The sequence below is a fragment of the Archocentrus centrarchus genome, chromosome 20, assembly GCF_007364275.1.
Source record: "Archocentrus centrarchus isolate MPI-CPG fArcCen1 chromosome 20, fArcCen1, whole genome shotgun sequence".
Taxonomy (NCBI): domain Eukaryota; kingdom Metazoa; phylum Chordata; class Actinopteri; order Cichliformes; family Cichlidae; genus Archocentrus; species Archocentrus centrarchus.
In genome coordinates, this window is record NC_044365.1 from 27,135,585 (window position 1) to 27,207,673 (window position 72,089).

A 72,089-nucleotide genomic window follows, 5' to 3' on the forward strand; every position below is an offset into this window, starting at 1 on the left:
AGGCAACTAAATTAGTCCCATTTATTTTTACATATGGTCTGGTCATTGTGGTATTGACTAATCTATAATATTCTTGTCTGGTTAAGTCGAGTTAAGAATACAATTATCAAAGCTTTGCAAAAAGACTGAAAGCCAAAAATGAACTTGAATAACGATGTTTTAAATTTGAATCAACCCAACGCTCTGTGCAGCAGCAGCAGCAGCAGCAGCACTGTCACCTAAGGCAGGATTTCTGACTCTTGCTTGTCCACAGATTGTCCTGCACGCAACATATGAGCATGGCCTCTGTCTTTTTTTTCTCTTTATTTTTTCCCCTTTCAGACAGAAGAGTTTGAGGGTGAAGTGTCATTTTACTCAGCATCCATAAATAGAACGTGCAGAGCATATCCCAATGGAGGTGAATGCATATCATGTTAGCAGGGCTGAGTAGGTGCTAACCTGCTGCTGGCAACCTCCACACTAAACAATACTTGTTACAGAGAAACACAGAAATTGGATCACTGTTGTGTGAAAAGTGAACTAATGTTATGTGGAGTAAAACACAAGAAAGTGTAACGCAATCTAATGCTTATTGTTGTCAAGTCCTGGTTCCCCTGACAGAATTATGTTACAAGTAATTGAATAACAACAGGGATGTCTTTAGGTTGCATACTGGGATACGTCTGATTCAAAATTAGTGAAAATTCTCAACCTGAATAAAAAAATTAAAAAAAAAATCAAATTTAAAGTGTTATTATATTTTCAGTGTTTCCTGTTTTCATTTTCCTCTATCTTGGAAAGTTACACACAGAGTAAAGGTGTGGAAACGAGTGAACACACCATTTAAATGAGGTCAAATTCGGTTCTCCCTCAGTTACAGTGGTACACTAAAAATGTGATAAAGCAAGACGGTACAGATTTTGCTAGTTAACTGCTAAATGCTAAGCTACTATGTAGCACAATGCTACCCAAATTATTTTAAATTTTTAGCTAAAATGCTAAGATAATAGTAGCTCAACTGACACACTTTCATGAGTTTTATAATAGCAAGAAGTAAAATACCTGCTTTAGGCTATACAAACATGCTACACCATGGTCTCAATTAGCTCATTACTAGCAATCACCTGCTCTGGGACATATAAATGCTTTCAGATTCAGAGTGGGATAGTGACACTCACTTCATTGTAGTTACACCTTGCTGGTACCAGGTTGGACCCCTTTTGTTTTCAGGACTTCCTTAATTCTTCATGGCATAGATTCAACACGGTGCTGGAAATATTCCTCTGAGATTCTGGTCCATATTGACATGACAGCATCGTGTGCCAAGAAAATATCCCCCACACCATTACACCACCACCAGCACGAACTGTGGCAGGATAGATCCATGCTGTCATCGTATTCACGTCAGATTCTGACCCTACCATCATAATGTTGCAGCAGAATTCAAGCTTCATCAAAGCAGCTGATTTTGTCTGGTCTTCTGTTATCTAATTTTGGTGACAGGAGTGGAACCCGGTGTGGTCTTCTGCTGCTTCAGAGATGCTCTTCTGCATTCCATCATCACACTCTTATAATCCCAAGCTAAAAGTACCACAATTTTTATTGTATTTTTACTATTATGTGTTGCTGGTTTCTTACATTCTCACACAGGGGAGTATAAATAAAATGAAAACTGAATCACATTTGTATTTGGTAATAAAAGTTGGAAAAAAAATCCTCTTAGCTTGATCACAACATGAGCATGAGCTCTAACTTTGGTTGCTTCATTGTTTTTGTAAAATATTTGAATATTCTTAAAACTGGTTCTTGAAATAGTTTCAATGGTTGCTTTGCTTTTTGTTACTTTTAAATATTATAACGTGACAATAACACCTGCAATGTATCCCCCAATTATCTAAGAAATATATCAGATTGAAAATTATGCCAACTCTAAATAGATCAACTTTTTACTTCAAAAAAAAAAGAAAAGTATTTGTTGTGCCAAAAGGCTACAACTTGCTCTAAAGATTTGGATTTGACCGAAAGGAAATTACAAGGTAAATGACTCTGAAACTGTCCCACAGGTTTTCTGAAGTGCTGCCAGCTTTTAAATCTGTAACAAATTATCTGAGCGTGTCTAACCTTAATCCCAGACCCTTAAATACTGGCTTTGCCTTGTGGTTAGGTGAATAACAATGTGCAAAAATTTCACGCAGTAAGGCAGTGTCATTTACAGAAACCTCAACATTGTTATTAACATAGAACACACACTGCCCCATTTGAGTCTTTGACACCGTACACCCCCTGATATTTACCTGAGCTGGTATCGAAAAGTAAGTTGCAAACCAAAAAAATATCCTGGGGCACAGAAAAAGCCGCCTGAGAAACCACTAACAAGTCTGCTTCCTTCCGAAGCGCCCGCCTCCACCCAGTAAAAGTCTCTGAGCCATGCCAGTGACATAAAGACGTGATAACTAATATAGTCTTGGCTACCTCGGTGTGCCCTGCAGTCACAAGCCTATTGTTGTCATGTTCTTTTGAAGCCTGGGAAAAATATCAAAGTGTCGGAGGCTGACAGAGTTTGAACAATTAGATTTTGGCCCTGTGACAGGAAAAACCTTAGACAACAGCAGAGAGAGACAGAGTGAAAGAGACTGGCAGATGGAGAAAGAAAGATGGGTGTGTATGTGCAGCCATTTCGGCTTTTCCAATTGATGATTTATAGGGCGAGGTGCAGAGAGGGGAGATTTAGATACTGCTGTTCTTAAATATGACAGCTTGACAAGACAATCTGTTTGGCTTACAGGAAGAAGCAAGACTCTCACAAGCCCTGGCACATAAGTGACCTGTTAGAGATAGACATACAAACATGCAATATGGACGCACAGCCATAAACATATAGACATGCCCAGGAATGTGTATCAGGCTGAAACAGTGTTAAAGATTGGACTTAGACTTGAGCAGCAGCAGCACAGACAGGCCAGGGTGGATGCCAAAGACTTCAAATTGTCCCATTTTTAGTCTGAACAAGCCCGTCAAATTAGTCCGAGATTTGACAGGCAGAGCAAGAGAGGAAGAGAAGGAATGGCAGCGGAAGAGAATGAGAAAAGAAGCGTCTGGCCTAGCTAAAACCTGTGCTGCTCCCAGGTTCCCAGCCAATGCAGGAAATGAAGAAATTGGATCACATCAAAATATGCAAGCCCTATCATCCCGAGCACACCTTTCCAAAGACCACAGACAAGCCAGCGTAGGGCTTAGGAGATTAACCTTTAGCCAGATGAAATAATTTTATGGAGTTTATTAAGAAATGTGTTATAACCATGAACAAAAAAATGTACCGGTGACGACAGTAAAATAAACCAAACGTCAAGCAACTGTCTAGCAGACTTGCCAACTAATACAAAACTTCCCTATAAAAGGGGAATTATGAAATGATGATCAAACAATCGAAACCAGAGAAGAACAAACAATAATCTCTGTCTTTTGGTAGTTTTAGTGTGTGCCTCACAGACTCTGATGAGGAGTAGAGAACAGTGCATTCAAAGACATACAGAGAAGAACACCTTACTATATTACTGTACATGTTAGTCAATATGCACAGTCTTGGTACAATAGATAAACACTAGTGTGTCTAAGGTTGAAAATATCCCCAACAAATGCAAACCTACAACAGCCTGACACGTTTTTGCAAAAGCTCACAGTGCCCGGCAGCTCTCTGAAACGACTCAGCCTCCGTGTCCTGTTTTTCAAAGATACACATTTAGCAGGAATGGCTTATTAAGAGAAAGACAGATGGATGGGAGCAGTGGCATAAATAAACAACAGAAGCAAATACTGTGAGAAGAAGAAGCGTGCATGCAATTGTTTTGGAGCAGGTGGGGCTGTTTCCCTCATAGTGTGCAGTGATTACTGTTGGCTGAGCTCCACTCAGCCTGCAGCTAGCAAAACATTATCTATGGCTCAGTGAATTCCCTTTGATTTGATTTGATCTCTTTTTTTTTTTTTTTTTTTTTGCAGGCTGAGAGCTGCTTTGGTTCTGTGACAGAAACCCATAATGCACTTTGAAGCCTCAAAGTTAGAACCACGTCCTCATAAATTCCACTATAGTTTATAAGTTTGTGTGTATAGTGTGATGTTATGTAGGGATAAATACATTTATAAAGTGTAAACATATGTATGATGCTGTAGATCATCTATGCTATGATCAGGGGAGTAAAACCCAAGCCCCTGATTAATTTACTGCTCATTAGGTGACACTTGCACACACTGCTGCTCATTTCCTGAATATTATTAGTCTGTGGCACATACACACATACAGCTCTCATCATGATTTATGAATGTTTCCCCACTGTATCATAACTGTTATTTTTTAAGCAGCAGTGTCCTAAATCCTTTTAAAGAAGTATTTAGAAAAAAAAAACAGATGAGTATTATTCATTTTTATTGCTGGTCCTTAGAAAGTGTAGATGTTTATAGGGTAGACTTTTAAAGTGTAAAAAGAAAAAAAAAAAGCCTCACACATGGGTATCAGCTGGGTTTCCTCTCTTTTTTCTGCTTTCAGTTGCTCTCTTCATTGAGACATGAGGAGCTCATAAAGAGGCAGGGAGAGAGGGAGAAGAGAGGGTCTGGGTGATGTAATTTGCTCTTAGCGTCAGTGAGGAGCAGTCCGGTGATTTAGCAGGAGTGTGCTGAAGACATGACAGAGACTAATTGCTTTCATTAATCATGTTTTGCTGGGCCCATTCCGAGGTAAACTAATTGAAATCCTCTTACCTGTCAGGGCGCCAACCATTGTGCACTCGGCAGGAGTCAGCAACGGTGTGGGGCGGGCGGCGGTGGTGGGGCTGAGCAAAGGTGCAGGGAAAGAGTGCACGAGAAGGAACAGGCAGGAAATGAAGCTTTAACTACAAATAAACCATGTCTTTGTCTAGACAAATCTCTTTTCAAGCCGTAATGCTCTCTGAAATGTGTTAATGTCATGTAAAGTCTTTCAGAGGGCTGTTGGGCTGAGGCGAAGCCAAGCGCAAATGTGGCTTGGGAAGAAAGGCTCTTTTCCAGCATAAAATACCAAATCAAATTATTCCCCTGGTCCAGCTGCCAGTGGCGTCAGAGAGAGAGAGAGGCTTTAGGCCTTAATACCTTTGTGTGTGACAGGGGCCATTACTGAGGCCCCTTTATGGCAGAGGACAACAGAGACATAAAAAAAAGCCCAATCTCTGAGGACAGATGGAGGGATCAGTGTAGAGATAGCGGAAAGTGCATTCCCCGGAATTACTTTCACTTTTACAATTACTTAATATGCAAAACTGGAATATTGACATCCAAATATGACAAGAAATGGGTTAAAATAAATAAAATTTACCTTAAACCTAAAAGGTTCGATAGCAACTTTAAGTGAGCTAAATGGCTTTATTAAGCATTACTGGATTGGAGTAAAACTTCTCGTTAACATCACAACAAGAAAAAAACAACCATTATTTTGTAATTTTATTAACCCCTGATGTGACCTGGGTGTCTAATTCACACATACCTGTCCACCTCACATATGTTTAATCCACTGTCAATTGAGAAAAGACAAGTAGACGTGCGGTGGGAGTTAAGGAAGAGGTCGCACCTGCACGTACGCACACTTGCGAGCGCACACACATGCACACACCTCTTTTTTGGCAAGTGGCATTCAGGAGTTGCATAGAGGACAAATCCAAAAGTGATTGCCGTGTGAAAAGCCCTCCTCCTTCCTTGAGAGTGCGTCTCCAGTTACGAGGTCACAGACAATTAGAGAGAGAGGATCAGACAGCTCCACTGTTGTCATGGCACTGCACGGTGGACTCTCCTGCTCTACATGCACACGCTCACATGTGCACTGCTGAGCTTAATGATAATGAAAATCCCCTTCTGAGTGCTATTTAAGAGTGACTCAAATATTTTCTAATCACATACAAACGCACCTAATGCTATGAATGTCAGTGCAGACGCACATTCACACGAGGACGCGCGTGCACCGATACGTCTCACTGACTGCAACTGCCGTCAGCTAACACCTTGCACTTCCTCTTTCCCTCCCCTCCCTCCGTCCCAGACAAACAGTGCCTCAGGCTTCGAGAGCAGACATTTTTTTTGAAAGGTGATTGTAATTTAAGGTTCTGGAATGAATTTATTCACCTGAAAGAAAAAAAAAAAAAAATCTGCTGATCTGTTGGGTGTTGACTGCTTCCTGAACACCTCTTGTCATTGCTTCTTTCCCTTGTGGTGTAGCGAGGAGCAGAAGGGCCTGCAGGGACATGGGCTGACTCCAGATCTTATCGCTGCTACCATCCCGTATTAGGTTACATCCATTTTTTTAATTTAGCATTCTGGGAGACAAGTCAGCATTCACAATGAAGCCTTTATGATCTGTGTCAACTCAGTGCCAGGGACGAGTATTGCTCTTCATCACTAGTATTAACAAACAGCCGCCCTAGTACTACTGCTACTAATATAGTTAAAAAAGAATGTGTAAAATGTTAATGTGTCAGTGGGCTGACTAATGGGCTGGATTGTATGTTATTGTTCACGCTATAATGATGATACCAAAAGCTCATGGTCCTTTGAGTTTTGTGAGTTTGTGATTTGGTTTCGAGGAGTAACTTATGTTCTGTTGAGTGTGTTTCCTGGTGCTTATGAGTTTTATCGAGTTTCATTGAGTTTTATCGTCTTATGATGCCTGTAACCCCTGTTTGTTGTTAGATTACTTTTGGGTTATTTGCTCTGTGTCTTTCTGTGTCTGGTTTTGTTTCTGGTTCTTTGTCCCTGTGCCTGTTTGGTCTCTGTGTCAAACTCGTATGTCTTACTTTTGGTCTCTGTCAGTTATGTTTCCTGTCTTATTTTGGTAGTCTTTGTCTCGTGTGGTTGGTGTTCAGTTTTACTTTCCTCAGTCTCATGTCCCCAGTGAGTTTCAGCTGTTTTCCCTGGTGTGTCTCATCTCCCTGATTTCCTTGTGTATTTATTGTCTGAGTCTCCTCAATTCTTTATCTCCTCCCTAACGCTGTGTGCTCCCTTGCTCTGGGTTTTCCCTGTTGTCTCCGAGTTTTGTATTTCTGGCTCCAGCCCAGCCCCATTTGCATTTTGTATATATTTCCATGTGAGTTTTAGCCAGTAAGGCTGTATTTAAGTTTACTCCCTGTTCTCCAAGTCCTGCGTTTAGGTCCTACTCTTTCTGGTATAGCCGAGCCATGATAGTAGGATGTAACCATACAATGGACCCAGCAGACTCAGATCTGCGTGTGCGGCAGCGGGCACTTCATTCTTTTTTGAAAAAGACTAAGGGGAAGCCCTTGGCACCCTGAGTATGAGTCCCTCTTGTGTGGGACTTGCTTGGCAATGCTACTCACCATTTTCTCCACCACTGCAGCCAAGCAACTACATGCCCTCAATAGCTGCTCCTCCTCCACTTAAGCCCCTGGAGATAAGAGTGGGCAGTTTCACCTTGTTGCTGGCTATTCACATCTCCTCTGCGGCCGCCTGCTTCCCGCTCTAGCAAGATGGGCTCCCAGTGGCAAAGGAGAGATTATGAACCCAAGATCTGCTGCCTCACACCGCTGGAATCATTTCCCTGGTTACTGGGATTTACTGGCTCTCCGCTGTCCAGCAAATCCACCTAAACGATGCCATTCTGCTCCACGGAGGTCCTACTATCTGGTCCGTCCCAGCTTCGTCAGCCCCCTCTTCCCTGCAGAAATGAATTTGGTTTCTGTTTCTGAACCGGACTACCTGGAGACAATGTATGTTGCTCAGTCAGAGATTGTTAAGTGTGTTTCCCTGCCAGCCTCAAACCTGAGGCTCAAACCTGAGAGTCCAGAACCTGAGCCAGTGAGTTCCGGCTCCTTCACTGCTGGACCCTACAGTAGGCCAACCTACTGGAGGTGTAGGTTGGCTTACTATTTTGTTCCTGCCGCTGGCCACCCAGGTGGCCTCCTGAACTTTTTTGCCTCTGTCACTGGCCACCTGGTTGGCCTCCTGAACTGTTTTGCTTCCTCTGCTGATTCCCTTGTCTGGCATCTGAACTGCACCCCTGCTCAACTTTGCCCCAACCATTGTCCCTTGGAGTATTATCTCAGCCTTGTGCTGCTGCCTTTTGCTTTTGTTTCTGGCTACCTGTTTTTGTCTTTGTTTTGGTCTCTTTGTTTTGGTTTTTGGTCTTTTGTTACGTCCTCCCTCACACTGTGTGCTCCCTTGCTCTGTTGTGTCCAAATTTTGTATTTCTGGCTCCAGCCCAGCTCTGTTTGCATTTTGTATATCTTTACCCTGTGTTTAAGTTTACTCCCTGTCCTCCGAGTCCTGCACTTGGGTCCTACCCTTCCTGCCACACAGCTGAGTCATGACAGTACCACATTTGCATTTCTTGATTTCAGGACATCTTGCTACTTTCCAGTTGTTTTCAGGAAGTTGACCATGCCAATCTGTAGTAAAGCAAGAAGGTTTTAATTTGACATAAAAATATAAATGGAGTTTTCTCATTTCTAGCAACTGTTACACAGGCCTAGAGACCTGTCGGAGACCATCTGGCAACCATCGGTCATGAGGGGAAAATGTGTATTCCATGACTGGTTGGTGACAGCTAGTCACAGGGTGAAAGTGGCCACAAAGAGGTATATGATGCTACACCAAAAACCTTCTTGTGATTGCTTTGGTGGCTAACAGATTGCTGCTGTTGACCGTAGTTTGCATGGAAGATGCCAAGATGCCAACTTGCCTGCAAACACTCACCAGCTGGTCTCTGAGCTATAGTGAAACTACAGAGAAACTAAAAAGACCGTTCACCTTCAAAGTAAAAGTTGAGCCTTTTGAAATGTGTTGGGTGCAGTAGTGAGGGATGACTTTTATTTTGATAACAAGTTCTCTATTTCCAGTTCACATCGCACACCTTCTCAATATTAACTACCACTTGCAGTTGAAAGTAGTTGGTGAGTGTTTGTAGACAAGTTGGTATCGTCCATGCAAACTGCAGTCAACAGTGGCAAACTGCTAGCAACCAAAGCAATTGCAAGAAGGTTTTGGATGCAGCACCGTATACCTCTTTGTTACCAGTTTCACTTTGCGACTGCATGTCGCCAACCAGTCATGAAACACATACACATTTTTCCATCGTGACTAGTAGTTGCCAGATCATCTCTGACAGGTCTCTTGGCCTGTATGACTGGGGCCTAGGTTAGCCAGAAATAAGAAATCTACATTAGTCAAATCAAAGCCTCCTTGCTTTACTAAAGATTGCACATGTTAAAGTTCCTGAAAATAAATGGAAAATGAGATGTCCTGGAATCAAGAAATGCAAATGTGGTATCTTCGTTATGTATTTTCCATGCAAATTACAAGTGACTAGGGCCTGCTATTGAGCAAAGAAACTGCAAGGAGCTTTTTGGTGCAGCATCCTCTTAGCAACCGATTTCACCCAGAAATTGCCAGCAACCACTCAGCCAACTGGGAAGAGAATATACATTTTTTCCCTACTGACCAGCGGGTCGCTGACTAGTCTCTAGACCTGTGTGACTGAAGCCTTAGCTGGAGAAGTAATACCCATATTAGTATTTGTAAAAATTTAAGTAGGTGTGGTGACATAACCCACTGATTTTTCTGAAGCCTTAAATTTAGCATTCTGGTCAAGCTAACCCTGGTCTTCAGAAAAAAACCTGGGGAGGTATCATCTAATGCTAGCGCAAGGTAGTTAGCTTAGTTAGAAAGGCAATTCAGTGTGGCATTAAATGGGATGCTAACTGACTTACACCAATAGGCCAGTAGCCAGAATCTTTAAGTAGACCTGGAAGCTGAACAAGACAAACCACCACCTGTCACTTAAAGAGGTCACGGCACTAATAATACATAACTTTAAGCCATGATACACAAATTACATGGGGAATAATTAGAAAAAATGCATCCCTGTACAGTTGTCATAGATGTGGGTAAATTACCTACAGTACCAGTCAAAAGCACAATGTTTATTTTTGTTTTAAAGGTTGCCATTAACACATGGGGATCTATTGGGATTGAGTCAGCTTCAATAAGCAGTTTGAGGAACTGCAGGTTTTGGCCTGTGCGAGGTACACCCCACCTCTTGCCTTATGACAGCTAGTATAGGCCCCAGCCCCAACACAACCTTGAACTGGATAAGGGGGTAAGGAAATGGATGGATGGATAGCTACATTTCTTTTTGTTTAACCGCTTAGGTACAGTATCTGCTTGGAGAAATCCAAAGCTCAACAGCCTTGCTGTGTCTTTCAGTAGCTGATAATGATTAGACAGTCACTGTATGTCATCCATATCTGGATTATTTTTCTGAGCTCTCACTCTAACAAGCTAACCTTAGGCCTAGGTAATAGGCCTATCAGCTTTTTGTCATGATTAATATCCTTCAGGTTGTACACTAGTTGTGACGTACCGCAAGCAATTAACATAGCGAACTGTGTCAGTGCTGTAATTCTCTTGGTTGGCGGTTTGGAGGAAGACTCATAAATTATGGATTAAGGTTAAAATACCTCCAATTCTGCAGGCTTTCAGGAAAGGTTTTGTACATTCATATCTGAGCTGAGAAATGACTACTGTTTGCTGAAAAGCTAACTCAAATAATTCTTTTGTATTTAAAAGTAAGCTCATGAAAAAAAAAAACATGTATCCTTTGATACATCAAGAAGCAGTAGGACAAGCCAGTGTCCCCTTATTATCTTTACCTGCCAGTGTGGGTGTGTGTGTGTTTTGAATGGCCTACTGTACAACATGTTCATTCAGGGTAGAGGTATAAAAGTCAGCGGGGGGTGACGAAAGAGAGAGGGCATCACATGTGGTGAATGCGGGGTGTGTGTGTTGCAGGGCAGCTGGGGGCACGGGGAAAGAGAACGGGTTTAGCTTGTGGAGAAGGAGGGATGGAGGCAAGCCTTGGTTTCCTGTTCCCCAAATTCCCAGCTCCTGTCTGCAGAGCAGGTACACAAAGCCTCCCTTGAAGGTTTTGGAGACGGGCGGCGGGATGAAATGCAGCCACTGATGGTTAACAGATCTGTCCCCCTGGACCCCCCCCCCCCCCCCCCCCCCACACACACACACACACACACACAAACACACACACACACACACACTGCTAGCCAGTGCTGCATTTGTTTACACTCTCCCAAGCCTTTTTAGCATTTTCTGGCCAGACCGGTAGACTTGGCTGGACTCCATGCTGCTGACTGCCATATTCCCAGACCAGAAATGTCACTTACCACTTTACTCTCCTTCATCCGCCAGTTAAACCCTTTGTAATCCCCAAGAAGAGCGGAGTCACCCAGGATATAGAATATTTTCTCCTGTCCCAGTGGCTCCTCACACTGTGCTGCCCAACATCCCCTCTGTGTCCCAGGCCCAGACAGAGGCAGAGCAGAGAAACATTTTCAGCCAACTGGAACAGGACATTAACATTCCTACTGGGGCAGCATAGACCCAAGAAAAAAAGAGCAGACCAAAGTGAAGATACCATGGGAGAGAAATGTGGCATAAAACGACTATTGTGTGCCTCCTTCTTAGACATAGTGTCCTTCTGTATTTTCAATTGATGCAAAAAAAATTGTAAGTTAAAACAATTTTTATTCTTTAAATTTACTCCTATTAGGTTACTATTATGACAGGAAGTGAACAAGTTTGTGAACTGGGCTACATCCACACATACATGGGCATTTTTTTAAAACAGGGATTTTTGAAAATCTTTGTTCATTTTCAAAAATCTTTGATTGCCTTGTCAACATGTAAATACAGAATAGGAGTTTCCTTCACCCTGGAAGGAGCATTTCAAAAGCTCTGTTTCTGATCTAAAGTGGTGTGTACGCATGGATAGAAGGCCAAAATACATAGAAAAAGCTACAGTTACCAAAATACCTGTGTACATATAGATGTGGCCTTAATCCCAACAAATATTTTATGTGAAGGGAATCATAAGAACTGTGTCTCAAAACCGTATTATTTCCATTACGAATGCACCCTGAATCCAGTCTCTTTTCTGTCTTAACTATGACAAGCTATCAGTCTTTGGAACAGTTCACCCACCACATGTGCCTGCACAGCCTCCAGTGCTGCTGTATTCCACATTTTTATTTCTGAAGGTGAACGCTGGCAGGATGTATTTAATTCATGCTCAGTCATGATGCCTATTGTTGGGTAAAATCTAACCCTGCTCTTCGCCACACAAAAGAATTAAAAGAGTCCCATGAGTCTTTGGGCTGTCTGTAATGTTGTATGGCTACTCTTTAAATTGTGTATCTTGAATGTGTGTTAAATGAGTGAGTCTGACTTGATGCAACATGATTTAAACTCATATATGACATGATTGTACAGAAGCTTGTTGTTAATGTATTTTTTTTTTTGGTTTACATATTCAACTGTATTCACAAACAACAGAACATTACTGTAAAACTCCTTTATTTTTAAAGAAGTTTGTTACAGTGAATACCATGGAGGCAAAGGATTTCATTTGCATACCTAACAACGTTTAGGGTATATTCTAGAACAAATATTGCTTTGAATAAAAACACACACATACAGAAAATGAGTTACCTTTCCTGTATTTCGTATTTCAGGACATAAAATAAAATGAACAGGGTTCAGCTTTCCTTCATTTCTACTTAAAGAAGAAATATGCGGGGAGAACGGAAACATCACCCATGACTTATCGAGCAAAAACAAGCCAAGGTTGGACTTGAGGCTGTTTTATTAACAGATGACATTGAGTTTATTAAAATGGCTCAGAGGCTCTTTCTCCTGCCAGACATGAGGGAGCTTGGCCCAGGTCCGAGACCTAACTGGAGAGAGCTGGCCCAATTAACACCCACAAGGGAGGTCCATGCAAACACAAGCTTACGCTCACAACTCACACAAATGCACACATACGTATATATACTACACACACACACACACACACACACACACACACACATACAGCAAAGAGGGAGGTCTAAAGGGGCTGTTAAATAAACCCTCAGGGACCTGGTAGCTCACAGCTCTTGAGTTAGCTAAGAACTCATACACTTGCACACATGCACACTCATAGTTGTGGGGTGGCCTTAGCTTGCCATATAAAATTGTGCCACTCACCTTCGAGTGGAATGGTGTGGTGGGCCCAGTAAATACGAGGGAGTGTGTGTGTGTGTGTGTGTGTGTGTTTGACCACAGATGCAGGTGGAGCTGTCATGCGGTTGGGCCGACAGTGAGCGTCGTTCCAACTCTGGCCCTGGCAGCGCAGCTCCCTCTCATAGCTACTCAAACACTGCAGCCTCGCAGAGGTTAGGAACTGTGGTGAGAGGCTGTTTGAAAGTGTGCCTGGAGCTGGTGAATTTGCTTAGAGAATGAGTTTTAGTACCTGCCAAGCTACATCAGTTGTCATAGAAGTGTTTTTGTGGGTGGTGCACAGCAGGAAGTTAGTGCTTGAACTACCAAATGGACATCTATCACAAGAGAACATAAAAGTTACATTATAACATGTTTCTACTCCATCCATCCGTTGTCTTAACAGCTTATCCAATACAGGGTGACAGGGGGACTGTTGCCTATCCCCAGCTATTCCAACCATTCATACTCACACTCACACCTAGGATCAATTTAGAAACACCAACTAACCTAAAATGCATGCTTTATCCAGAGAGAGCTCATGCAGGCACAAGGAGAACATCCAAATTCCGCACAGAAAGGCCCACAACGCAGAACCTTTGAGCTGTGAAACAACAGTGCTAACACTGCTCCGCTGTGCCACACTGTTTCAAGCATAAGCTGCAGCAACTATTGCTAGAGTTATGTGAGACCACTTGCGAGTGCGAGTGCTGCAACGTGTGCACATTTGTGTATGTCATTCTTTTATGACCTCGCAGACCTGTCTGTGAGGCGCTACACTGCAACGCTCCAACCATGCACGCGTCTCTTCAGATGTACTCCAAGCGGACTTGAAAAAAAAATACAACAAGAATGACTTCTCGTGCATGGTGTCCACAACTTTTCGTGCCCACAAGCGAGTACGGTTCCGACCTCGGTGTGGGACACATGATGAGAGGCTCCATCCACAGTGGCTGCCACTGCACCTCACTGCTTTATCAAAACAGTCTGTGATCTGTCAAAACAACCATTTCTGGTAAAATTTCACACAGTTTGCAACACTAGAAGCTGGAAAATCCTAATACAATACATGCCTCATCTAGTGGGCGTCTGAATGTGTGTAAGCAAATTAACTGTGGCTGACCTCTATGTGGCACAATCCACTCAGCAAGTTCATTTACACCCATGACCAAAATATTTTGGCCCAATCAGACCCTCCACCAACATACACTAATAGCGTGTCACAGTCTTGATTTACTTGAGAATGCCTCAACTGTATTGGACAGGCATAGCTGTGGACACCCGGTCCCTTAGGCGTTGACACTCCTGGCTGAGATCCCTGGCATCCACAGTTTCCTGATTGCCAGCTGTCCTTGTCCTGTTCAGTCTGTCAAATCCCAGTAACTGAGAAATAAACAAACAGTAAACAAAAGGGCCTAGTATAGCACCATCACCCGCCACAGCATGACAACAGGTTTGCCACTCTCACTGCCTGCCAGGGCTAACAGAGCCTTGCACTTGGGGAAAAGGAGTAGGAAGCCTTTCTCTATCTTCAAAGCACTTGTGGAGGCTTTGCAATCGGTGTCAGTGGGCTTGTTATCCAGCTGTAAGACAAACAGCATCAGACAAACCAAGAATGAAGAAATGCAGGGCCCAACAGCAAGAGGCTCTGCTTCTTAGATTGAGCAGAAACTCCTTACAGCTATACTAAGGGTAAAAGCTTTGTGTCAAATTCTCTCCGCTTCCCCCTCTTTCTCATTGTCTCAGTCTGTAGACATCTGCTCGCTACAGACACAAATTCCCCTAAAGTTGAGACACACTAGCCACCAAGAGAACACAGGACTATTAATAGGCTTCCTGCTCGTAAAAGAGATGTGGCTCATGTGGATGTGGATCAGGTTTTTTGGGGGGAGTTTGATATGCATGTAATACAATATTAGTTCAATTGTGATGCACCGTCAGAGGCCCCCCTCTATGGAAATCTGCATGAAATCACTGTCTGGGCAAGGTCGTAAATCACCAATGACGTTGTTTATTATTGCAGTACAGTTTTATGGAGGGCGGGCACTTTGCTGGGACGTCCCGGAGAGGAATGCCCAACACGGGACCTGCAAGGTAATGGTGCCTTTATTTCCACAAGGAGGTTGGTGGGAGTTCAGTGAAGATCGGGCCTCTTGGGAATTACATGGTTACCGTTAAGCCTGATTAAAGCACTAGGAAACCTATATGTAAAAACCAGACCATACATGGCCCAGCAAAGGATGGCAAGATTCCGCAGAAATTAAAGATCTGATAGAGGACGGTAAATCATATGAATGACACGAGCCAAACAGACACAACTTAGCTCCTGTTTTTATTCCCTCCTGTTTTGTCCAAGCAGCCAGAATGGCTGGCCGACACCATCAACACCCACTTTTTCTTTCTCAAAATGTCTGGTCTGGTTGAGTCTGACTATTTTTGCCAGGTCTCCGAGCATCGGGAAAACTTATCAAAGTGAACAGACCTCTATTCTATGAGAAAGCAGCAGCACTCCTCTCCTAGAAAGAGAAAGCCAGTCTGGATCTCAGACACCACTTAGTCTTTCAGCTGTTCAGAAGTGGGAAAAGCACATTAGGGGTCATTGCGCTGGTGCATTCCGATGGCAGTGCCCCGACTTGCTTTGTCCAGCCAGGCAGACGCACATGCCTCTCCCTGGCCATCACTCCCTCTCCATCTGAAAACATAATTGATCTGGATATTAAACGGGCCGTGTGGCTCTCAATAAAATTCCATGCATGCTTAATTCTCCCAACGTGGTTTTGGAGGCCGGACACTTTCTTCCCTGTCCAGGCTAGTGTTACATGCCGGACTGTCTTAGCTGCGACCACCTCATAAACTGAGCCTCATAAATAGTTTTCATGTGTTATTTAAACTAACTCAGCTCTCTTTGGATTGGAGTGGTTTGATAAGCATAAATTATGTATGGAGGCTCCATTAGACTATTAGGATAGAACTACAATATTCCAAATATTAGGTTATGCATTGGCTTGGATTCCGGAGCCTCAAACATGCATGATGCATGTTATATATTGTTGAGGCTATCAAGTAAACGATCTCAGAGGAATTAAAAAAAAAAAAAAAAATCTAATTAAGAAAAAATTCACCCCCCCCCTCCCCTATCCAATGTACATTTTTCTGCTGGCCTGTCATGCTCGCTGTCCATCTAGACTGTTTTGGTGAGTTGCACAGTTTGGGAGATATAAGCTATAGAGATGTTTGAATGCAATGCGACCAGATGGCTCTTGTCTTGGGGGGGATTGAAGCACCAAAAAAATCCACAAACCTTGTTGTCACCACCCTAAAAGAAGCATCAGCTCAGATGATGGGGACACCCTTCATTGTTACATATTAAGAACTATTTTCCAGTGACCAGAAGTTCTGATGACAGGCTATACAAATTAAAGGTATCCCCCTTGGCTGAGCTGTAATGGGGAATGTAAACGACTTCTTCTTTCGGCCGCTTCCATTAGGGGTCACCACAGCAGATCATCTGCCTCCATCTCACCCTAGCCCTTACATCCTCCTCTGTCACACTAACCCTCTGCATGTTCTCCTTCAGTGGATGCTGGATGTAGTCAGAATAATAATAAAAAAAAGAAAAGAAAAAAGTTCCTACATTAAGCTGCTTGCAACATGGCGATGCCTGTCATTTAATTCCGATGAAGTAAGATGATTTACACAGCTTTCCCCCTGAACTGTTCACAACCAAAGAAAATATAAAGAATGCTTTAAATGTCACATTTTTATACCAGAGACTTTATTAGAGAGACGTGGCACTCAAAGAATCCTAAACTGAAATCTCTGGGAGCAAAGATGCTGGTAGAAGTTTAACTTGTGAGGAAAAGATGGCCAGAAAGATGCGAGACGTGGTTCAAGGAGGACTCTGGTTATACTATAAAAAGTCTCAACGAGATATCTAAATTCAGACGCAGCAGTGATGTTAAGAAAAAAGATTGATAAAAGAATGTGATTAGCATGTTGTTAAGGGGTACATGAAGTTGTTTGGTCTAGACTTGGAAGAGCTCCAGTTTCTGTTTGCTTCCTGGTAGGATTAGTGACAGAAGCCTGAGGCATCTGTGTCAATCTGGACAATGGTGGTAGTTTTGAGGGGGGGGCGGGGTGGGGTGGGGAGTATTAACGCACAATAGAAAGTACTGCAAAACTGTAGCCTCCAAACCCCCCCCAAAAAAACTCAATTTTAACTTGTAGTTTGAAATAAAGGGAAAAAAATGTGAGCATTGCGTAACAGTTCACAAATCAGTTTTATTAATTTAAACACAATCAAATAATAATGTCAAAAACATCTGTACACATATTTTGCAGACACGACAATCTTTTGCGTTTTCACAATGAGGCCCATGTAGTGTATTTCCAGTTTGCATTTATGATCGCAACATAAAAAAAAAAAAAAAAAAAAAGCGTGCTGTATGAATCTATAAAACCTTTCCTTTATTTACCTACCATTACCTTGATCTAGCAGCAATATGTAGATACCCCATGAGAATGCTTGGGGGGGGGGTTGAGAAGACGAGGTGGGGAGGGGGAGGGTGGGGTACGTCGGAAGAGAGAAGGATTTGAATTGAAATGTAAAAGGACAACAGCGACCATGTGCGAAGGAGGGAAAAATTAGAAACACAACAAGTCGGTTTCTGTTTAAGAAATTCACAGTTGATAGCACATGTCCTGTATGTTCACAAACCTCTCGAAGTTAGTGGCTTTTCTCTCACTGCTAATTATGGTTTCCCCGTCCACAGATGCAGAAGCGCTGTGAAAAAGGGCTTCGTGTATTTCAGCTACTTCAAAGGAGGGACGCAGAACGTACTCTCAAAGTCGAAATAAAAACACTACAGTATACAAAATTACGCTTGCTGTACAAGAGTTGTTATAGTGCTTGTATAAAAGATAATAAAACCTATTCAAGCCTGCTTTTTTTTTTTTTTTTTTAAATATCAGATTTATTCAAATTTGACAATTAAAATGGCTCTCAGAAATTCCCATCTGCCATATCCAAAACCCTTATCAGAATTGTGTTTGCCTTTGAATATATGGGGTCAGGGCTGCAAGCTGGTGAAATGCCATAAGGACACGGGTTGTGAGCTACCTTCCTGAATAACTAAAGAAGAGACAAAGTACTTTTTTCTCTTTGAAATATGTGTCCAAGAAGGACGTATTGTAAGAAGAGACCTGTTCTATATAAAGTGTGTGACTGAAGGTTCCCGTAAGGATGAGAAAACATCACAGAATGAAAAGAAAGGTCCTTGACACTTGACATCCATGCTTTTGGTCTTGACAAATCAATTTATCACAAAATCCCAATATCTACATATTTCTTTATCGAACATAGCTTGAACACATCAACACTTTCAGGCGTCGCACAAGCTTATGTGCGATGGGATGCCTTTTTTTTTCTCTTTTTTTAAACTTCAATGAAAAAAGCATTGCCACCTTTCAAGAGCATGTACCTAAATGAATATAGGAAGGAATAGTCCAGTGATTACAAACTTACACACACACGAAAAAAAAAAAAAGATTTCCTCTGTACATGATTGTCTCAGAATTGTAAATAAAGTTTATTGTAATTTTCTTAAATTATTAGAAAACCCCCTTTCTTGTTTCTTCCATAAATGTCTTCCTCTCGCTGTGGTGGAAATCAAAAGTACTTTGTAAAAGGCACGAGTCTTTTATCATGGAGGTACCTTCTCAGTGGCGGTGCCACTCACAAAGTGTCTGTTCATAAATAAGAAGCGCAGAACTCCCAGGCCGACGCTTAACAGAGGCGCAGTTGCTTTGTCTGTCTGCCCCGCAGTGAAGGGGAGGCTTAAAAAGCCGGTAGGAGGAATAGAAATAACGCGGAGGTGAAGAGCAGATGTGGGACGAGCCAGAGGGATGCAGAAATATCACCGCCAGTAGTTGTGGGCCTGCGGTTCACTGTAACTGAGTTCTGCGGCGAGGTGAGGCGAGGCAGGCGAGGCCATCAGTAGCTCTGCTCTCCTCACAGGTGTGAACCCTGACAGAGTCCCGGCACAAACAGGGGGGCCGTAAAACACTTTGACAGCTTCAGAAAGCGGCCAATTCACAGTAACCAGGGCAAACAGCTGCAGCGCCATAAATTCACCTCGCTCTCTCTCCCCTTCGCTTCACAGAAAAAAAGAAAGAAAGAAAAAGTTTTGGGTTAAGACGATGTGTGACCATATGTCAGCATGTTAACCGTGTGCTCAGTCTTCTTTTTTCCGTTCTCCTCTTCTTTTCTTTCTATGTAGTGACAGACAGACGCCAGGCAGCACAGCAGGGCTTTTTTTTTTTTCTGAGCTGTGGGGTCTGTGGCAAGCTTGGGATGGGGCTGGAGGGCGAAGGTGAAAGGTTGTGTGGTGTGCCGAAGTGGAGCAGGGGGGTACGTTGGTGGTGTAGTGCTACAAGTACTCCAGGTCTAGAGCATGGTGGAGGGCCATGAGGTCTGAATGGCTGGAGATCCTCCAGAAGGGCATGTTGTGCTGTGGGTGGAAGAAAAATCTTTTTAGTTTTATTAAACACAAAACTCAAAGTACTCAAACAAGCAGTCAGTAACTCATTAGTCTAATTTTTTATTCATCCTTTAAGTCATTTATTTTAATAAAAACTACTTATGTTCCATCAGGGTAATGCTCTTTTAATTAATCTGATAATGATTATGGTTGCCAGTGCATGCAGGCCTGAACTGATAAATGTCATGTTAGAGTTAAATTACTAAAAAAGACAGTAATGTGCAAAATATTTGCTAATCCTTTCAGTTATTAATTAAAAGAAATGTGTGGATTTGTTTCTTTTCACTCTTTAATGTGATTGTAAATCATAATAAATAATTTTGGGATAAGGTATGGACAAAATTAGCAATTTATTTATTTTTTTTTAGTCAGTTTTTTAACATGTTAAAACGCGTGAACACCTTATTAGAATTGGATTATATCAATACTTGCAGGCTGTCCGAACACTCACAAGAAGTTCTAAAGTGATTTTATTCTTTATACTGCAGTAATACATTTAGTGAATGAAGCAAGCCTGCTCCACTCACCAGGAAAAGCAATCATATCATTAACACACCCCACCTACTCCTCTTGCTCCCTTGCGCATATATCTGTGCAGCCAAGTCGTACATCTGTACCTGTAACTAATTTTTTTGCTGCATCAAAGTGGAGTTTTATACCACCAGACTAATGCACCGACTGCCTTTAACTCGAACAGAAATGAACTCCCCACAGTGTCTTTTGAATGAACCTCCTGCCTGCCAGTGTGTGTTTAGGACAGTGCAAATGAGCTGTTGTTCCCAGGCAAAGGATGGGGGGAGAAACCTGAGTCGCAGAGAATGAAAGGAGCTTGTCAGGTAGAGTCCTCAGCTCCTCAGTGTGTGGAGCCCATTACCCTCCCCTTATCAAAGGTATGGCCTCTCCCAGGCGTATGTTCCGCTTAGGAGAGCCTGCACTGACCCTTAAAAAGCTCTTTTGCTTTTTGTTTTGTAAATTGTCTTTGCTTTTAAGTTTAAAAGCTGGAGATGTTATCTCTGCTGTCTCTCCCAAACGAAGGCAATAACTGAAGACAGGGATTTTTTTTTTTAAGTGAAGGAATGAGGGCCGATAGAAGTTTCAGACTTTTGCTTTTGTAGTTCCACGCAGTGTCACGTCTGATATGCGCCTCCTGACGGCTGTAATTGTTGTGTTATTTCACCTCCTCTCTGATGTTGACACAGAAACCTTTTACTGCATGGCATGTCGTGGGACTCACACCACTCAGATGGGGGGAAAAAAAAACACCTTATTCTTCCATCAATGTCACTCTCCAGCAACTCAAGGCTGAGTAAAAATATTTGCATCTTTTTCCACAATCATCCCTCAAGACCACATTCCCAGGGCGTGTTCACTTTTCATAACACAGAGCTATTGCTTTACACTTTTATCCAGGGTAAAGGTTCTTACTTCTCTCTAATCACTGCCTAATCTGTCCTCGTGCTTCTACTGTCTGTTTACTGAGAAACAGGTGAAGAAGGAGCTGGCGGACTTTCAAAGGGAAGCTCCGTGTCTTCAGCCTGACACTGCAGCTCACGGTGGCTGTCAGGGAAGTATTCTCCTGAGCCTCTGATTAATTTGCTAATGAGTGTGTTTGCTGTGCGGGGCGCACATGCAGCATTTGTTTTACTTTCAAACGTGACAGGAATGCTGAGTACACAAGATCTGGTGCAAGAGCCAACAAGTAACATAAAAAAACAAACAAAAAACAGCAAGATGTGAAATTCATCTCAACAAATACCGTCATGCTTCCTGCAAGAGCGTGCGCAGAGGTCAGCAACGAATCCTCCTTGATCCATCTCGTGCTAACAGGCTTGTCATTGCAGTAAATATTCAAATTTCATCAACAATGATTTAAGTCTCCTTTATGTGTGCTCTATTTACGATGCGCCTTCAACATGCCTGAAAGGGCTTGTCTAGCATTACACATACAGCATTCACACTGCTCAGAGCACCAAGCAGGAATATATAATTATGCCATCTCTCCCCTCCCCTGCTCTGTAAACCTGAGATGGTGCAGGAAGAGCGCTGATTACACACTACAGGCTTTCTCTCTTGTGCTTGGATGCCGTATAAGAGGATAAACAAATGAAAGCAAAGCAAGACTCTTGAGAAGGAGAGCTGGAGCGCTGATTCCTTTCTTTGGAAAAGTATGGCAGGTATGCTCCGTGTTCACTCACAATGAACTCCTGACCTTAAGAAAAGTAATCAGGAGTTCTTTGCTCCTTGCTTTACGTGGCTCTCATGGATGCTTTCATCACATGAATATATACTACATACATACTAGTGTGCATGTAGTATACTTTATCTATTATTCTAAGACCGCTTACCTTTTTTGAGCCTTGCTCCTCTTCTACCCCATCTCCAACAACAATGTAAACAACTTTCCTCCCGAACCGTTGAATTACTCTCTCAAAGCAGCTCTCCTTCCCTGTGGAGAAGCCGAAGGCAATTTCTTAGTGAAGCATTGCATGGATGCAAGAAAGATATACAGGCACACGCATGTTAAAAGTTGATTTAGGAGCCGAGGGTGACAAGAGCCTCTTTAAAACACCACATTTACAAAGAAGGGAAGAGTGTAAACATTGGGTTCAGGAAGGAGATGTGATAAGATTAGCCCCCTGATAAAGACAATCTTAAAAGCATTAACTCTGCCCTTCTCCTCTTTAAATCTAGTGCAAACAGGCAAATCAGTCCTGCTACAGGTTCTGGTTTGGAAGACCACTGTGCTCCTGAGGAACCCTGGCTTTTTTTCTCTGCCCCAACTCTGCACTGATGGGCCTGATATTGACGCAAGAGTGAAACTTGATGTTTATTTTGCATTTAAAACAGTGAAAAGGGGGAAAAGTGAGGAGGTGAAAGCAGGAGGAGGAAGAAGAGGACGGGGCCCTGTTGCGCTGGAATGACATAAATGTGCAGAAGTGGTTTCATATGCAGAGATTGAGCAGGAGAGGCCTGAAGAGGCCCAGTGCAGGCCCAGCTCCAAGAAAATAATCCCAGGCTGATTAGGACTACTCTTTTACACATGAACATCAACCCTCTCCAGTGACTCAATCTCCCACCCTGTCCATGCCTCAGTCCTGCCACTTTAGTAGCATGTGTGTTTTAACTGTTTTTGCTCACTGAGCTAAAAAAAAAATTTTAATAAAATAAATACACATTTGTGTCTCACAGCTACAGACTGAACATAAAACAAATGAGCTATTTCAGAAATTACATATCAAATGTAGTATTTACCTATTTTGGTTGCACTATAAATATTCTCGATAGGAAACACAATTCCCAAGCCGTAGAGCAGGACCTTAGCCAGGGCAGGGATGAGCTGCGTGGTGGTCACCAAGATATTCACACAGTTTGACCTGCAGTACAAAGACAGGGGAGGAGAATAAAGAGGTGACATCATTCAAAATCACTCTGTGGGAGGATGTAAGAAAACACAGTGTGCAGAAAAAAAGAGACTGCAATGAATCAATGCTTTAAATAGTGTCCTGCAATGAAGGATTGCATTTCAGCTCCTTTTTCAAGTCGGATCTCTTAGCTCACATATTTTTCAAAATTAGTAGATAGAGGCTGTCTAAAAAGACAAATGCACAGCATTGCTGTTTTTCTAATAATGTAGGAGTATGGAGTTATTTACACCACATACAATTTTATATATGTGCGGTATGGGACTGTGTAAAATTTTCCTCACTGCAGTCCTACCTTGAGTGGATTAATGTTAGTGCTTTCAGTGCCAGTGTTAACCAGGAGTCCGTCAAGGCTTCAATTTCTGCTCGCAATTGCAACCAGGCTTCCCTTTTGGCCGGGCCCAGCAGACCTGAAACGCAGGGTAACATTGTTTAGGTTGGACTGGCCCTTCGAATACCAGCAAAGTTTTCAAAATTTACCCTGACCGAGTGGTGGGGCATGTGTGCTTTTAAAACACCCACATGAACATGAGCATACTCTCGCACAAAACACCCACATAGTGAGGGAATGTGCATCTGCAAACTCATTTCTACTCATCAAATCTGCACAGGGCAGCGGGGATTACCTCCAACGTTATTTTTGTAGGTGGTGTAAATTTCTTTTACTCGTCTGTAGCGGAAGGCCAGTTTTCTCATCCAGTCCACGCCTCCCCGCACGCCTGTGGCCAGACATAGGTTGGCACTGGTGGCTGCTGCATGAAAACCATCAGCGCTGAAGTTATACGTACTAAAGTAAAAGGCAGAGAAAGAATCTGTTAGCACAGACCGATTCACCGTTCGCTGTAACCAAGCATATGATGCATTTCTTGTTGACTGATTTAACCAAGAGTCAACACGAATCGCTGCTATACCTTAGATCCTGGCCGTTGTCGTCAGAGGACACGTCGTCGATGTGCACCTGATCACATTCCTGAAATACACAAAATAATCACTTTAACTGGGACTCTTACTTTTTTCAGAATTTAGGGAAGCTTCCTTCTTTAAAGAGAGACACTCCTCATATGCTCCAGCTAATTTTTCTTTTATTCTCTTTCCTTTTGCATCAGCTCTTCCCCCTTTTGATTTACTATGTAGCAGCTCAAAGGTCTAAATAAAAATGAACCTTTTCATCAGTCTGAAAAAGGTCTGTGGACACTCCTGCACATAACCAAGAAGCCTCAATCAAGAAACTGTAAACATGCTCCAGGTTTCCTTTTGAACACCTATGTCTAAGATTACAGATGAATATATATATATATATATATATATATATATATATATATATATATATATATATATATATATATATATATATATATATATATACATATATATATATATATATATACATATATATATATACACTCTACATAGCAGAAGGACTAGTGGTAGGTAGTATAAAGAGTCCTGGCACTAATGGTTTGTGCATGTGTTTGTGTCCATCTCCAAACATATGTGCACACTCTTCTTCCCCTTTGCAGGGGGGGTGCTTGGCTCCTCTTGGAAAGGTAGAGGGATTCTGCAGCTCTGCACTGATTCTACCGGTACACAGTAACACAATCCAGACTTTCTGGTAAATGTAACCTACTAGAAAAATTGAACCTGATGCTAACCGCCAATGAAATTATGACCTCTGATTGCTGCTGCGCCACACACCAACACAGCCCTGGGGCTAGTGAGCCAGCCAACCAGTAAAAGAGTGCAGGAGAAAGCAGACAAAAAAAAAAAAAAATCTGTTATTAGTTTTCCATTTATAGGAGCCTTCTAGTGCCTCCCCCTTCCTGCCCTCTCTCCATCACATCAGTGGTGAAAGGTGAGGGAGTCCTGCCTTGGCATTTAGATCAACACATGACATGTGGGGCAGAAGAAGACAAGGTAGCTAAGCTGCTTTTTTTGATGTTGTTTTGCTAAAATGTTGCGTGGCTAGCAATTTAGATAAAGGAGGTTGAGCAATAGCCCAGATAAGAAGAGAAGGGCTTGAAATTCATGATATGCTAACTTCTAAATTTGTTTCAGTCAGCTTTAATCCAGTGCGAATAACAGAGAGAGCACTTGATCGCTATGATGTAGGTTCTCTTCTAATTTTTCAGGAAAGCTAAAGATTTTAAAGTGGTTACGTAACTGCCAAAAAGGTTAGTCTCACCTGTTTAAAGTTAGGTTAGAAATAATAATTTCTCATAGAAATTGAAACATGAGGAACTGAATTCCTCTGGTTTCATGTACGAAAAATCCCTCTCGATTTTTTGAGCTTTTTAATTAAGTTTCATCCGGCTGTTAAGACACCAAAACACAGAAAGGACTTCCTTGTTTTAAGTCGGTCTAACTGAGGCCAAATGCTGACGTTATTACATTCCTCCTTAATGCTAGAGCAGGGTAAGGGTAAGGGCTTTGGACCGTAAACCTTTTTTATTTTACTGGTTCCCATCTGAACAAATTTTTCATCTCCCTGGATTTGTGGAGAGAGGGAGGGAAGAGCGACGTGAAGAAAAACTCAAACCAGCTGTTCTTTAACAGAATTAAAATCTTGACCCCCAACCCCAGCTCTAATGCAGCCATTCTCTCGCCAAGCCTCTCCCAGCAAGCCCCGAGATCCAAAGAGGAAAAGACTTTGACCCTGTGACCCCCCCCCCCCCCTCCTCTCTGGGGCTCTGGCACCCCGATAAGGGGGTGGAAGGGTAGAGAGGTTGAGATGGAGTAGAGAAACGGGCAAAGGCTGGGGGATAGAGTCCAAAGTGACCTCACATGGAGTGAGTTTGAAGCAATGCGTTTCAGAAGATGAACTGCCAACTGACATGGGGTGCAAGTGTGGACTTGTTGCTCTGTCAGCCTAATCTGTTTCCAGACACTCGCCAGCAGATCTTTAAGAGTTGAAGACTCGACAATTTGTCCCAGCTTGAGGGTCTGTTGCCAACAAACTTGTAGATAATTAATGTTCACAAATAATCCCTCAATTTTCCTGAGAATCTCTCTTAAACCAGGCATATTGTTGCACGTCATTCCTTAAGTAGTAGAGGCACGTGTGTTTGTTTCGGAAAACAAAAACAGCATCCTGGGTTAAGCACCTCATTAAGCCTCCTTTTAAAGACCTCCCAATTTGGCGTAAGTGACTGGAGTGCTTCTGTTATCTATTAATGACCTGCTCACAAAGCAGACACAATAGGCTGCCACCAATTTCACTGCTTTGGTACAGTTCCATTCACTTGGTGTATCATCCCAAATTGTGTGCCACTTCATTGAGCCTCGTTTAAATAGCTCCTCATATTCTTCACACATAATGTGAAGAATATGACAGCCAGTGTAGATCAAAGCATATCTGAGAACAATGTAAGCATGTAAATAATGGACCTTTTATAGGTCCTACAATCAATACTTCACTATGGCATGAAACACATTAATGCATCTCGGTAATTAGGCCTAACTGGAGCCATTATACCTGCTGCCTGATTATGAAGGATTTTTCATGGACTGATCCAAACATTTAAACCTAATAAACACATCAAACCCCAACAAATGTAAAGTGTTAGATATTCAAAAGGGCCAAGAAAAATACAGGGTTTGGGAGTTTAAAGGCCTGTATCCCGTCAACTTTATTGTTTCTGAAATGTTTACATAGTTTTTTGATTATGCTACAGTGCTTTATTAATAGATGAAAGGGCTTCGGGAACTCCAGATAGAATTTTTTTGGTGTGTGTGTGTGTGTGTGTGTGTGTGTGTGTGTGTGCACTGTGGGTTGCAGGAAGAATGAGAAGACTCAACTCAACAATTACGTTTCCCAGCTGGGGTTGGCATAAACCTCTGCACTGGCTCCCTGGGAATGCTAATAGAAGAGGTTGCTGCGGGTAATGTCGTACAGTAACTCTTACACATACTCATTAGGAGCCACTTCTGAAGGCCTCATAAACACCACAGGGCCATGAACGGCGCAGGTCGAAGAGGACAGAATAAAGGAAACACTAGCAGGCTGTGGATTTTACTATCTATCTATATATAGTGTGTGTGGAAATAGAGTCGAGTGAAAGCAAATAAAAATGTACATAATCACAACACTATAATAATTTCTGACTTACTCATTGCCACATTATGATGAAGTACTTTATTTACAGTCTTGCAGGACTTCACAAAAATAATAAATTATAAGCACTTGAAGTTCCTGTCACTGACCCACTTGAAGGCTTAGAAGAAAAAATATTTTGTTTGTATAACTCCAACAACAGACTGACAGGCTTTGATGATGGTGGCACATTGAGGGGCAGTCAGAATTTCTTAGAACCTTTTGAACACCTCTTTTCCATTGAATCCCCCGTTCTTCCCTCACCAAGCAAACAGTGGTCTTTCTAAAACCTACAATCACTGCTAACTTACACCAGATGTTCCTACTGTACTAAGAAGTGAAGACCCTCCACCAGAAGCAATTGCAATTACTCCTTATGCAAACACAAAGTCTTTCTGTGAAATTCATCAGTGACATTCTTTTCTTTTATCAGAGTTCATTTGGCTACCAAGAAGTCTTTATCTGTACAGGAAAGAAGAAAACACAAACTAAAAAAAAAAAAGGAGAAGAATTGAAGACAGGATGCGTCCATCTCGGCATCATTCACTCTCTCTTCCTTTTTCTGTCTGTCTTTCCACTAGTCTGCTGAAAACCTTTCACTGGGGAGGAAGTTATCAGAGCTCTCTTTGTTCCCTTGGCATCTGTCATTAAGCAATCAGCGATGACGGCATGAGTCTTCCTGTAGCCCTGGATAGAGCTCAGAGTGGTGACTGTAGCAGTCAGAGGCAGGGAGAAGAAAGACGGGGTAACTCTGCAATGCTTGCTACCCACACACATAAAGGACCATGTTAACTCCCTCTTTGACCAGCTTTTTTTTTTTTCCCCATGAAGGTCTAGGTCACTGCCATACAATAGTGTCCACTTTTTAGATACAAGCTGCCCCCCCCCCCCCCCACCCCCCCACCCCCTCTCTCCCCCCTATCTCATCTTCTCTCTCAGGTGAGCTGTGTGTTCTGCTGGGGTGGGGTGGGTGGCCAATACCCACCCCGCACCACAGTGTGAGCGATAACAGCCATCATCGCGAAATTCCTTGTGACCCTACAGGCTAATGCCATGTGAAAAAAGCTCATCCATGGTTCGCAGGTTCTCAATGCTGCCACTCTGCCGGTAGAGGCTGTCACCCCCCCCCCCCCCCCCCCCCCCCCCCACACACACACACACACACCACCAGCCCCCAGTGGTCTGTGACCCCCAGCAACTTCCTTCTCTGTTCCCACCAAAGGCAACCCTGTCTTGGGGGGAAGGAGGGTGCAGATGGGAGGGGGGCCTGTGATTATCTGGGGGTCAAACACAGGATGTGGGTAACAAAGGGAGAGTTCTTCAAACCCACTTCATTCCAATCCACAATCTGTGCTTGAACAGTCATGGAATTCAAACAGCAGTGCCAAACAAAGCACAGGTAAAGAGAAGTCTATGCTGGTTCAAAAAAAAAAAATCCAACAACCAGGAAAGGGGGATTCAGAGGGAAACAAACTGCATTTTACAAAATGCTCTTTAAAGCTTTGTGTCTTAAAGTTGGAAAAGAAGAAGAAGAAAAAAAAAAAAAACACCACACAGGTAGGTAGCGAAAAGTATAAATTAGTTCTGTGTGATAGATGAGCTGCTCCTCATTATTTCCTATTTTTGGCACTTCAAATCTAAACCACACCTCAAGGAAAGCAACGCTAAATGCAATATCAAATCTCAGTCATTTCAGCATTTTCCCTCAGCAATGAACAAATCCACAGTGAAAGGGTTTATTCCTGCCAAGCCGTCTGTTTGGACAAATCTGTGCAAGTTTCTATCCTCTTCCTACACAAACAACGTTGTGCAGGTGTTGCAACTTTTTTTTTTTTTTAATGCAAGACAAAAATCTGCTCTAAAATGTCATCAATTGTCACCAGACAGTAATGTTATATTTTCCATGAACCCGCAACCCTTGTTAGGGTATGAATCAGCTGTGTGAGGATAGCTGGCAGAGGATGGGGGTGATGTGGACCTCTGTGGAGTTTAGATTGACAGGGTGGCTTTGAAACCGCCACTTTCTGTTTCTAGTCTTCCCAAAACACACCAACGACCCCGCCTTGAAACCTGATGGAGTTATGTCAGAGCGCAGCGTCGGTGGCCAAGCAAATGATTAAAATAACCACATCAGTGTGTGCAGACCCAAAGAAGCCCATCTGACAAAATATACCATGTATGAAAATGGTGTACTTTGGTTTGAGCAGCATGCTGAATGTTGAATTTAAAAATAAAAAAAAAAGGTAAAAAAAAAGTTGCAATTTCTGGTTTCAAAGCTTTTTACTGGTGTAGATCTTTAAGGTTTTATGTGCTATTATGACTGTGTTTACTTGAAATAACCTCATGGAATTTAAAGACATGTTTTGCTGACAAAAAACATATTTCAGAACAAACTGAAAATAAATGATAACAGTGGTGGGGTTTGTTTTTTGTAATATCCCATGAGTATATAAATAATCACTAACATTGTTACAGTGCTAATTGGTAACTGATCAAGTGCATGACTTAATTTCGTGATTCAATGAAAATCCCAGTTAGCATCATGTTCCTGCTTTCCCGGGAATAAAATCAAGAAATAAACCATCACAGAAAACACAGTAAAGCTACCAGTCATACAGAATGGCAAATACAGGACCTGAATTTCTACAGTGGGACATAAAACCAACAGAGTGGCTCCACGCTAAGAGGCTCTGGAGGACCATTTCAGCCAGTAGGAAAAGGTAACTGTGTGTTTCACAGCATCTCCCATTAACAGGCAGCCCCTGGGCGAAAGTGACAGAGGAGTTTTCAACCCTGTGACTGCAGGCTGGGAGCTATAAATGTAGTCAGCTTTCAGTGTGTGTTACAGGATTGTTACACAGCTATGTGCACGTGAATGTGAGAGTTTGAGCATACACTTATGAGTGTACAATATATATGCGTTTCCATATGTGTGTGTGTGTAGCTTCATGTGTTTAGAGTGAATACGTACAAGTGTGTGAGTCAGCACTGCACACAGCACAGAGGCATTAGTGGACTAATTTAAAATGTTCCCACCTTTAGAGACCTCTCCCCCTCTCTTGCCCTGTGAGTGGTTTGCCCCCATGGCCTTTATTCTCCAGACAGGGAGGGTTGTTTTCTCACCCAAGGAGGCGGGAGACGGCAGCCCCCGTACCCCACTGAGAGGGGAACACAGGGGGCTCGGCCAGCGCGAAAGAGGCCCCTGGTTCCCACATACTGCTCAGCGTTAGAGTTCGGGCTGGAGCAGCACACCTACAGTAAACTCACACCCCGAGCCACAGCAGAGCTGTCAGTCTTCTCAATGAACTCAGCCTCAGTGGGCTTCATTATACACATCACTTCAGACCATCAATTAACTCCACATGTAATCCCCTGCCACAAATGCACTGAGAAATTGTGCTGTTCATACCGTCTTACACACTTCCTTTATAGAGCTGAACAGTGAATGGTTTGTGCGAGAAAATCGTTTGAGAAATTTGCATGTGTGAGTTGGGAAGGGAGGCCTTTCAGTGAAGCTTCAGTGTCTCTGGGACTCAACTTAAAAACAGTGAAGAGAACAAAAAAAAAAAAAAAGGAGAGCGCTGATCCAGAAAAATGGTTGGAGGAAAATGGAGAGAGAGACATAAGGGGGAAACTGATCCCTGTTGACCCCTTCGGCATGCCCTCTTTCTTTTTATGACTTTCCCCTGAATCGTCACTCACCAGCTCTATCAACACAGTCCAGCCTCTATTCACTCATCTCACACACTCACACACACACACACACACACACACACACACACACACACACACACACACACACACACACACACACACACACACACACAACCCACACACACACACACACACACACACACGCAAAACACACACCGCTGTGGCCTGTGGCCTTTGCAGACTCAGTATAATATTATGGTGGTTTTTCAATGCCCTATAAAGCAGTGTAATGTGCTAAAAACTTTGGATCTAATTATTTTTCTTTTTTTAATCTTATTTAAATTAAAGCAATTAGGAACTGTACACATTGTGACATTTTATTGAGCTCCTATTTAATGTCCTTGTGCAGTGGCTGGCAGGACAACAGTGTTAAGACTTAGATGGACCACTCACACTGTCAGGCCACTAACGCTGCACCTGTGTTTCTGCACAGCCTCTGGGGTCTCCCTTTATGGCTTAGACCAAATTAGATGGACCATATGCATTTCTGCACATGCTTAAATACATAACTGCTGCTGGCTGTGGTATTTATAGCTGGACTCTACTTAGCTCTATCTGAGATGCAGGACTGTAAATCAGCAGAGAGGAAATACAACTGGTTAGGCATTGCTGAGACCTGGCACTTAACACTCACGCTGGCCCTGCTCAGTTTAAGAGGAGAGATCAATATGCCTTCAAGAGAATGTCACTCCTCCCCTGGTGTGATTGTTAGTGACAATCATTGCAGAGAGTTCTTTACAATGGACACTGTAAAAAGCATTCCTCCAGCAGAGCACAGATAGCTATTTTAATCATAATACTACACTAATTTAAGCTGGAAAAAAAAAGAAAGAAGAAACTTTAAAGTGCTATAACAAAATCAAATAATTCTGTTGCTGACATAGAGCAGAAGAAATGTGTGCGCTGGAGTTTTACAAAAATTTCATAAGTATACTGAGCTGCCAATTCATCTGTGAACACTTTCAGAGCACACGAAAAGATCAAAACACGGGACAGATGTTGAGCAAAACCACATTTAAGCATTGTCACAAACTGCCATTTTTTCAAATGATTGGGGCACATCTATTAAATAAAGTGCAGCTAGAATAGATTCTACATGGCCAGGGCATAAGGAAATATTTAACCAGCCAATTGTAGCCAATTAACTTTGATCACGATGACTGCACTTGGAATCTCAGTCACTTGTCTTTCTGAGGGAGTACGAGTATTTTCTTTTTGTGTCTCTCTGTCTTCCATTTTTTTTGCTCCTTCTTGGGTTTGCTTCATGTAGCACAGCCGAACATGGTGGTGAGTAATGAGACTTGGCAGGCTGGCCACAGATCTCTTCACACTTAAGTATCAAACAAAACATTTCCTCCCCTGTGAGGTCAGCATAAAGCAGGACTCTGAGGAAAAGTGCAGGACCAGTGGGAACAGATATGCCGGGGGAGAAAAATGTTGAGACATGGACAAAAACTGAGGATATAAAATTGGAATAAAATTGTGGACGCTTAATACGTGCTAGTAAGTGGGGTTTGATATTTGGATCTGAACAGAGGGTATGCTTCATACCAATGCATGAAGTGTGTGTCACATTTGTCGAAACAAATGTGACACACATTTTTCTCCACGCCTGATCCTTCTATTCCTGTGCCCCAGGGGAAGATTTTACACTAACTGTACATGAATCAAGGGGGCACGGGAGGGGAGGCGGCGGGGATTTCATGCTGTGACGGAGGGGTCTGTGGTGTAGGTGGACAGCGACACCAAGCACACAGCATGACACACAGACAGAGCAGCCACAGAAACACTAGAGCCTGACAAATTGCACTAGCTGCCATGGGAGTGGGAAGACAGTGGAGGTGGGGTGGGGGCAGGGCTGGTGACCCAGTAGACTGACAGCGCATGTAAAATTCATGCTCTCTCTTATAGGATAGATTACTAAGAGATTACTAAAAAGAGGCGCTACACCATGAAACATTTACTACTTTTACTAAAAATCACAATTCTTACACTCCTGGTAGAATATATACACTCCTCTGGCCACTAAAATCATCACAAGGTAAAACATTCAAGGATAAAACACACACAATTAGACTCACCTCTAAGTCGTTAAAGAACAAGTGCGTGTCGGCCAAGTTGAAGATCATTTCTTCCATCCTAAGGCCTAATGACACAGATGTTGGCGGGTCCTAAAAAAACAGACAAAAAGAATTAAATCAAACCACATTATTTTGAAACCGAAGTGTGTGTATATATACTGTTTGTCTGAAGAAGCAGATGAAGCAGTGCAGGACAGTAAATAATGATGTTCCCTGCAAGTTCCTCAATTAACACAAAATCCCTTTAAATTCTACAGCACGGTATTCCCATAAAAGAAGACATTAGGGGGACTTGAAAGTTTCAGCCTCCGTTTACGACCCTCTGAAAGGGACCAGAATAGTCATCAGAAATGCCACAGACAGACAGAATGAAGAGAGTAAAAGCATGCCTCTTCTTGGGAGGGGCGGTTAAATGGAAGAGCTGGGGGTCACAGGCTCATCATAAATAGCCCATTCCCCACATAGTTGTCCTGATGCATCATCTGATTGCTCTCTACACGATAAAATACAATTCCTTGTAAAGTTTCTTTAGGAAACTGACAGTCACTCTGTGTGTTCATAAATAAAACTGCAAAATAATACAATATTAAATGAATCCCCATTTTAGGCACAACTACAAATTCTTCCTTAAATCGTGATCTCTGTCAGCAATGTGACACATGCTGCAACGGTGATATGGCTGCACGGTCTGTAAGATAATACCAAGAGAGGAGTGAACAACACTGTAAATAGTTAATGAGCCTGTGACAATGTGTTCAGTTTTCCTTTTAAAAAGATAATGAATAGGCAAAATGTCATCAGTGCATTCTCACATAAACATTCATGAAGTCATAAACCTTATATAATGACACGTCCTATAATTATAAAATTGTCCATTAGCAATTTACTGTAGTCTTATTTTTGGCTCTCTTTTTCTTTTCTTTTTACACACATTCAATGCCTTTTATATTTTAAATCTCAAATCAGCAAAATGTCCTGAGCAAGCAAAGGACGAAGGCCAGACAAAAGCTGCCTGTGGAGGAGGAGGTTTTCCTGCAGCTGGGTGAGACCTGCATTAAAGACAAGCCAGGCAGGACCAGAAGCAGGGATTACAGAGTTAAACCACCTAAAGACACACCTGAGCTTTCCACTGATTAGCTGTCACACCCCACAATGCTTATGTTTTTTCTAAAATGACAGAGTACAAACCACACAAGTAGAGCTCAATCCCCCACTTCTAGAGGCTTTCTCCTTCCTTTTAACCTCCCAGTTTGAATCAATCTTTCAGTAAGAATTCATCAAAAATAATTAGCCTTCCACATCAGCAGGCTACCAGCTCCCTCTTCCCAACCTCTGGCGCTGTTGGGTGATTCACTGTTATGGACTGGTTTGGTGGGAAAAGGAAGCCTTTTCTGCACAAGTGAATCCTTTCCAATTAAATCTAAACAATCAGTCAGTGAGGGAGTTAAGAATACAAGCAGGCCAGAAGGCCAAAGTGCTGCTGCTGTCACTGCTCCAGCACCACCTGTCCTGAGATGTCAGTGCCTCTAGGGGGACGCCAAGCCCCCCCCCCCTCCACCCTCAAGCCCCTTACCAATAACAACCCCCATCCCCATCCACTTTAAGCTCTAGCTCTGGCCAGCCCAGTACCAGCACAGCTGGCCTTAGCCATCAGCTTTATGGGGGTGAGCTGCCTTGATGCCAATTAAAAGAGCTGATAAGAACAGCAGTGTGTTTATGTGTATGAGGGAGAGAGAAAAAAGTCAGAGAGAGTGAGAGCGAGCGGTTGGGAGGTCACAGTGAGTGAGAGAAAGTGTGGATGTGCAGTCACTCAGATACACATCTATTTATAGTAAGCTCAGAGCAGCTAGGAGGGAAAATTGTTTTGTATCTTTTTTGTTTATGCCTGGCATCAATGACAGGCAGGAAGGAGGAGAAAAGGGGTGGATGGTTGTGGTGGTGGATGGCTAGTTGTGTTGGTTGTTAGTCTTAACTTTCTTTTCTAAGGGAGATTATAGGTCTGCATTTCAGATAGGAGCATGACGGAAGGACAAAAAAAAAAAAAAAGGGTTACAAACAGACTAAAATGAACGGAGAAGACTCTAGTAGCTGTTGCTTCCTATACGAGCTCTGATGGAATGGATCATTACGGAGTTGCAGAGGAGCACACCGGAGACCCTATGTGTGATTATGTGTGTGCATGGTGTAAGAGACCCTCATGACGGAGCCACAGCTCCCTAAGCCTGGGCTCTCTCTTTACGCAGCAGGCAGGGCTGAGAATAAAGTAAATAAACAGTAGAGGGTCGTGGGGCAGCCCTCTTTCACCCTCAAAACAAAACACTACCCCCATCAAACACCCCCCCATACCAGAACAAAGGCGCAGAGCATGGGCCGCAGACGCTAAGCTCTATGACTTATGAGGAGTAATATGTCATTTTCAACTTGCCAAAACATGCAGTGATTAAAAACAAAACAGAACACTGCTCTTAGACAAAATTAAAATAAAATGCTGATTAGTTTATGAATTTGATATTACAGTCATTTTTATTCATGTGACTACTATCTAGAAGGGGAATAAAAGTAGGCAGGATGATTTACTTTAAAGGCTTTATGGAACCTATGACCTCAATATAACCATGAGAAAAGGATCCTGGTTTATTTCCCAAATTATTTGTTTTGAAGGTTTAAATTTAGAGAAGCAATTTACATGAAACAACAAATAGAAAAGCCTGGAAAAGTAAACTTTTTGTTTCATGAGCGCACAAAGTTACATGGGATAGAAATGACCTTTTACTATAATAATAAAAATATAATAATAAAAATATATGTTTGCTAATACATACATATTTGTTGAGGCTTAATTAAGCCAGGTTTTGTAGCATTTCTAAATTCTAGCTGGGGATCTGGCTGGGCTGTATTTAGTGAATTCACTCTCCTGCCAGGGTCTCCAGGGAGATCCCTGCCTGAAAAGGATGGATTGAGAAGCACTTAATTAAACTAACAATGTGGCATTTCTAAAGGAGAAAGGAACACTCAAGATGTGTCAATAGACATCCAGAGTGCAACTGTTGGGAGCCCCTACAGCCGGGCCTGGACCAGCCATGCATACTGTAGCTCCAACAGCTGCAAAGAGCAGTCATGTTTTTTTGCCTAATCTCGTTGGACCCATTAGGAAAAAAGAAGCAATTATCTATACATCGAGTTTGCTCGATCGGCTCACTGAGGATTTAAAGAAAAGGGTAATCCATCATCTCCTCAATGGTCAGTACCCAACTTCCCCCACCACCACCACCACCACCACCACCACCACCTTTTAATATTTCTGCATTTTGCTGATAAAGTGAATGGCTACTGTCACAGTCTGATGTCACTCACCCGTCCGTATCTGTTGGCATAAGAACCCGTAAGCAAGGAATGGAAAATGATGATTGTTTCATCTAGGTCCCAGATGAAAACTCGCTGGAGAGATGGGGGGCAGAGGTGGGGCAGAAAGAAACAAAGAAAAACAGAGAAAAAAGAGGCAAAATCAATGGTGCACTCTGTAGGGCTGCAAGGTGATCCTCCTGGTCAATAGGCCAGGAGCGTATTCGCGTGCCACAGGGACCAGGATCCATTTGCTTGGGTTGGTCACCGCAACACTTCTCTCATCACCCCACTACACACTTTCCACCCCATGCCCTTTACATTAGAGTAATCAATAGTGACAAACTAATTAACTAGATATGTTAACATGCCATGATGTCAGTGCTTTAATGGCTGCTATTATCCTCAGTCAAATGAATAACATATTAATGAAGAGTCCTCGAAATTACAGCAAGTTTATTTTGACACATGGTCACTATCAAAGTGGGTAATAACACCACTGTAAGCAACAGCCAGTGAGCAGCTTTCACTAGTGTATGTGTAGTATATTCTCATCAGTGACGACTCATTTAATCACGCCTTATTGTTTATTTACAAGATATACAAGACTTTATATGAGATATGTGTTTAGTGATGAGTCATATATTCCACAATACATTAATAATGCATTTATAGTTAAGGAATCATGTCTTTAAGTATTAATGCCCATCAAGTGTTAAAGTTGGTGTGGCAGCCATATAGTAAGTGGATTAGTGTCCATGTGTCTCAGACAGGGCGAGGCTGTCTGTCGCCAAGGTAGCGGGTTCACCCTACCTCAAGGTCAGAGTCGGGCGGCGGTGATGGGTTGTTGTTCCTTCTTCCACGGCCACGTGACTTTCCATCTGAGGCTCGGCGCAATCGATCTGAATCTGAATCTTTAATGGGGGTTGATGGACTGTGGATGGTACTGTACTCTCCTGAAAGGAAGGAAAGAAGGAGGAAGGGGAGGATTAAAAGAGTGTATCGAAGACGAGCTTCTGTTTGCTTTTAGAAAAGACGTTTAAAGGGACCATTTGTATTGATGGAGGACAGACAGCATCCTGTCTGAGACATTACTTATAAGACTGCAGGTAACGAGCGTATCATAACTCAGATGCAGAACAAATAATAAAAGCTGCTGTGCACCATACTGATTTAATAAACAAGAGGTAACAGAGTGCATGTCAACTGGAAATAGCAGAGATGTCATTTATCTAAATTGAATGATGGAAGTATGAAATTATATTTAGTTAAAGCCAGATGTCTTCAGTGCTGAATGATGACAATTTCAAATGCAGTCATAAAAGTTTGAGTGACTTATAAAGATACAATCTCAGTTGCAAGATGAGGCATTAATGTCACATAAAATGATGGAAAATCTTACATCTGAGTACCGGTTTATCTCACCACATAGATGTAGTAGCTCAAATTGTCCTGTTCTTATGCTGCACAAGTGTAGATTTTTGCATTTATTTCATTCTCTGCTATGGAGAACAACTTCCAGGGTCAGCATGAATGTAGACGTTCAGCTAAAATGTTTTTCACTTCTTACCAGAATCAAAGTCATGATCTTCAGGCTATAGAAGGAAATCTGCCTGCGGTTTAATGCCTACCTGCAGGGTTCTCTGTGAGGGCTTGGCTGGTAATGCCAGCGGGTGGTTCCTGGAGGGTGTAGGTAGTGGTGGTTGAAGGCGTGCTGGGGCTGGTGTTGTTACTCGTCATGTAAGGTGAAGTGTAGGGCGAGCTGTTGTAATACTGAGCATACTGGCCCTGGCCGAAGGCTGGATAACTTGGGTAGTCCTGTGGAGTAAGTAGGGTAATGGGAAAAAGTTAGATTTGGATAAAGCTAACTCACATAAGCATGGGATGCCTGACATTAATGCCTTTATTAATTGGTTAAAGTGATGGCAGTCAGACACATGGGCGGGCAATAAACTAAAGTATCTCAGTAGTTTGAGTAAAGTGTTGATTACCAGAATGGCTTAAATATGCTGGACTTATTTCTTGGTTGCTTCTCAGAAAATGGTTCATGATCTTATGTGTGCCTATCTGCTAATGCAACTGCAGGTATTTTAGTCTTACTATGTCCAATGTCATAAGACTAATGTTGTGACTTTGACATAAGTACTACCAAGGTGCTCACTCAGACATAAAGTCAACATGTTCAGCAAAGGAGTGCATGTCTGAGAAGGGCTACAGAGAAAAAAGAGAAATAAGTTCAATGGGATGTTAGAGGGAAGATTTAGATCAAAACATGGAGGCAGACAGAAAGACAAAAAAGTAACAGAACTGAAGAAAATAACTAGGTGGTTTGGCACGGTAATCTGAGAAATGCCCTGAACCAGTGTTGCTACTTTACAGTGCAGATTCCAAAAAATAAATGCAAACACATGTCTGTTCTGTCCTACATCTGGACAACAATCTATCTTGTTTTTGCCCCCCCCCCGCTTTCCTCAATGGCATAATATACATGTTGGAGGAGGTACAATAGATAAGCCTGTGTACAAAGCTTCTGACATTGTGAATGATTTATGTTTGAATGTGTCATGGGTGAAATGTAACATATTGAGTACGCATGTTTCATAAAGATTTCCAAGATCTGAGCCTGCAGTTCAAACATCAAGTATGAAGTGATAGCTGCAAATTGATACCAGATTAGAGAAATAAGAAGATAAAGAAGAAATGCACAGCTACCTGTTGCGTGCTGTTGAAGCCAGTTGAGTTTGTCAGGGAGTTATTTCCTGTGTACAGTCCTGATGTTGTTGTGAAAGTCCCGCCTATGGGGAAAAAAATAGTGGAACTTTTTATGTGCAGACCATGTTATATCAAAAGACAACATTAAATCTGCAGCAGTGTAAAGCTCAGTGCAGAAATAAAATGGCGCGCTGTTAGGAGAAAAAAAAACATTAATCTTCAAACTATTTGAGTAGGTGAATAGAGGGAGGCCTCAGGGAGAGCTCTAAACAGTGGCCTTATCTTTCTGCTCTTCCTTCCTTATCTGTGATTGGATCAGGCTTGATGAATGACACTGCAGAGGTGGGGGGGCAGAACCTGCTTCCAAGCCCGCACAATGTGAAGAACACAGGAGACTGTTGTGTGTGAGCCATCGAAGGGCGGCGTTGGGTAAAAGGGGGTGGAAACGGTGGATGCGCTCTGGACGGAGCATGAGTGGGGGTATTATAGTGACAGAGATGTATATGAAAAGAGGGTTGAAGTTGGGGTGAGCAGCACTGGCAGGGTGTGCTACTGAAATCGAGTCCTGATGAATATGTATGCTCCTCTTTCCACTTGCTCAAAGTATGGTCCTCCTGGGTAATTAAATCATTCAAAAGGGTCGATAGCATCTAATGCCTTAATATCATACATGATATGATTTATAGGGTAGAAGAACAGCAGCTCTCCACTGGGGCACAACTTCTCTCCTCAGCGGCCATCCACCTGTACCGTCATGTCAAGTCAGAGAACAGCAGGAGGGACAGCTTAAAGGGGTCACAAACTGGTAGAGAAACCGGATCCTAATTCTTGAGATAACAGTTATTGTGACTGTTCAATGATCACCGAGAACAAAATAGGTAAAACTGAAAAATTTGATCTTACACAAAAATCTGTCTTCATTTGTACGCCTTGATCCACAAATGAATCTTTACCTCTTACTTTAAAATGTTTTAAAAAAAAAGAAACAAAATTTTCCAAATTTTATTGCCTGAGGCATTTAAATTAAACTCAAATATTTATATAATGACACACAATAACTGTAAACTGGTCAACTAAATAAAACTGATTTATCCATAAAAAAAAAACAAAAAAAAAAACAAATGTAGTGAAGCGGATTCCCATTTGAGCAAATGAGCAATAATTATGTTTATAAAGAAGTTTAATTGCAAAACACTTATTGGAAAAGCTGTGAGCAGGGAGCACGGTGTGTTGATGTGGCTTTTATGTGTAGATTTTGCATCAACTTGTTGCGATCCAAAATAATGACCGCAATTAAGAAATGATTACTTCTGGAGTTTAGTATAAGCAAATTATTCTGCCAATAGTGTAATACATATGTTAAAATAAACAAAGCCAGAAATCAAGAGTTTTGGTCACTTTCTCTAATTAGTAACAAATGACTGAATTTTAATGATTTCATTACAAATAAACTGTTAAAAACATTCAGCCCCAAAACACTGGGCTTAATTACTCATCCATACAAACGCAGCATGACTGTCCACACAGCCGTTCTAAGTAAAGAAGCTTCTTTAAGCAGCTTCTTTACTTAGAACCATACTTGTCCTCCCACAGCCAAGAAAGTATCCCACAGCTTCAGTGAAAACGAGGCAGGAGATAGATTTACTGTTCCTAAATGAGGACGTAATTACACCTTTGTTGTCAGACACAAACAGAGGGAGTTCCTTTCATCCTATGGTCATTGGCCCCATCAGGAGGGCCCTCCCACACCGTGACAAACATGAAGCAGCTTTCAAAAAGGGGGGAATGATTAGGAAAGTTTTTGTGTGTGGGTGGAGGGGAGTGTGTGTCTGTGTGTGTGTGTTTTGTCAGTCAAAAGATAGAAACAAATATCTCTAAATGACCAGAATCCAATAATTATTTGTGCAGTCTATGCACTTTCTACTTCCAACTAATACAAAACACTGCAGATTGCTAACCTGTTTTCCATCCTGACACGTATCAGCACTTTTTATCAGAGCTGTTCTCTCTCTTTTACTGTTTAATATTTTAAGACCAGGAGGGGGATTTGTAAAACTTTTCTGTGTTCGCTGAAGAAAGTTCAACATCATGTGAAACTCCAATCGAACAATAAGACAAAGACAAGGAGTAAAGCCTGAAAGGACAACAAATTAGCCTAATGCACAGTTCAAACAGTCATAAAAGCTCTCACTGGCAGGTTCGAGGGTCGTTCTGTGGAGAACAAGGAGCCACATAAAAGCTGAGAGGACCCCCACTAGCCCGGTGAGAATGAGCCCATGCTGTCTGGAGTGGTGGTGCTGGTTATAGCAGAGGGAGAAAGAAAGGGTCTTGTGGTTCCCCGGGGGGCATGTTTTCTCTCCCTCCCCCTGTCCTGCTCCAGTTAGTTCACTCACTCAGGACCAGACCTCATCCCTCCCTCCTCTCCTCCTTCCCTCCTGGCTTCTGGCTCCACAATTGGAAGTCCATTTGCTTTGCTTGATCAGTCTCCTTGCCATGGGCTATGTCTATCATCAGTGCACAATATTTGTAGCAGAAGTTTGTATGCCCCACTTGGGAATAGGCTATCAAGTCCAGATGGGGCTCTCCTTTTAAAAAGGCAACCGAGGCTTCAGCTTCTTCAGCTCGCAATGCCATTGGGACAGAATGCTGGAATCCAATTATTCACCAAATTAGCATCTGCTCAGTGCCACCATAAATACAACGTCTCTGTCTCTATACACCTCAGCCTTTTTTTGATACTTCATGAGATACCCTACAAAAAAATTGCCCCAAGTGCCCACTTTATGATTTGGTGCCCCATCTTTAGCAACCACACAAAGCTCCATGGCATCAGACATGAAAGAAAAGAGCAAAAACATTAATCTAATCGTCCTCTGCCTTGACAGCTGGCCACAGGCTGGTGGCAGCGACGCTGACGGAAAGGGGAGTATCAGATGTGGAAAAAGGAGTCTTTGGTTGGGACACCCAGGCCTGAGGCACATTGCCCAGGCAGATCAATAGGCCAGAAAGAGTAATGATGATGGTGTGGCGGAGGGCCAGAGCCACAGTTAGAGAACCCAGGGCCAGAATAGTGGTCAATCTGTCATCTTACATGGCTGTCAATTACTAACGCACTTAACGCTAACGTGGAGGAAAAGATAGCCAGAGATAGCTGAAGAGAGTGAGGGAGAGGCCGAGATAGACGGAGGTTAAAAGAAAGACAGAGTAAGAGCATAATACTTAGAAGATGAATGGGAACATAATACTGTCATCGTGAGTTTAACCACTAAGGGCAGGATAGCAGCTTGTGCATTCTGCTGCACATGCACCGACTCTTGTTCCTGACTCTCTCTCTCTCTGCCTCGCCTTTTTTTCAGGTGTGAAGTGTGCTGCAAAATCTCTGAATGTGGTCAACTCTATTTGGTTAAGAGGCGTGGAACAGAGGCTTCCCCTGCCACATCTGCTGCTGAGCTGGTGTTATTTATTGTGAGATGCTCTGGGGGCTTTTCAGCAACATGTGGAGATATTTCAACTGTCACACTTTAGATATTATAGGAGAGAATACAAAGACTACACTAGCTGCTAGCTCGCCCAGTACAGAGTCTTTCTGAACCAGAGACAAGCAGAAAGAGTGTAACGGATACACTCCATTGGGCATTAGGCCTGATCTACATTTAAACTGACTATAACTGGACAGAAAGAGCAAAAAAGGGGGAGTGCAGGGTGCACAACTCATCTTAATCGGTTTCAAGGGCATAAATCTCTATGTTCTCAGTTCTTAAACAAATGAAAATATGATCACAGGGAGAGAAAAAACAAAGGCTGGGGAGCGACATGGCTGGTGCCTCCTAAGTGCTTGCCATTTTTCCATCTGTGTTGATTCTTTTAAGAGGAGAGGAGAGCAAAGGAAAGGCAGCCATTGTGGCTGCACATAACACCGCCAGTTGCAACCACCATCAAGGGTGAGGGCGAGGGCTGTGCTGTGAATAAGTCTGCAACTGCATGTTAATAAATCTGGATCTATTTTTTTAATGTTAAAAAAAATATATATAATAAACCTTATTTGAAAAGGCCAAATTTTACATGAGTATTTTGTCAAATTATTGCCATACATACTAAAAGAGACCTACTAAAGAAACAGCAAATATATTGTTTGTTTTTCAATCAAAATCTGCCTTGCTCACCATTTAGCTAGACATTTATTTTGTATGTTGCCTTTAAGGGAAATTCACTGCGTCTCATGGTGCATTTTTTTTAATGCAGAAATCCCCTTACTTCTGAAAAATGGAGAGAGGAAAAAAAGCAAAGAATTCACAATGATGTCCTCACCCTGCATCTGGTAGCTGTAGGGGGCCTGTCCTGTCTGTGGTGTTGTGAAGCCAGAGCTGTAGCTTAGGAAGCCCGTCTGTCCCGGGGATTGGGACTGGCTCAGACCCCCCTCCGTCTTTATGCCTGCCCACAATGGACCTAAATCAGTTAGTGACACCAGATCGGTTTGATGCACAGACAACAGTCAACACAGTTTTAAATTACACTGGACAGCAAAGGGACACCACCTCTGTCTGTTAGCATAACACACTAATCACAGTGGATGAGTGGTGATTATCTGTTACTGATTTTCATCATTTGTTGTTTAGAAATTTTATCTTGCACCGAGTTCCATCACTCTGCAAAACAGCACACTACTTTACTCGAAAACCAAAAGGCGTGTTTGGTTTATGATTGTTTTATTTTATGATAATAATAACTGTTATTATCATTTAGCATAGGTCACATGTGAAAAGATGCACAAGTAACAAAACATTCTGCCTGTGTTTGTTAGCTTCCCTGACCACTGTTTTGGCTGAATCGGTCACAATGTAGTCTCTATGCGAGGGTAGATTGCAGGACTCCATTCAAATAAACAGCGTAAATTCCTCCACATATTGGAGAGTCTTCTGGGGTCAAAACACTCTGAAGACTTTGGACAAATAAAGCCTACAGTAAACGATGTACTCTATGCTTCTCCTGCAATGCCAGAGGAAACCAGTTCTTGTTTTGAGATTTATAACAGTAATCTTTCCGATCTATCTGAACAGCTTCATAAGCAGATTCTCTTCTATTGCACTGCAGAAGAACATGCAGGCACTAAACAACAACTCAGCATCTCTGTTGCTTTTGGTTTACTGGTAGAATTGTGGGAACATGGTTTAGTATGAGCAAGGCACTTTTCCTGAACTTCAGGAAGGAAAAAAAAAATTAGTTGTGCATTTCCGAGTCTTTGGGGTAATACAATTTCAAGAAATCTGACATTGTTAACTTTTTTTTTTTTCTTTAGCAAGAGGTAATCATTTGTTTTAATCTTACCATAAGCTGGTATGCCATAGGGCTGCCCAGGCTGGGGGTAGCTAGCATAAGCTGCGGCCTGCTGCATTCCTGTGGTGTACTGCGCCTGTCCATACGCAGCCATATTTTGGGATGAAGGGGTAGGAAGAATATGCGGATATGTTCTGCTATTTGAGAAAAGAAACAAGAAACTAGAGTGAGAAAGGAAGGCAGGAAGAAAGAGGACTGTGTTTTACCCCCAAAACCATAACGCAAACTTTGCTAACTGACAAATTCCTTGTGATTGGGTGACTTCGTTCTAAACTCCAGCCAAGCTGTAAGATAGACAGCATAGCAGAGCTCATATACATAGTGAAAGAACAACAAATGGCAAAGGAAATTTTTTGCAAGATAATAATTACAACAGATTTCAGAGCGCGCAGGCTGCAGACACCCATGCAAACAAAGCCAGTCAGAAAACCCCCATCTAGCAGAAGGATCTAATTAAAGATCGAAATGAAGTTGGATGCTGCTTATTTTTTTATAGAAAAATAAAAGAAACCTTACTTGGAAGGGTAAATCTGTGGAGAGAACTGGTGCGTTTGTCTTGGGCTGAAGCCACTGGTTCCAATAGCTGAGGAGAGTTAAAAAGAAAAGAGGCAAGCACATATTTAAACATTAAGAAATAAGGTAAATATTATCTTTTGCCAACAGAACTTCTGGATTCCAAGGAAACAGTAATTGCATTGCATTACTCTATTTATTTTGGTAACCTTATTTAAGGTTGAAAACCGGAGCGCAATAACGAAGCAAAATAATCAGGTAAAAACATCAGGGCCTTCTGCTGACCCATGTATCTCTGAGATACTTCTGGGCTGCTATGACAACCACTGGTGTAAACACACATGATGGTCTGGATCAGTCTCAGCCAGTGGCTTTAGTTGCTTTGGGCCTTTTGAGCCACAGCCATATCTGAAGTGACGTCACTGACTGCATCTGGTGAGAGCTACTCATTCTATCATAATGTGGTTCCCTTGTTCTGTTAACTTGTTAAACTACAAACAACTCATACAAGTATTCTTAGTAAGAATAACTCAACACATTATTGCATTTGTCAGTCAGCCTGTCTGAGGCTCTCGCATTTTCTCTCCACAATAATCAGTTGATGCTCAAACTCACTCCCGTCCCGTTCAACAATGTATACATTTTTACAATTTTTTTGCCTTCATGAGAATAACTAAAATACACCTTAACTCGTAAAATTAGTTCTAAAATTATTGGACTAATTGTAGCTGTGGGGCATGTAAAATTAGGTAATATCAGTTGTTTCACTGCATTTTCCTTTCCTATCAAATGCTTTTCCCCAGAGTGACCTCATAGATCAACCCCATCTTTTGCCAGATGGTGCAGGTGGCACTGATAGGTAGATAGGTGCAAAGTAGGGAAACTGACACGAAAACCTTTTATCCCCTCAATGCCTTAATGTAAATCAGTCTGCTATTCTAGTTACATCACATACATACTGATTTTTAATTATGGCTTTTCATCAACACAGAGCCCTACTTGAGATAAGCCAAGCAGCCTTCACACAAAACTGCTGGCAAGCTCGAGTTAAACTGTCAGTTGAACTAGCTAGTGTGCTTTAAAGCCGAACAACTCAAAATGCACTCGGCTGCTAATACAAGTTAGTTTGAATTTTTTTTTTTAATTCTTAAATATGACTCATGTCTTTGTATGTTTTAATACTGTGGAAGTTCATTCCCATCAAATCAGTTTAATAAAAAGAGGAACTCTCCTCATTTAGTAGTAGCCTAATAAAATGAGGTATGCCATACTAATACACTCATTTACCCAGTCCATCAAATTATATCAATTACAAGACTACTTTTAACATCTATAATTATTCTGTAATTTGATCATAACTTAAAAATAGGCCTTTGAATATTAGAATACTGGAATATTTTACCTGTCACCTATGTGCACCCACGGTAACCCTAAACCCACAGAGCACCTGTGCATTAAGAAGAATATATACATTTACTGCCGTTTTAAAGCTTCGGTTAAATCTAAAAGTTGGTGAAAATAAAAAGTCAAATAAAGAAAATCTTTAAAAAGAAATCATATTTGCAAAAACAGCATGCAAGGCGAATCTTTTGCTAACATATTTAAACTGTAAATGGTATTTTTTAAAAAATACAATTATTTGTGCTAATAAATTATTTTGAATAAAATCAAAATAAGGTCATAAAACACAAGGGATGGGTGTATAAATTAGAAAATATCGACCTTGACAAAATAATTAACAGTTAGCTTAAAAAACGACAACAATTCAGGGAAACGAGAATCTCAGTCTCGGTATTTAACTGTACCAGAGAAGCAGTTTTAAAATGTCTATCTAATCGGTCGTGACATGTAAAATAAGGGATTTGGTTGCGGGGGGGGTGCTAACTGTATGTAACTGTATGCCGAAACCCCTCACACACGTTATTAATATTGAACACTTTTCCCACATCAGTAGCACCTGCCACTGGACAAAACTTGCTCTTCTGAAGAGCGCTTTGGGTTTCCCCTATGGAGGATATGGGGTATAAGATTACTAAATTTCATTAATACTGTCAGAGACAAAAGTCATACAGTGATTTATGCGCTTTGAGCGTATCGTATCAAGTATTTAGTTAAACAGCTTAGGAAATAAAGGACAATTAGCAGCAAGTTAATACCATGTACAGTTGCATGTAGTGCTATTAATAAATGCTTATAGTAAAGTGATAGATACTGCAGAAGGCGGAAAAGCAAGATAACCGCAAAAATTTAAAATAGCAATAATTATTATTATAGTTCCAATAATGCTCGTCATGCTCTGCGGGCTTTGTTTTATTCAGTAATGTATTTATGTGTGCGTGTGTGTGTGTGTGTGTGTGTGTGTGTGTGTGTGAGAGAGAGAGAGAGAAAGAGAGACAGAGAGCGAGGGTGAGAGATGCTTCCTTGCTGAAAGGAAGGTGTGAAAACCCTGGCTCTGACAGGGCACTTGGGTAACAGCCCGTGGAGCTCGGGAGCCACTGGGACAGCGTGTCACTCCACTGGAGAGACAGGCTCAGTGCATTACAGGTCATAATTCAGTCCGCACTGACATGGGAACCAGCAGAGCGAGTACACACACACACACACACACACACACACACACACACACACACACACACACACACACACACACAGGTGAATGCAAGCACAGCATATATATATATATATATATATATATATATATATATATATATATATATGCTGACAGTTAGGGTAGAGTCTCTTGTTCTTAAACACACCGGCAAACAAAAACATACATTGCAATGCAGTTTTAGCTGAAGGGACACTTCCTGGGTAACAGCTTATCAGTCAACCATCTCTACACTCATCTACTGTGTGTATGAGAGAGCGGCAGCCAGACACACACATGCACACACAAAAACAAAAGTCTTCCCGTCTCACCTGATCCTGAGAAGCTGTCTAGAGAGGTGTCTGCTACTGAGGTGATGATTTCGCTGCTGCTCATTGGCTCTGTTTTAACTGCAAAACAAGAGAAAGCCACATTCTCACCAAAAGCACCGAATCAACGTCAGGAAAAATAAAACTTGAAATTATGTATCACTACATTAGGCGTCCACATTTTCACAATCAGAAAATACTCTTTTGGAAATAATAAAATTTGCTTATAGTAACTTTAAACAATGCATTTAAAATAAGGTCAGTTAATTTAAATGCATGATACATATTGTATATATTACATTTGAAATCGACCACATACTTACATATTATTGTATTTACTAATTCTTTTTGGTAGTATATGTCCGATGGCAGAGTTTCTTTTTATGACAGTGACAAAATAAAAAAAGAACAAAATTAGAATTGTAAGTTTTTACCTACTTTGAAAAGAGAGTGCATTCCATTTACTGAGAAATACTAAACTTTTCTATTATTACTTTAAAGAAAATAAACTCCTGGCATAGCAGTACTTAGATGTGGGATGACTGAAAATATCTGCTGTGGGTAGATATGTGTTAAAGTCGCTGATAAAAAAAAAGTGATACGCAAGTACAATTGAAATGTCAAGGAAATATATGGAGTATAAAATCTTTTTAAGAGGGTAGGGAACGCTGTTTGACCTCGACTCTATTATACAGCTCAGCGATAGATTTGCAAAGACAATTTCACAGCTATCTGACAGCTCTGGAATCTTTGAAATCAATCCATTTCACTCCAGGCGGCCTGAAGGATTTTTTTTTTCCTTCCTTTTTGGCAAAACAAATTGACAATGTGGGCAAGGGAGTCATGCTCAGTGGAATCCCTCATGGTTGAAGAAGCCATTTGCTGTCATGTTTTACATGTTTCCAGTATGCTCGCTCAGTGCAGGAACATATGTTGACGAGGGGTAATGCTTTTCAACTGCACACTGATGAAAATATAGTGGTAAATGCATGCATAGACTAGCACTCAGGTCACAAAGCACACAATAACCACTGTATTCAGGAAATCAGCATGGAACATCCAAATGAGGGAAAAAAAAAAAAAAAAAAGCTCAATATGCAAGTTCACAGTATGACCAATAACTGACAATGAACTCAAGTCCAGTCTGTGTCAAACCATGCTCGAAACACAAAAATTACAACAAATACCAGAGTTTCTGAATGAAAGGCACAATAGTTGAGGCAATTTTTATAATTTTGCAGCTGGTAAATAGTAATATAATTTTTATGTGAGACTTTAAAGAATGCAAATTTCTTCACGAGTCAAGAAGATGGTTCAAAATTACAATGCGTGTTTTCAGCTGAGTTGATAGAAATAAACACCAAGTATTGTCCTTTCATCGTCACCAAAAGTAGACAAACCTGCAGCGGACTGTGAGTTTGAACCTAACAACCAGTCTGCAGTGGTAAGCATTGTGATGTTATCACCTATGGGAAAGACAGAGTGGCAAAGGGACACATGACAGTTTGTATCACGACTACGGGTCCTGTGTGTCATGAGCAAACAAATATTAAAAAAAAAAAAAAAAATGCTCGAGGCAAAAATGATCCTGAAGATAATTTGACAATAGGGTGCTTTTAATAAATGTCGTTTTTGTGACTTGGACATGACTCCTTCACTAAACAAAGGCTCAGACTCGAAGCACAGGTGAATCGCCTGAGTGACTAACTATGTACAGTAGAAACCACATGCAAAGTTCCATCATTTCCATTTGTGGGCTTTGAATAATTACATGGGTGCTTAAATAAACAGCTAATAGTCACTGGAAAACAACCCATACAGGCACTAAACTGTGTCAAAGCAGCAAACAGTCTGTAAGGATCTATTGCATCTACTGCAAACCAGCAAATTCTATATGAATCCACTCCACATTTGAAAGTCTGGCCATATTATTTTACAGCAAAAAAAGAAAAAATTCTTGATAATGTATCCTAAAAAAATGTAAAAATTTGATTCAACACTCACACTCGCTTAGAATGGCTTTACTGCTTCTAATGCATCAATGCTCCGATGAAATATTTTCAGATTTCCTGTCACAATTTTCAGCAATTGTAGGAAATTTAGGAAGCATACAAACGGAGAAAGCTAAACGTACACGCAACAGCACTGCACACATACCTTCAGTGCCATTGGGTGTCATGGAATTGTTACTGATGTGTGAGTTGTCGAGGTTGGGACCATTAGGAGATTCACTGCTTCCACTTACTCGGCTGTGCGGACTGGCTAGATCCTGCATTTCCATAGACCTGACGAGACACACATGCATGCACACATCAAATCAAATTAGGTAGTCTGGTTTCAGGGAAGGCGCAGAGCTCTCATGCACAATACTGTGTACACAGCACGCACAGTACAAAATGGTGAAAAGACGATAAAGTAAAAACTATAAGAGATAATTTAAAAAAATATTCCACTAGAATCACAGTCAAAAACACACAATTTAATGCAAGTTTACTGAATGCCATCTTGCACGTGATATTTTCTGCTTACTTTAAATAATGCAATTTTTATACTGTGCTTAGTAACGGGCAAAAAAAAAAAAAAAAGGTATCACCTGAAAATGAAAGAAGTACACAAAGCAAAAAGTAACAATTATACACACAAAAACACAGCGTGGAACTGGGAGTGATGAAATGATTGGTAAACATTTTGACAGCACAGTTTGAGATTTCTCGCAGTTTAACACGATGTGAAAGCAAAATGTTTACTCTTAATTTAATCTGATGTTTCTTGCAACAGAAATGGCCTTAAGTATCTATCGCTTTGTGTGGTAATGAAGACTGTTAACAGATGTTTGCTGGTTGGAGGCAATGCTCAACGTGCCTGTTAAAAGCGAAGCACTCTGCTTGATTATAAGAGTCTATGCCTCAGTGATGGGCAGATGAGAAGCTCATGAGGCATGTGTTTGCTCTGGCAAGCTCCTTAATTGTTTCTGTGTTTATACAAAAGACCACGCCACTGAAAACATTATTCTCTCTTCTCATTTGTGTGCTCAAAGGATCTGATCGAGCATAGACAATGGAGCTGAAAGAAGGCACGAGTGATTTGAAAAGTATGGCCACAGAATCTACACCCCATTTGTTTCTGCCGCTGCTCCCACTGCAGTAGTGAGTTAATGAAATTAGGATAAAATGTTTTGTACATTATACTGTCATTTTTAATTATATTGCAGGGTTCGGGGCATCTCTGCTATCGATAAACATCGGCCCTTACACAAGGCCACAAAGATAAATGCTCAAGTAACTCTGAGTAGTCTGAGTGATATCAGATGCCACCAAGAAACAGAATTATGAGATAAAAAAACATTAAATTATGATAGGCATTCACTGGGTTTAAAATGACATTAAAATGCTATTACATTGTAATACTTTCCATTAGATTTTAGCAGATGTGGTCATTTCTTGTGGTTTAAATTCAAATTAATCATTTATGGAAAACATATATATATATTGTTTTTTTCCAGCATAAAATGACACACCAAAAAGGTAATGTAATTAACAAAAAACAGTAATACAAAAGTCCAAGTCAGTTTTCTTTACGCGTGCTCCAGTAATGGAAGCTGCTTTGCCTTTTTCCCAAAGGTATATTAATTTACTCCTCCCCTAAAAATATCACACCCTCCAAGCATACTCTTAAGGATGATCCAGAATAAACTGACCCTATTTCTTGCACACACAGCTTAATCCTGTTTTCTTTTCCTTTGGCCAAACTTTTTTTTGTCATTAACTGATAGCTAAAAAGCCTCCTATCTCTAATCAGCCAAGCCAAGAAATGCTGACAGTTCTTTAGCAGAGTTTCTGAAGTAATCTCTGATGCCACACAGAGAGCTACATGTCTCTGATGCTCCTGGCACTGGCACAACTGTGCTCTTACCTGGACCTAGATGGCTCTGAGTCCTCTCAAACCACACTCCCTTTCTTTATTCTGCCTCCACCTGCCCCAGCAGAAACAATGTCACTCCTTGTTATTGCAGCTCGATGTCACAGTCCGGAGCCATCCATGACACAAAAAGGCTTGTCTGAGAAAACATTATTGTTATTCTGGAGCAGAATGGGAAGAGAGGGCTAGCAGGGGAACAGAGGCTCACATTGTCTCGCTCTGAGCCGCAGCCCCGCTCCACTGTTGTTTCCTCCTCCAGGTCCTCCCTCCTCCCTGAGCAAGGGGAGCATGGCCAAATGACGGAAAGGTGATTCATCATTGGTCTACGACAGCTGCAAACTGGATTAGCCCTCCCCCAATCAACATGCAAAGCGGCTTAGCCAAGGTAAGCAGGAAGGGGTGGGGTGGGGGGTAGGGGAAAGGGGGAGAGGGGCTGAGGGAGTGAAGGTAGGCAAAGGGGTGAGGGGTTGGGGATAGAAGGGGGATGAGGGCCAGTAAAGGGTGGGAGAGCCTGCCTACTTTCCTGCTTGAGGTAGCCTGCTGCTGCTGGAAGGAAGATGGGACTTGTTGAGCAGTGGCAAGTCAAGCGTGACACCCCTAGCATCTTCAGCAGATCTTTCATCTGCAATTGACACTATCTGAAATTTATCAGCACTCCTCCTCTAGGCATACTGACAGGTCCTAATGATCATCAGGGCTGTCTTCCCCAGGCCTGTCCCTGCCTGGGGCCATGGCACAGTAGAAAAAACACACAACCTAACAGCCGACTCACAACGCACATGAAATAAAGAATGCGAGAAATAGACAGGCACTTTCTCTCATGCTTATGTCTTTTTCTTCAGCACACAAAGACACATAACTCATGCCTGTATGTCTGCATGTGTACACACACACACACACTCATGCACAGGGCACTACAGAGGCCCCCAGATGAGTGGCGTGCACACACAGACACATCTCACACAGACAGGGCACTTTAGAGGCCCTCAGATCAGTGGTGCATCTCAGACAATGAAGGAGCCTGGAAACGAGAACACGGAGAGCATATGGAGCCACATATGTTTCCTATGACGCTACGAATGCCTCTATTACTCTCCTTTAGCTGACAGTTACATTTTGCTGTCCACTCCCACTCTGCTTGTCTCTCTGCAAACATCAAGCAGGGCCATATACTTGCATGGCTATAACACTATATTAGACCTGACTCTAGCCCACCATGGGAATACAGGGTCCAAAAAAGGTCAAAGGTATTCATATGGTCAGGAAAAAAAAGATGTATAAAGTCTTTTTTCAAAAATCCTGGCATGATTTTTTTAATGGCTGACTGTTTACATGAGCCAGGGTAACCTGAGCTGCATGGTCTTAGTTTTTTTTTCTTCTTTTTTTTTTCCCCCCAACAGGCTTTGCTCTTCACACCAAGGCAAAGCCTTCATGAACACCATTCCAGCTTTACAATTTGCCTTCTCTCCCAAGGCTTATGACACAGCCATCTTAGCAAAAATAACCAGCATATTTCCTTCTCACTTTCATTCTCATAAACCACGGACAAAAACATTTCTTCCTCCTAGTGTTTCCTAATACTGAAATGCACAGAAGGAATAAAGAAAAAATGCAAATAAAATATATATTTATTGAATATAAAGAAAATCCACAGAGGCAAAAGCAATGAAGATGAAAGGGAAACATTTTGCCACAGCACATTAAGAGAGATCACAGAGTTGGGGGAAGTTGTCAAGCGAGAGTGTTGTGGTGGGCTGATGCGGTATGTGTGTGTGTGTGTGGGGTGGCTGGCTTCTCTCTTCACCAGTTCATGCCAATAAAGCCATTACCATACTGGTGTCTCAGCCTTTGCCAGCAGGTGAAACCAGTCAGGTGAAGAGAGTGAGGGAGCTGGGAGAGCAGAAGGGAGGGGGGGCTTGGATTTAAAAGCAAAAACACGCCTTTCTTCTTTGCCGCTAAATTTTTTTTTTTAAAAAAAAAAAAAAAAAAAAGTTTGCATTTAGCATCTTTGATGTGCTTCTTACTTCAACCTGAACTGCCAGGTCTTTGAAGCCAACAAGAACAAAGCCTGACTAGATAAAGCGCTGGAAGTGTCATCAAAAAGAAAAAAAAAAAAAAAAGAAAAAGAAAAGATGAAGCGCCACAACATGCTTCATTCAGAGCCATTTGCAGGCTTTTTTTTTTTTTTTTTGCTACGCTTTACTTATTTCAAGACCTGCATTTCCAAAGATAAATATAGCTACAGCCAAGCTTTTAGCTAGATCATCTGAGCATGCAGGGTGCCTGACCAGGCACACACTGTTTCTTCTTCTTTGCTGCATAAACCTGTTACTACACAAGCAAGAGTGGCTCATTTTCACATACACGCTGTAGTAATAATTTTCACATGCTAATGCACATTTTAAAACTGCAGCAAAAGACAGTAAATAGAATGAGTGAATTTCCTTAAGAGTTGTATTTTCCATTCACTACTTCCTTTGTCATTTCTAATACATATTCATCTTATAGTCCACACACACAGTCCTCTGCATTTTACAGACTATATAAGCCATGTGTTGTGCGTTACAACTTTTGCAAAACAATGCTTTAATCAAAATCTAACTTTAAAACAACTAATCCCCACTTAAGCTGGTCAGCTGAATCCACATGGTGGCCCAGGAAAAATAAATCCACTTGCAAAGAATGTAGATGCAGGCAACAATTGGACACAGATGTGAGTGGAATTAGGCACAGTTTACAAAATGCTACACTTCACTTGTGTCTCCATACGTGGCCAAAAAAAATGACGGCTGCCAACAATTGCAACATTAAATACACTGGTGCTTTTTCACTCTCTCAAAGTTGCTAATTTTACATAAGCACTGCACATTTCTGATAAAATGAAGTCACAGCTGGTGTATTTTAATTATCTGATTTTTTTTTCTTTTTTTATTTAAAAGGAAAATTATCTAAAAATTATTCTTGAATAAAATATAACACGCGGCTTTATTTGTTGTATTACACACATCTAATGGAGGAGTATTCATCATATTTTAGCACCGTGTGCGACTTGCGGTGACAAACAAAAGCGCATGGTGCTTCACGTGCAATTTAAAATTTTGCACTTGTCTGCAATTAAAAGCACAATTATTAACAGATGTGCTGTTTGTTGATGTGCAATTTGTCTCTCTCATTTGGTTCAATATGACACTGTGCTCTAGCAATTCGCTGAATGGCTACATTAAATCTGTTAATACTGTGCTCTTCAACCTTCGAAATTATTTCCAGAAGGCCACTTTGCCTTTGAGGGGCCATCAAACAAGATTTAAGGTGGACATTTTATCACAACCTGCCTACCACCGTGAGCACTGCAGAAAAAGAAAAAGGTGAAAAAGTCCAGGGACAAATCGGAATGATTATGAGACTTTAATACCTGCCGTTTTAATCGCCTCAAGTCTGAGACAGCAATCTGTTATGTTTAGAAAAATTAAATACTTACACAATACTCATTTAAAATTTTATACTTCTAAATTGACACCAAAGGTTGCAAAATAGTTTTACCAATAGTTTTATTTTTTTAAGCAAAAACATAAAGAAATAAAACAAATTCTAGATGCTTAGTTTTGTCTGTTCAGAGTCACATTCGCAATGCAATGGAACCCCAGAAATCCATTTTCTCAGTAGCTTTCTTATTATTGTGACTCAGCGTAAACATATTGCCCTTTACACACAAAAGCACAAGTGGGTATTAGTGATTGAGGACCTGCACCAGCAGTCATCAGGAAAGCTTAGAAAAGGTTCAGAGTACTCATTTCCTGCTCTTTCAGCCACACATTTCAGATCTAAACAGTGGCGTGTTAACAAAACAACACCCCAAAGTATTTAGTAAACAACCCCTTCGCACTAAATGCCAGGCATGGGCTACTTAATAGGTGCTTCCCTACTACCTTCTTCCTTCTCTTGTGCTCCTTTCCACCTCTCCATCTTCCTCCCTAATAGTTGAGTGAGGCTGGATCAATTAGCTCTCTGTGTCTTTCACCATTTTCAATCTCCTCTCTGAGAGAAGAGGATGAGGGCTTGGCCGGCTAGACACATCCATACGGAAGACATCAGTCCTTGGGCAAACAATGCCACCATCACCGCCGACCACTCCTGCTTATAAACACTCCTGCTACACATGCATGAAGCACTGCAGCCAGGCAGAGAGACCCTGATCTCTCCCCGTGCAAAGCAAATACACAGTGTAAACAGCCCCAAATCAGCCTGCTCATTATCTGTTAATTGGGTAAATATGGTTATTGTGTGAATGAATGGCTGCAGCAGGCGGTCAAACACACTGTCATGTTTGTCTACATAGAGCGGAGGCCAGTTTGGCTCACTAGGCAATCCCAACTTCTCTGTTTCCTCTCTTTGATCAACACACACCTTTCTAAACTCTGAAAAGGGCACGCGTTTGAAAATGCCAGGAATTAGAGGGTGAAAAAGGAAAAAGAAAAAAATTTTAGAAAGATGAAATGCGCTTCTCTCTCACACACTCACACACACACACACACACACACACACACACACACACACACACACACACACACACACTACAATAATTCCTCGACTTCAGATGTAAGCCTGTGATCATACGCAGAACATTAAACCAGAACATCCTTCAATTAGAGAGGCTGGTGATTACAGCGGGTGAGTCATCTTCACTGCACGTGAAACACTGGCGAACAGAGACGCAGCACGGCCGAGAATCGAGGCCTGTTGTCTTGTTTAGAGGCTGAGAGCCTCTCAGGTCTTGCAGCATTCCTCGCTTCAGCAGATGGCATTAGATGTCAGCTGCTTTGACTGAGCTCATTTTGTTTGTTCTGCCAGTATAAAAAGGAGCTACGACAGTCCAGCATCTTTTCCACACCCGAACAAAATGTAAAGTGGGCTAAGGAAGAAAAATTTTAAAAAGAGGGCTCCCGTATTTCAATGGTAAATTTACAATCATTATTTTTTTTAATGGTGTTAGGAGATTAAAATGTATTTTTACTCATGAATCAAAAAAATTAATATCTTCATTTTTAAACTGCAAATTGTTATTATATATATATATATATATATATATATATTTTTTTTTTTTTTTTATATAAAAAATACTTTTTTAAAGATAAAATTAATTTAAATTAAGATTTTTGTAGGCAATCTTGACTGAAAAATTTTAAAACTATTTAGACTGTATGTACCATAAAAGCAGAACTAATGCATGATTTTTCACAATATAAAATTTTTGGCTCTAAATGGCTTTTTAAATGGCTTCACTTTAGATTTTTAATTGACTTTTTCTCAGGATATTAGCTGGATTTATTAACACCTGAAATGCACTGAAATATTTTACCTATTTATCTTTTATCATTAATAAAGTGCAACTACCATATGGAAATTAAAACCCTCCTTTTGAGTCTGTATTAACATTATTATTGTAATATGAAGTATTACATTTCTGCTGTTTTATAAATCTTAATCTCGATGAGATTATGCCAATAATTAATTGCCTCTTCCTGCTGACACTAATGATTTAATTGAGTATTATGAGCTTGCTTAAATACTAATACAAATTTATGAAAAAGAGAGAAAATTGGATACACACTATAATACTCATGAAAAACGGCCAGTAACGCAGCATTTCAAATAAATAACACACAGAAATTAAAGTCATACTCACTAGAATTATGGTTGAATCCCAGTGTGTTTATCCCTTCTTATATCTTCATTAAAAAAATCTTCTTGAGAAAGATCGTTCAGTCCAGCAGAACGGAAAGCAAACTTTCTAAAACAGTTCTCAGCTGTTGGTAGAACCTGTAGCACAATAAATGTAAACTATAAAACTACTTTTTTCTTTTTCATTTTAGGTGTTGGAACCCATTGAGCCCCACGCGGTATCTCAGGAGACTCGGTCCTATTGAGAAAGAGAGTTGTCCGATTACTGCTTCAGGCAGTGACTAGTGAGTGTCTGAGGAAGAGGGAAAAAAAGAGAGAGAGTGAGAGAGCAAGGGAGAGGGAGAGGGAGGGAGAACGAAAGGCAGTGAATGAGGGAGGGAGAGGGAGGCTGCTGCCGTTTGAAAAAGCAGAAAAGTTGCTCGGTGCTCTCACAGGAAGACTTTGGGTCTGGAGGAGGCACGGGGGAGTTGTGCCTCACACCAGCTTCCCATATGTCATTAACTCAAAGCTTTAAGCAACAGAGTCCTCTCCAGATTGTATCAGTGGAGACTAAGACAATGAAAAGGCTGATCTCTCCACTGGCCTGTCTGTCCACTGGAACAGCAGACTCTGCTCACACGCCCTGAGGGCTCACACTTCTCTTCTCCCCCCTTTCTCTGTTGTTTTTGTTATGCTCTGTTTTTCACCACAAACCACATTTTTTTGCTTTCTCCTGTGAGCCTTGGGTCATTGCTGGACTTCTTTCTGTCACAGAAGGACTTCAGAGAGTAAACAAGGGGCTAGGTCATTAGCTAAGGTGATGGGGAGCCAGAGGTTCAACAGCGGCCGAGAAGCTCGGCTCTGTTCATCTCCACAGCACTCTAGTGGAAGTCCTCCGTCAACACATACACGCAGCATCTGTGTGCAAGGTAATGACTGCCTTCTGTCTGCTCCAGGTTATTATTTCAACTGTGCAAAGCTGCTACACAAGGCCACGCTGCTACTGATGAGCTTGAACTGGTGATTTATTCAGGCTGGTGATGAGGCGTGTACAGATTTTGCTTCAATATGTCATGACATTCCCCCCCCCCCCCCCCCCCCCAGAATTTCAAGCCTGTGTAAATAATGGTTGCGATATCAGTGAACCATTTAAAATATGTTTAATTTCCACAAAATAAAGCTGTGGGTTAAATACCAACTGTAATACTGACAAATGATTACCAAGAAAGAGGAAACCATACATTTACTATGGTAAAGAGGTGGTGAGAGAAAAAGAACACCCACAGCTAGAAGAATAGTGTGCTGTGTTAGTGGCTGAGCTACTTGAATATCTCTGTTAACTACTAGTCACTTGGTGATGATAAGAAATGAAAAAAATGTTACGCATGTCAGTGAAAGGGCACGCTCAAATCTTTATTATTACGACAAGTGTTTATTTAATTTTAATGAAACTGAGTTAATCAGTTTGCACCTGATCAGCTGTAGTGTTCAAGACCCGTACTGAAAGCAGGTCGACACCAACCAGCCTCTGTGCAGCAGTAGTCAACGAGGAGCTGACAGAAATAGATCCGGGTGCACTACTCCTGATTTAAACGCAGTGCAGTAATGATGTGGACGTGCCCGAAATGCAAGCGCTGCCTGCTTTTCCGAACCCTCTACCCACAGGTAAATCCACAGGATCACATTGCTATATCAGATCATGAAATATATTGCACATTAATAACTAAATAACTAAATTAACTAATAGATGCTTTGGGACTCTCAAGTAACTAGTTCTAATAACAGATGGGTACACATGCCAATTAAGTTACTACATTCATTCAGTGACTCTGTTTTAAGCAGCTGTATAAAATTAGATTGAGATGTAATGTTGCAAGTGAGTTATTTTCAAATTGCACAGTATAATTATCCAGAGTTGTTTATGTCTCATTGAGTAAACTCAGATTTTCCTCTTACACTCCCGCATGCGTCCTGCATCTCAATGTTTCGAATCAAAGTTCCAATCGATCTAGCAGTTTTACTGGGGGGCACTTAACTATTTTCATGCTCCACAGTGTTAAATTTAAGGTCACTAAATGTAAATTATCTCACGGAAAAGGCAGATTAAACTCTGAATTGAATTGGCAATACTTTGAGTTGTTGAGTGTGAGAACTAAAGTTCTGTACATGGTCAAAAAGAGCAACGATACGCTATCATAGTTGGAGGGACTCGACATATTCAAACTGAAAAAAAAAAAAAACTTGCAGATTAGAGCAATAAAATAATCATTTGTGTAACTGTAAAAACTCAGAACCCCCTACATCTGCCAGATGGAAGCTTAACAAAAGATGCACTGATACTATTCGACTGACATCAGCGCTAAAACACCACTTGCCAAAAACTATATCAAGTAAGAAATTTGAGAAGAGAGCTAAGATTAAATGTGAAGCCGTTCTTTATTAAGGATTATCTTGATGGGACTCAGTGGTCTTCATGTGGGGCTGCAGGGATGCCTAACTGCAATTTAGAGTGAAGAGAGATCTGCACTGTCCTCCACTGCCAATAGGTTATCCACTCAGCTTCTTGCACACATGGAAAGAGACTTCAGTTCCAAATGGCTGATGCAGTTTTTGAGATAAAGAATTGAGGGTTTACATAGATCTAACTGAAGTAATTATGGTGAGTGTTTTCCTCTGTTGTCTCACAAAGTAAAATGAGTTTACCTAACTTGACAAAGAATATATAAATAGTGTGAAAGGTGCAGGAACGGTGTGACGAGGGATCAAATGGTACAGATGAAACAAAATGCTAACACCCTGGTGACACAGTTGCAATATTTTCCTATGCATATGCTGCAAACTTGTTTGGGTAGAGCTACTAGAGTGTTTGTACAATGTCACACATTGGAGGGTCGAGTTCCTTTTTTGACATACGTCTCAGCAAAGCCCTGCATTCACAACCTTCCCCCGTGAAGAGAAATCTGAACTTGGGATAACTTTGGATAAAATAACAGTTTCATATATTTGTACAGGCATTACTGGGTGAAGTGTTCACCTTTTAACTATGGAGAAAATACAAAAAAACTTTAATTATACAAACCTCCCACAACCAACTTTGCCCTTGACCCAAGTGGGACATTAAGTTCGTTGGATCGCAATTTGTCAAGGAGCTTGGTAAGTGCTAGGTGCTGGATATTCCTGAGTTGCACATAGAGTGATGTATCCTTGGTAAAGCAAGCAATTCAAGATCGCTTCCAATACTATTCCACTCCTCCTCTCTTCCCAATGCATGTGTTTTCTTGTGAACTCTGTAATACTAAGTTAAAAGCTGCTTTCCTAGCAACAATGACAACTCCAGGACTCAAAGCACAAACAAAAAGCAACCAATGTCATTTTGATGGCCAAAAACATGTTAACTTGATTTCAAAATGTCTTTCTGCATCCAGTATTCAAGTATACGAAATATAACATTTGCCCAACTAACAGGCTTTCATTAAATCTAAAGAGAATCTTTGATGATGATAAGCTGCCACCACAAAAAAAGATCTTGGCAGCGCAGACAGATAATTTTGAAATCCCTAAAGGTAAATTAGTAGCAAGTCAAGTGCTTTCAAGTGGTGAATGAAAGTTCCGAGTGAAGCCTGAATTCCTTATAAACAAACATCAGGTTGGACTGCCTCGCTAAGGAGCAATGATAAAAGTAAACACAGCATACCTCAACATGAAAATACACTAGTGCTTTTCTCCAGAAAGCAAGGAACAAAGGAAATGGTTAACCTCAATGGACGTCACAAAGTTAAACGAACAGAGTGACCTTAGTGTTGCACCTATCTCGGTTCCAAATAAAACTTTGAAAACACGTTTTGAATTATGAGAAAACATTTTTAAGAAAAAAAATTTATAACCTAACTGTCTTATTGAGATCTCTAAGAATTTACAAAAGCAATTACTATATTTTGTAGTTGCCCCAGTGCTTGCTAACTAGTATGTAGTTAAAACTCTCCACGGACACATTTGTCCATGAATATGCCATAAGAGACAAGTGTAGTTTATGACCAGTGAAGCACACCTGGGGAAAGTCTATAAGGAACCCTGAAAATCCTCAGACAGATACTTTATTGCTCTCCAATGGCCCCAAAAAAGCCAAACAAGCACACTTCAGAGACCTATTACTCAGAATAAGACCCTGCTACAGCTGGAAGTAAGTTATCACTGTGGGCATTACATCCATAATATACGTCCAACGAAAAGATAAAGAAGTTTTTAATAGTACAAACATTTATTTTAATAAATAAGTTAAATGTAGATTGCTGATGCATGTTTCTTAGAATTTGGCTTTCGTTATTAGTTATATGACTTAACTTTCCTTATAAATCTAGACAGGTTATTTTTGAGAAGGACAGATGCAAATTTACAACTGATATTAGCATGTCTGCGTATGCAAGAGAAAGCTTTACAAGCCATGATGGTGTAGCTGGTGCTGGTTTCATCTGTCTGTGAACATATTTGTACAACGGTGCAACATTTTACAGGAAGGGCAAGAAGAGTATGGTCTGCTCTATGAATACTGAGAACTTGTGTAATTGAACTCATGGTTGGAACATCAGCATGTTCCCTGGATTTGAAGCTGGTGCAATCCTATGGCATGCTATGGCAGGATGATCTATAGCTTGCTGTTATCACAATGTCTAAAGCTTAAAAACTTTGAAATATAAAGCTATGAAGTTTTAGAGGAGTATATATTTTAAACTCTACACTTTAGTAATGGATTTGAGCTATATTCTTGTTTAGGTTAACTGCCCTTGGTTATGGTATTGAACTATAACAAGAAAAATGATAAACAAATATACAAATAGTAATTTTATATATAGTACTCATAAGTTGGTCCATTCTAAACGCAGAGAAAAATGGTGTCACCCTCTATAGCAGGGCTCTTCAACTCCAGGCCTCGAGAGCCCCTGTCCTGCAGGTTTTAGATGTGTCTCTGCTTCAACACACCTGAGTCAAATATAGAAGTCATTAGCAGGACTCTGGAGAACTTGACTGCATACTGAGGAGGTAATTCAGCCATTTGATTCAGGTGTGTTGGATCAGGGACACATCTAAAACCTGCAGGACAGGGGCTCTTGAGGCCTGGAGTTGAAGAGCCCTGCTCTATAGTCATTTGTCTTTTTTTTTCTATTGATACTATGTTGCCAAGCCTCAGTAGTCTGAAATTGGCTTAAAATAGTTGGCCCTCATTTGCCATCAACTTTTACCAAAGCCAAATGAGGTTTCATAATTTAATGTTTAAAAAAAAAAGTTGTTCTGAATAAAACACAGTGGATAACTGCTTTCAGATGCCTTCCCCACAAACGCAATAACAATCAAAAAGAGGAACCAAAACATCTTAAAGTGGCACATTTTTGTCATTCAACAGCAATTTTTGGCAATGTGGACATGAGCACTGTTTCACTAGATACACCAAACTGTGAGATCTTCTTAAAGCTGTCACACAATTATAAAATTGAAAACAAAAACCTTTAGCATTTCTCTTGCATTCTGGTTTAACCATACAGCTTCACAGCAACACTTCTAAATCTAAATCAGCTGCACCCTAAAATACCAATATGTTTGGTAATAAATTTTCAGCACCCCCTTAATGGCAGCATTTGTCAGGGTTGCCCCAACTGTCTGGGACAGACTTCTGACTTGTGCAACCCAGGCGGCCAGAAATGTGGCACTCTCCGTCTCCTCCCCAGCTGCCCAGGTCAGCAAAGCACTAGAGGCCAGGCCGCTGATCAACAGGCTTGCAGTGGGTCTGGCCCGCAAGGAGGCGAGGGGGGGGGGGGGGGGGGTCATCAGTGGAACTTATGTTCACCACACCACCAACCAACTCCCAATTGGTTAGAGTGCAAAATGCAGACATTATAGACATAACTGCTGCCTCTCACCCCCAACCCCCCCCAGGCAAACTCTCTGTCCTCCTCTCTGACTCACTTACCAAACCCCCACTAGTCCAACCACTGTGACATTTGTGAAGCCAGGAGTCCACATAACAAAAACACATTAGGCAAATGTCTGGGGTCAAACGTCTGTTTGAATTGGCCAGATGAAAGACACTTGGATTGGGCCTGTGCCATTCTGCTTAGTGACTAAATACAGTTACAAAAGAGGCAGCGCTGCGCAATCCAGTGGTTTGTCTTACCAACAGAAAATGCTTCCACATTCAAGTTGCAGTGCCATATTTGCCAAGGGATGATACAAGAGCACAGACAAGGATTTAAGCCAGGGGCATTATCAATCGGCTATCTGTCCTACATAAATAAACAGAAATAGCACAGACCGGAAAATATCTTATATTTAACCTACATCCACATTTGTTCTCAAAGAAACAAGTGCTAGCAAACATAGCTCGGGTATTTCCAGTGATGAACGAGCGGTGCCATTAGACACCAGCTTTCAGTAATTTTTAACTCCTGGACAGATTTAACAGCTGGGTTTATCTGCCTACTCTGACTCCATGTGCCTGTGCACTTCAATAGGCTGATGTGTGCATTATCTGGGCACCAGCCACTTATTTTATAGAAGAGCAAGAAACACACTGAGCTCCACAATATTCAGAGTCGTGACAGTGTAAACAAGCAGCTGCTAGCTAACGAGGTACTACCAAAAAGTACAAAGTTTCATAGTGAGCAATGGAATAATTGTAGTTTCAGACAATGCATGAGGAGCACTGACTCATCTACTAATACATCACCTCAAAGTACTTCTAGCTGACTTCTGTGCATGTGTCTGGTACTTGTTGCTGCAGTCATTATGAGTAAGGGAGACAGCCTTTCATTTATTGTTTTTCTTAGAGCACTACTGCTGCACTATCAATATCCAGTAGACAGGAAGAGCTGTCCAAGTTACTTTACATGTGAAAAAACAAAGATGGCACCACCACAAGTTAGAGAAGCGCTAAGAGTTTAAACCAAGAGGAATCAACAAACAGATAATTTATTGAAATGTCAGTAGTCAAAAGAGACCTGAGATCTCAGACGTCCTGATGTAGCTCCTTTTCTCAAGACACTGTGAAAGAAATCATTAGGAGTCAATGATATGCCATGTTTGTTTCCTCTTGATGGGTTCAGAGCAGCAGTGGCCCCTCTAAAAGGTGACTTCCCTTATGAGGAAATGGAATTTGCAATGCACTCCTCGCAGAACACTCACCCTTTGTGCTTGTGAGAAAATATGTTCTCTCTCTTTTTTGCTAGAAGTGATTTGAAGAAAAACAATCTCATAATTTACAATCTTCTCTGCCTCATATTAGTGTGCAGTATTTCTGTGGTTTTCAGTATCAACTTAAATGTAGCAATGCTATAATCCTGCAACCATTCTTTAACAAAAGAAAAAGAGAGAAAAGAATAAAAAAGACTGATGCCAACAACAAAAGCAGAAGGGGAAAACACATCGTTAAAAGGATGCTGTTGAGTGTTTATGTCCATCAGAAAACTCTTCTTGCAGTGCAAACCAAGTTTGTTGTCTGCCTGTGCTAAGTTTTTTCCTAAACAAACGAGTAAGACTGTGCAGTAAAGGCTGCGTTTAAATGAGGAAGCAACAAATGAGCTATAGCAGACATGTAACCAGAATAATGGTCTTAAGAGTGTGCATTACTCTGAAAATGTATTGGCAGGTCAGATTAACATCCTGTAAAAGGCTTTAAAGATGGGAGTGGTTGATTGTTAGTTGAGTTAATGTATTGAGACTATAAACTAACCAAATTCCTATTGATATCTCACTTCGTTTAAACGTCCATCTCATTTTATCTATCGTGTATCCTCTTCAACTCTTCTTTAAGGACTCAAACCTTTCTTACTGTCTAAGAGAAAAACATTTTCATCAAGGAGCAGTATTTTGCATTGCATACATGTTTTTAATTAAACTGGCAATGCTACAGATCTTCAAGGACATTCACAAACATTTGCAGCAACATGCATATAAAGCAAACAACTGTACAATATACACAGCCACAACACGAACAGGAGCTGTATACTATTGTTTAGGTCTCCTTTGTGCCATCAAAACTTGTCTGACCCGTTGGGGACATAAACAAAGGACCTCTGGGATTGTACTGTTGAGTCTGGTACCAGGACACTGGCACCAGATCTTATGGGTCCTGTGGGCTGCAGATGGAGGGAGGCGGGGGGGTCTTCAGTGGATCGTGATTATTCTGAAACATCATGCAGATGCTTAAACTGAACAGGATCTGCAGAGTTCAAAGCTCGGTAAAAGCTTTGGACTCTTTGCTGTACTCCTTGAGCTGTTTCTGACCAGTGTTTTGCAGAGGCTGGGCGTACCGTAATGCTCTGAGATGTGTGCTGGTCTGTAGAAATGTTTAGGATGGTGCATTTCACAGAAATGATCAATATTATTCAAGTCATAAATTACTTGTTTTAATCTTGTTGCTAATATGTGTATGTTTATGTCAGTTGATACAAAACTAAGAAAAATGTGAAATATACTCCTCTAATACTACAGGAATGATTTTAGTGTGTGCTGTGTGTAAAGACAGTGAAAGCCAGAGACAGATTTTAAAACTGGAGTTAAGCTTGCTTACAGCTGCCAAATACCTTCAGGGAGATCTCTTCTTGAACTCTGTTCAACACCTTTGAAAATTAATATACCTTTGCAACCCTGTGAATCAGAGATAAATTATCACTTTAATATTGAGGACAACCTTTTGATAGTCAAACAGCACAAGGGGAAGTGTGATGAACTGCTAGTAACCTCTGATGACGAACACATGATTCATCAATACCAGCAGATCTGCATGTCTTTGCTAACAAAGGCACAACAAAGAAATTCTGGCCGACTGGGACGCTGCCTCTAACTCCAAAATAAACACTGTTTGTTATAAGGAGCAGACAGAGGGAAAACCGGGAAGAGAGTGTTAAGCCTTCTTCCTCTCAACTTTGTGACTCAGTTGCTCAAGCCCCAGGTGGTTTTTGTTCTTAAAACATGCAGTAAACTCTCCATTTGACTTTCGGGCTATCAACACCGCCATAAACTCTGTCAAAAATAAATAAATGAATAAAATTGTTAGCAATACTTTCTCTGCCTACTATTACCAGCTAAACAGACCTATAAATAGCTCACCAGCCTACCATGGAAACAAACAACCGCAATGCCTCGGATCAGTTACAGGAGTAGCAACTTTTTATAGGTCACAAAAACTTCCAGTTGCCTAGGAAACAATATGGAAGAACAGTGTGCTATTGGATACAGAACTGGTAATACTGGTTGGGGTAATTAGAAGGTTTTTTCTGTTGAATGAGAGGTATCAGAAGGCTGACTTGGAGTAACTGAGGGGTTTTCTCATTCAGTGACCATGGACTGCTGTGCTAAAGCTGCACCTGGGCTAAAACATCTAGAACAATGGGAAGAAATACCTGTTTGTTTTGGTGTGAGGCACTGCAAGTATCTGGTGGAAGTTTGTCCAAAGTTGGGAATGTGGTCTAACAAAAAGCCACTTTCTGACTACTGATTTTCATTGTTCATGCTGTAGCCAAGCTTATGTGGCAAACAGTGGATCTGTTTAGGATAAATTTCAACCCAAAGTACTGAGTGTCAGACTTTTTATCTGCTGTTATGTATAGAAATTCTTTCTGGCATAAATCATTTGTGGGCAACAAAACCTTTAAAAATGCAGGTATTTTTGACAAGATGGTTAACACTACTATCTTTCTCTCGGTTCTTTGAAAGACATGAACTCTGGACAATTTCAGGAAAATCCAGTCAGCACATCATCCAGATTTGCCCTTTCTCACATTTAGCAAACAATGAACGATATCCCGCGTCACTGGCATTCTCCCAGTGAAATTACTCCATGTGGTTTAGGTTCTATCTGGGCAGGCATTGACAATTACCTTCTCTATTTTGACACGGGCTAACATGCACACTCTACGAGATTTGGCCAAACTAAAAGGCTGATTTGGACAACAGCGTTCTGAAATACAGCTCTGTTATTCTAGAAAAGTTGGGGCTGCAGTGCATGTATAAAAACAGCTCTAGATTCTCAGCTGTGACTCTTAGAGGAGCCTGACCCATCCATTGCATGATGACTATGCAATTTACAAAATTACAAGCTAGCTGAAACCCTGCCCTAAAGAAGCACCAGACTCTACTTGAATTATTTATTAACTATTGATGAAGGCTGATAAATGCACCCCGCTCACCATCCCAATGACATTCTTGTCTCCTGCTCTGAGGTACTTCTGCCACTCTGTCTGCCTGTATGTTTCTGTGATACAAAACTTAGGAAAATGTGAAATTTGCTCATTTATATCCTAAAAAGGCAGCTGTTTTCAGCAATGTATCATCTTACAGCTCTCAACTGTGCTTCTATCTCTGCAGCCGGGGGACTCAAATAAGTACATTACCAAGCCAGCTAATTACAGTTTCACACAGTGTGACAGTCGACAATCTTCCCCTATTCTGTTGGCCAGACACCAAAGTGTTCTAATGTGCTCACACAAGGGGAATCAACATGCCAATCTGATGGAGATATACAAACATCAACAGAGAACTACTGGCATAATTTTGATTACTTCCTTGCCTTAGGTATTAATATAAAATCCATCAAGCTTTGGGAAACAGAGGAGAAAATTACTGTATATTTGAGGGAAAGAAAAGTGTGACTTTCTTTTTCGCAGTGTGGATAAATTTTTCCCAGCACGTGAAAATTCATGCAAACGAACAAGTGCAATGCTTAATACTACACAAGCATTACTCAAGTATTTTAGGGATATTAATTTAGCAATAAATATGAACACTGTCAAATGACATCTGAGCACTTTAACAGTCCCTTTGACCAGACCTCAGAGACTGGCTGTCCATATCTCCACCACCAGTACCTCTAGCAGCTGCAAAGCACTTAATAAATTGCACCTTTAACAAAAGGAAAAGGTGATGAATTGAAAAATGTTTAGTCCTTTCATGCATTATTAATGCAGCCTCTCCCTCAAATCGGCCGCTGATAAATAATTAAAATTAATCTCCTTATGGGAGTTTTCATTATAGGATAATTTAATTAAATGAAAGCCCAAGGACCTCTGAGGGCCCTGAGCCACTAGGGCCCCATGCCCTACTCCTCTAATGGGTCGAGGACAGGAGAGTGTCCTGGTAATGCATGGGAGCCCATACATTATTTAATGGATCCCACTAAGTAAGGACAGATCAATGATAACTTGTCATCTCATCAATGTGTTGAAAGCATTCCAGAGGCCACTGCAGAACAAATCCCGAAACTGGGACAAAAGCATATCCATACACACACGCACACACAAAAAGCCAAAACAGTTGCAAATGCATACAGATTAATAGCAGCTGTGGATATTCTTTGTGTCTGTGCATTTTATTGATGGTGGTGACTCAAGCATGAGGATGAGGAGTCCAGTCCAGTGATTCAGTAGAAAAGTTAAAAGGCACAAAGTGCACATGTGATACCGAACGATATCAGGGTCAAATGGGAGCCATCAAAGACCGTCTTGGTGAACAAGAGGAAGAGCTACTGAGGAAGAGGGTATCCAGGTTTGTCTTGACTTCAGGAGCACTCAGGCACTCTAATTATTACATTGCAATGATGATGTACTCATCTAGCTCACACCATCTTAAGCTGCTTTTCACTACACATCCTCAGCTAACCACATAACCAGTAAAGCAAATAGCAACTTTGATTTTAAATACAGCGTACTGCATAACATACATACAATGTAGATATATATGACAGAGTCACCTTCATGTGTATCTGATAGGGGGTGGGACTTGTCTGTGATTAAGGATACCATTTAAAGTCATGGTGGAAAATCAATATAGATAGAAATAGAAATTCTTAAAAGGTACAGCTTAAGTTTCTAATTTTGCTGAGATCACATATTGGGTACAAAAAAAGAGTCTTTTGCGCCTTTTAAAAGAAATCATGCCATTCTCAGAGTTAGACAGAAGAATGATGGATATGGAAACCGGAAGGTTTAGTAAGGAATGGTGAAAACATGCTTTTATTTTGCCTTCGCCAAAACCAGGACAGGGTGTCTTCCTAACAAATAAACTGAAATTCCTTCTGGTCTAACTATAATAATGGAAGGTAATAATGGTTGCATTGAAGAGATACTGCCCAATCTTGTTTCAAAACCTCCAGTATGACCACTATATGCAGACATTTCTGCAAGTTGCATGAGTTTTTTTTCAACTAAATAATGGTAAAATTCAAATTTCAAGATGGACCAAATGACTGTGAGTGCCAGATTTGACCCAAGGGCCAGATTTGATGATTAATACTGTAATACTTTAAAATAAGGCCTGGCATACTGATACAAATTAAATGAATGCAATTACCGTGCTTAAAGCTTAGCGGGAAGTGTATGTAAATGCATGCCATGTCTGAATTTAAAAGAGGAAATCTTTAACATAAATATTAGCATTTTGTGAAAACAACTGAGTAATTAGTTTAGGGGATAATAAGCCGGGGTAGGCACACAATGAAAGAAAGCATTCTGGCTTTAAAATGAATAAAAATTGATTGTGTCCCAATAAAAAACGAATTGCCAGAGTGTTAACTGGATTCCACATAAACGTCTGTAGCAGTCCCTGGCCGCTTTATTGTGTGCTAATGCAATAGAGAACACTTAGCAATAAATGCTCCTCTCTGATGAGCTCACAGAGGCTTTCCAAGATGGCCTGATGAAATTGTAAAAATTAGATTTGAGCTAGCTGCTAATGACTCCTAAAACAAAGGAAACTCTCCAAATGGAATTAGCCTGCCCTCTTCTTCTCTAAATACATCATATGTAAATTACTGTCATTTGGAGAAATATGCTTGCCTGGAAGGTAAAGCCTTCATTAGCGATCTCAGTAGGTTTGGGACTCGAACAAGAACTCCTCCAGGACATTTAAAAAGTTTGAGTACTGAGAGAAGGTAAAGGTATTGTTCACTCATGGTAGCAAATCACAATAATGACTAAAGGAACTTATAACTGATTATTTTAGTCAAGCCTTATGGATTGTTTTCCAAATAGGAGGGCATAGATATCTGCTATGAGAAACAAATATGGTATGAGTAAAATTTCATTTATATAATCTACATTTGCATATGGATTATGGTTAGTGAATCACTTCATTAATGCACAACCACAGACTCCAATAAAGTGTCTGCTAAAGTTAATCACTACAGTTTATTAAATAAGTGGCTCTGTGGTGGCAACTTCATCTATTAGGTGCAGATTTATTTTAAGCTTTTTAAATTTGCCATTATGAAAGATTGTTTTCTTAATCATAATAAACTTAATCCAATAGTCAGTCTGACTTGCAGCAACAAAGTTGTTTCCTACTCCATTAATATCCAAATGACTGCAAAGAGGTCTTAAAGGTTTGAGCAACCCTTGTCTAAGGAAAACATAATTTTCTTTTCAGTATCAGAGTTAATTTATCTCATGCTAAATGGTAACTTGAGAATTAATTAAACAAACAATGTGAAAAAGAATGAATCATCATATTGGTGTCAGAGCAAAAATGATAGAGCAATAATAAAATAGTAATTTTATACATGAGTAGCTATGCAGCTTGGGGTTGCATGCACAACTGCACTGACGGACAATAATCAGTTGTTCGTCTTGGTTCTAAAATGGATCCAAAATATTTACACAGATCAAACCAACAGTTATTTGCACTTCTGGAGAAGCCACCACTTTACCACTCAACAACCATTCACACTACCCTGTACTGTTTGTATAACGCAACTTTGCAGTAGTTACTTACCAATTAAACAGGATAGGTTTGTTTGCACGAGCTGCCACTTGCCTAACTTTGGGAGATTACTCTTGTGTGTTCATGCCAGATAAATAATTCACTTATCTTTGCACTGTTCTCAGTTCACCCTTGTTGAATCACATGACTTAGTTGGTAGATTTGGTTTTAGATAAAACCTTCTCCAATTATAAGACCTCACACTTTGGCCTAAAATAAAACACGTTCACATACGACACCATGGATTTACATTTGACCATACATATCAATAATATTTTAAACTCTTTAAAAAAAAAATGCACTGTCCACATTAAGCATCACTCCATATCTACATGGACGATACTAGTGGATTTTCAACTGTGTTTTCTATTAATTTAACTGCGAGTTAAAACAGAACATCTGTTTCTGTTTGTATTACTGTTTGCTGGACACATGTCTGTGCAGCTACAAGTGAGACCACGTTTGCATGGCACTGAAGTTTGAGGCTCTTCTGGGGGAAACATATGGAGCAACAGCCAGACTGCAGCTGTGGGGTATTTCCACTGTCCATAAGTGCCTACCTATTAACGGGCTTACAGAAACTCAAAATAATAAGTTAGATTTGTCAGAATGTTAAAATCTTTTTAATGCAATCATTTCATATCAAACCAAAAGCAAGCACTTAGCAAGCACAGAGAGCAACAAAACTAAAGGGCACAATGCTCTCTAATATCCCAGAATACTGCACAATATCCCAAACTAACTCTCAAGATGTTAGCTGAGAGGATAACTATTTTCATGTAACAATCAAACTTTATCAAACTTGCATCCAAAAAAAAAGGACCACTGCATAAAATGCAAATTAATGTAAATTAAAACAGTATGCAATAAAATCACTTAAATCCCATATTTAATTAAAAAAGAAAACATAACATAAATTTGGGCATTTCCTCATATATGTATGTATGGTGCAGAATCCCGAGAAATTGCTTGTAGTTGAAAGACAAGGCCATAAGCCAGAATTCAGTGGTCATTCTCTTTAGGCTCTCAGGCAGCCCTTCTTTAGAAG

The 72,089-nt window shown here is 41.1% G+C and overlaps 1 protein-coding gene across 5 annotated transcripts; it reads right to left on the bottom strand.

Moving 5' to 3' along the window:
- Positions 1–18,486: 18,486 nt before the first annotated feature.
- eya1 (EYA transcriptional coactivator and phosphatase 1) lies at positions 18,487–57,591 on the bottom strand. 5 transcript variants are annotated; one of them, XM_030756295.1, is made up of 18 exons: positions 57,324–57,591; positions 49,880–50,007; positions 49,123–49,188; positions 47,726–47,803; positions 44,810–44,876; positions 44,285–44,430; positions 43,268–43,390; positions 38,960–39,042; positions 37,879–38,065; positions 37,061–37,203; positions 36,260–36,343; positions 32,906–32,995; positions 23,932–23,990; positions 23,647–23,807; positions 23,316–23,430; positions 22,851–22,972; positions 21,944–22,044; positions 18,487–19,568 (listed from the first exon to the last, which is right to left on the bottom strand). In XM_030756295.1, exons 2-18 carry the CDS (start codon positions 50,001–50,003, stop codon positions 19,488–19,490), a joined length of 1,830 nt encoding a protein of 609 aa, XP_030612155.1. In that variant the 5' UTR covers positions 50,004–50,007; positions 57,324–57,591; the 3' UTR covers positions 18,487–19,487. The 5 variants fall into 5 exon arrangements, with proteins under 5 accessions (XP_030612155.1, XP_030612153.1, XP_030612151.1 ...); XM_030756293.1 differs by lacking the exon at positions 49,123–49,188; XM_030756291.1 differs by lacking the exon at positions 49,123–49,188 and having other exon boundaries at positions 43,268–43,405.
- Between the last annotated feature and the right edge of the window lie 14,498 nt (positions 57,592–72,089).

Excerpts from the sequence above, each read along its gene's own strand:
- eya1 (XM_030756295.1), bottom strand. The coding sequence starts at position 50,003 with ATGGAAATGCAGGATCTAGCCAGTCCGCACAGCCGAGTAAGTGGAAGC. Across the intron at positions 43,391-44,284 it reads CTATGGCATACCAGCTTATG|GCATAAAGACGGAGGGGGGT; the intron begins GTAAGATTAAAA and ends CATTGTGGGCAG. Across the intron at positions 38,066-38,959 it reads GCTTCAACAGCACGCAACAG|GACTACCCAAGTTATCCAGC; the intron begins GTAGCTGTGCAT and ends CTTACTCCACAG.